Below are 60,323 nucleotides of genomic sequence, written 5' to 3' on the forward strand. Positions count from 1 at the left end.
ATTTAAAATAATATAAAATAAAATAAAGTAAAATAAAATAAAAAATAATATAAATCTAAGTGAAATAAAAGAACTTAACAAAATGCCATATAATAAAATAAACAAAAAATTTAAAATATGAAATAACACAAAATAAAATAAAAAAAGAAAAGAAAAATAAAATAAAGTAAAATAGAATAAAGTATAATAAAATAGAATAACATAAATTTAAATATAATTAAATAAGGCAGGTTACAAAATAAAATAAATTTAAATTAAATTAAATTAAATAACATAAAGTAAAAGAAAAGAACATAAAATAAAATAAAATAAAATAAAATAAAATAAAATAAAATAAAATAAAATAAAATAAATTGAAATAAAATAAATTGAAATAAAATAAAAGAACATAAAAGAAAATAAAATAAACTTAAATAAAATAAAATAAAATGAAATATAATAAAATAAACTGAAATAAAATTAAATAACATAAAAAGGTGGGATTTGCCATCCTGTGGGAACCTGGCTCAACTGGATGGACACAGACGACTTTCAAACCCCACATTTCCCACCTGCAAATTCATTCAGGTGGTGAAGGGATCTTGAGATGCTCCACATCTCTCAGCCCCATCAGAAGGTACGTGCCTCCTTCCCAAAAAATGGCAGTGCCAATGCCGAGGATGGGACATGATTATCACTCAAAAAATGATGATCACTTCCCAAAAAATGGCAGTGCCAATTCCAAGGATGGGACATGATTATCACTCAAAAAATGATGATCACTTCCCCAAAAATGGCAGTGCCAATGCTGAGGATGGGACACGATTATCACTCAAACCCTTCTGCTAGCACGGGGCTGAGGAGAAATGTCATCAAAGATTTCCTCAGCGTGTCCTGTGAGGGAAAGCAGGAGGAAGGCATCAAATTGAATCCCGGAGTTGAGTTGGGACCTACAGCAATGATCGAGTCCAACTGCCTGAGGAACATCACCGGTGACCAGTCACCAGCCAGACGAGGCCCCGTTCACGGCACCCTTTGAGCCCTGGTGTTCCGCCGGTTCTTCAGCCAGCGCACTGCCTACCTGCTCACCTCACGGTTGGACAACTTGTCCAGTAGGATGCTGGGAGGCACAGTATCAAAAGCCGTACTGAAATCCAGAAAAACTACATCCTTCCCTTCATCCACCAGGATGAAGGATATCAAATTAGTTAAATGGGACTTTCCCTTTGTGAACTCGCGTTGACTGTGCCTGTGAAGAAAATTAACTCTGTCCCAGCCAACACCAGCACAAAACACTGTTGTTTAAATGTAGCGATAGGACAAGGTGTAACAGTTTTAGATGGGAAGAGAGTAGATTTTGATGGGAAGAAATTTTTCACTCAGAGACTGGTGAGGCACTGGCACAGGTTGCCCAGAGAAACTGTGGCTGCCCCATCCCTGGAAGTGTTCAGGGCCAGGCTGGATGAGGCTTTGGGCAACCTGGTGTAGTGGAGGGTGTCCCTGCCCATGGCAGGGGGATAGGAACTGGATGTTCTGGACAGTGGGATTGAGTGCACCCTCAGCAAGTTTGCAGATGACACCAAGTTGTGTCGTGTTGTGGACACGCTGGAGGGAAGGGATGCCATCCAGAGGGACCTTGACAGGCTGGAGAGGTGGGCCTGTGAGAACCTCATGAAGTTCAACAAGGCCAAGTGCAAGGTCCTGCACGTGGGTCGGGGCAATCCCATGCACAAGTACAGGCTGGGCAGAGAATGGATTGAGAGCAGCCCTGAGGAAAAGGACTTGGGAGTGCTGGTGGATGAGAAGCTCAACATGAGACAGCAATGTGCGCTGGCAGCCCAGAAAGCCAACTGTGTCCTGGGCTGCATCCAAAGGAGTGTGGGCAGCAGGTCGAGGAAAGTGATTCTGCCCCTCTGCTCTGCTCTCCTGAGACCCCACCTGGAATACTGTGTTCAGCTCTGGAGTCCCCAACACAAGAAGGACATAGAGCTACTGGAACGAGTCCAGAGGAGGGCCACGAAGATGATCCGACGGCTGGAGCACCTCTGCTATGAAGACAGGCTGAGACAGTTGCGACTGTTCAGCCTGGAGAAGAGAAGGCTCCGAGGTGATCTTATTGCAGCCTTCCAGTACCTGAAGGGGGCTACAAGAAAGCTGGAGAGGGACTTTTTACAAGGGTGTGTAGTGATAGGACAAGGGGCAATGGCTTTAAACTGAAAGAGGGCAGACTTCGACTAGATATAAGGAAGAAATTCTTTCCTCTGAGGGCGGTGAGGCACTGGCACAGGTTGCCCAGAGAAGTTGTAGATGCCTCATCCCTGGAAGTGTTCCAGGCCAGGTTGGATGAGGCTTTGGGCAACCTGGTATAGTGGAGGGTGTCCCTGCCCATGGCAGGGGGGTTGGAACTGGATGATCTTTGAGGTCCCTTCCAACCCAAACCCTTCTGTGAAACTGTGTAACAAAAGCTGTTTTCATACCCAACAAGTAATGCTGTAAGTTCCTGACTGATGGCTTAAAGAAGACTAAACTGTAACTCCTAAAAAATTCTGTCTTGTGCCACATGACTACTCAGTTCTCTAAATATACACTCTCTACTGGTATAATACAGACAGAGAGATTAGAAATATTTTTTAAAGTTCTACCAGTTTGATTTAATGTGTTAGCTGACAGGTGTATGCCCCCGTGAGAATCACACAACGAGCTAACGAAGAAACGGCACCTCTTCTCTCCCTCTCTCCTGGGCCTTCCACAATACGTTTCCGGAGTCGTAACGTTTCGCGGTACGTTTACTATACCCAATTCCAGTCTGCAAAGCGGTCACAGCCAAGTCCAGCACATCCCACACTGGATGCCAGCAGGTCCCACAGATGCCCCAGGGGCCTCAGCACCACCTTGGGCAACGAGGAAGCCTCTCCCTGTGCCAGGGATCTGAAACGGGGCCTCTGTAGACTAAATGGATCTTGAACTCGTTATCCAACACCGCTGCAATAAGTGTGGATAACCCATATTATCCCATGGGAACTCTCTCTGAGCTGCAGAGAGAACTCAGAGAACTTTCTCAGTTTTTTCAACAGGACGAAAGCAGTGGTTTGAAGCGTGTTCTCCTTTTTATCCTCCAGTATACAGCCATATATCATCAACTCTTCCATAATATTTGAAATTGCTGACCTGTCTGAGGAGACAAAAGGAAAAAGAAATACTGTCAAAGCCAATCATCTATGAAGATAAGGTAAGGTGGGAATGCAACCTCAAAAATAAATAGGGGGAAGAAAAAGAGTTATGTGAAATAAGTGTGAAACAACGCTGTTTGGGCACTATTGAACAAAACTTTGTTACAGCTAAGGATCACCCAGGAGATGGCACATAGTCAGATATCAAAACCACTACGACCTGGAGATCAGAAATGACCACAATAGCACCAGTGTTGGTTTACAGACCGGTTCTGTTCTGCCTCTGCTCATCTCATCTCACTTCACTGGCATTGCGGCATCCCATCCCATCCCAGCCCAGCCCAGCCCATCCCATCCCATCCCATCTCATCCCATCCCATCCGATCCCATCTCATGCCATCCCATCCCATCCCATCCCATCCCATCCCATCCCATCCCATCCCATCCCATCCCATCCCATCCCATCCCATCCCATCCCATCCCATCCCATCCCATCCCATCCCATCCCATCCCATCCCTCTCTTAAACCTACTGGGAATTTCCCCAGGAAGATCGCAAAGCCAAAGTGATGGCATAGTTCATGAAACCTCTCGGGAAAAGCAGAAGCCAGTCTGACCACTTGTGCTTGCAAACGGCCATGTTCGTTTCCCATCATGAGCGTCTCATGAGTCTGCCAGCAAACAGCCCATGGACAAACAGAAAAAGTAAGAATTCGATAAAGGGTGCACTCGGAATAATGATTTGGAAGAGGAAAGACTGAGACGTTTCCCCTTTTCCTTGCAATACATTCCAGCAATGACAGAAATTGAACCAACTTTCCATTGACCAAATATGCACAAATTTGCTGTTTATCAGCTGCTGGAATCGCATTGCTCAGAAAAGACTCTTCGAACTACCTCAGCTGCCTAATTTAGATCTCAGTTTTGCAGCAGGACACAGTAGCTCTGCAGCAGCCCCACAGCCCACCCTCCCTCACCTCCTTCCCCCAGCAGAGCCCCATTCTCACCAGGACAGGGGACCTCCAGCATAGCCACAGTTCTTAGGCAGGAGTGAAATCTGAGTACGGATGAAGTGAATGATTGCATCCAGCCTGGAGAACAGTCTTGGAGAACTTTTTCTGCAGGACACAGAAGCACTTTCTTGCTTGTCTCCCAGAATTTTGTGTAAAGAAACTGTGGCCCGGGCAGTGTTTCCTCTCTTCCGTTGCGAACCTCGTTGCTTTCCGAGGAGCATGGCCAGCAGGTCAAGGGAGGTGATTCTCCCCCTCTACTCTGCCCTTGTAAGACCTCACTTGGAGTATTGTGTCCAGTTCTGGAGTCCCCAACATAAGAAGGACATGGACCAGTTGGAGAGGGTCCAGAGGAGGGCCACGAAGATGATCAGAGGGCTGGAGCACCTTTCCTATGAGGACAGGCTGAAAGAGTTGGGGCTGTTCAGCCTGGAGAAGAGGAGGCTCCGGGGTGACCTTATAGCGGTCTTCCAGTACCTCAAGGGGGCCCACAAGAAAGATGGGGAGAGGCTGTTCAGGAGGGCCTGTTGTGATAGGACAAGGGGTAATGGTCTTAAAATAGAGGGAGGTAGATTCAGGTTGGATATTAGGAAAAAATTTTTTACCATGAGAGCTGTAGAACACTGGAACAGGTTGCCCAGAGAGGTGGTGGATGCTCCATCCCTGGAGACGTTCAAGGCCAGGTTGGACGAGGCCCTGAGCAACCTGATCTAGTTGGAGATATCCCTGTTCCTTGCAGGGGGGTTGGACTAGATGACCTTTGAAGGTCCCTTCCAGCCCTAACCATTCTATGATTCTATGATTCTATGAAAGGGCTCCTGTTTGTGCCGTTAAGCCTTCACAAGCACGATGCTTTCTCGGTTAGGTGTTTATGAGAACATGAGAACGACTGGTCTTTCACCAGAGTAGATTTTCAAGTCCCAGTGTGCAGCAGTGTGCTATCAGCAGTGATTGAATGCAAGAAAAACATGCGTGCAACTCATTCTTCCTAGTTAACGAAGACTTTCTTCTGGTTTGATGGGGCACATGCTGCAGAGCTTTGAAATCTTTAAACCTTTTTGTCTTCACTTACCCTCTTGCAGTTAGATACAGGACAAAATGGCAAAGCACTGGGCAATACACTAATTTCTTTCTCTTTGCTGAGCTTTTTTCCTACGTTTCTTGGCTTTACATACGCGAGCGAAGGTTAAGGATAGATTGGCTTTCATGACAAAATGAGTAATTCCTTGGACAGAAAACAAGATTCCAGCGAGATGCGCATCGTGGTTTTCTAATCTCCCTGGCACGAAGCCAGTTTTGCCAGTGTTTTTTCTGACTCACATGAGTAAGGAGACCGGCACCCTCCTGGAGGGATGTGTTTTGGAGAGGGTTGGTAAACAACTTGCTGCCAGCACAGCGGCGTTACTGAGCAATTCTGCTGGAGAGACGCTTCTGGTTTGGAACGACGCAAAAAGCGTGAAACGCTTTCACGGCAAGGTCTTAGAGAAATCAACAGAAAATCAAAAATTGGAGAATTAACCCAAAAGTTAGAGAAACTGATTGGCTGAAGCGAAGCAGAGGAACCATGTGCCCTCATCACCCCTTCAAAACTAGCACCTTATCAGACCAGGTCTTCAGGAAAATAACCAGATTGGAGAGTTAGCTGCGGTATTTCTTTACTTTCAGTCTGAAATTTAGATCTGAACAATACACTTGGAGGGTCCCAGAGTGTTTAGGAAGGTTTGGATTGGCAGTCATAGGAAGCAAGGAAAACTCTTGCGTTTTCTAAAACTGCCATTGAACTAATCCCACTGAATCAAACCCGAGTGGTGTAGCACGTGCTCACAGGGGCACCAAGTGCTTAAATTCAGCTGCACGTCTTACTTGCTTTGAGCCAGAGAGCTTTCTTCTCACTTTTCATATGATTCCCCATCCATTTTCAAATCTCAGTTACTAGAGCATTCTTTCCTGCTGCTTTTCCTCCACCTTGGAGTTTCTAATACATTTTTTCAGTCATGGTCAATGCTTTGCCCAACTTTACCCAACAGATAAGCAGCTCCCTTTGCACAACTGTAAATTTCTGAATATTAAAATAAATAAATAAATTTATTTTCTTTCAGGGTTGGAACTTTATTGGTCGTAATTTCAATGAATTTCACCTTCTTTTGGCAAGCGATCTCTCATTAGAGTAGGTCCTCCAGAGAATATCCTGTCCTGGTCTTTGTGCACCAAAGGCTGCTCTTTGAACGCCACTGTCATTATTTTGCTTCTCTCTTCTTTCCTGACCTCAGAATAACAGACACCATCAATTTGTGACTATTTCTATCCAGATCACTCAAAAAAAAAAAGACATTTTATTTCAACACAGAAACCATAATTTTATTGGAAATAATCAAGAGAACTTCAAGAAGTTTTACCCAAGCAGTGCACTATGGATATTTTATTACAAAACTGCTCTCTGGTTGAAAGCCCTACAACTGCAGCAGCTTGAAAGCTGCTTAACAGAATATCATAAATAGCATTTTTGTTTTTCTTACATACCTGTGCTAGCAAACCTCCCCATGTGTGGCAAACCTGTGAGTTCGAAAGAGGAAGTGGTACACAGGCCGTAAAAAACTGATCTTTCAGTATCGATGGCAGTCTTTTTTTTGCTACTGGCAGCCTCCAAAGGAGTGGCTTTTTCACTTCATTTCAGTTTATCAGTAGGCTGACTTCGAGTTTTGCCATCATCTGCCTCCGATTCGTTTACCTCTTCCTGTAATTCATCCTCCAGCTCATAGTCCGAGACTGATTCAGTGTCACCATCCCAGTAATCAGCTTCATATCTGTCCAGTAAGTATTTCTGTGGTGTAACGTCATCATCGGGAGGATTCCTTGGTTTTTTCTTTTTCATTTTCTTTTGAATCTTTGAAAGCTGCTGCTCCTGCTCTTCTGTCCAGGCAACGTTTTCTCTGTCTCTTGACACTTTCAGTCTTTTGTAGTCCATTATCTGCTTGTTCAGCAGTTCATGATCGATACCAAAAAGATTAGACCGCATGGGTGAATCTGAAGACTGAGTTGCTGAAGGGAACACTTTACTGCAGAAAAGAAAACAAATGTTGTGAGGTTTTTTTTTTACTCCCATGTATATCTTAAGGGGCAATGCTAATTGTGACAACTTGAGTAACAGAAATAAACTGGAGCTTCCAGTTCAACTTTAATGCACTGTGTCCAGCATTGTGCTCCCTATGTTAAGACGGAAGAGACACCACCGTACCACGTGTGGAAGGACAGGCTGTGTATAAGCGTGTCAACAGATTTAATGGGAAGAAGCCAATAAAGCAACTACATTCCAGATGAAACGGCTTGTTTCTGGGAAAAGGTGTGCACAGGCAATGGAGCGAGCACTTGGACATGGGAGCTCCAAGGAACTCTCAGCTCTTCCAAGAAGTGAGAAGCAGCAGCCTGTGCCCAAAACACGTTGGACAGACGTATGAACAACAGCATATGGTACCTTAAGGTGGACTTACTCCACAAGACATACTTATTTTCACAAGACAAACAGAGGAAGATGTTAGGTGCCCTGTGGGAAAGTCTGTCACAACAATGATTTCCCCCAAGAAGCTATTTCTGATTTGCACCTGATGAGCCGTCCTGTGAGACATTAAGGCATAAGTCTCTCACAAAAGCATACTAAATTAACTAACTTTTTGTTAACTTAGGGAGATTTGTCAGCAACCTTATAACTCATAAGTTATAAAACCAAACTTACACCAGAAAAAAAAAGTGGCCAAGTAGAGGAGTACTGGTAAATGCAGAGCTTTTATCCTCATGAGAATATCACCAGCAGGAAACAAACGCTACTGCTGCAAGGCATTGTTTTAAATTTAATTATCACAAACACATTGAGTCTTGAATTCTTAGAAATTCTAAAAATATTTCCCTTATAAAAGTAAAGATACCAATACCAGAACAAGTATATTGGGTCTGCAAGCAACGAGTCTGGTGACTACGTCATCCCTATAGACATCAAACACAGTTGATTTCTAAAATTGTGTTCCAATATTGTTTTATGGGTTAGCTGCATCTGAAAGTGTATACACTATGCTGCTCGAAGTGACATTTAGCCATTCTCCACAGCTTAACAGAGGTCCACTGATATATAAAAACCCAGTCTTTCCATATTTGCAAACCCGTGGTTTGCAGCAAGGCGCTCGTGCACAAGAACCAACGACAAAATAGCCTACGAAAACGTATCTGCACGAATTAATTGTTCCTCGTAACACCATTTGCTGAACTCTGAGATAACCACAACGTACACATCTAATTAAAATACACTTTCTGTCGCGTCAACTAATACCCAATTTAAGTTGGCCAACAGAGACGAAAAGCCAACACTTGTACAACTCGGATTCAAAAAGCCTACCTAGAATCATTTTCGGATAACGTTCCTTCTTCTTCTAGAGGTCCAAAATCAGCAATTGACAATAATTCCTCAACCTGTAAACACATGAAAACAATACGTATTAAAGGTCCTGTATTAAATTTACTTAGACAAGAAACAGATGAGTATCTAACAGCAAATATTTTATTTTCTACTATTTTTTCTTCTATTTTTATGTTTGGAATATTTAGCAAAACCATTTCAAAACAGCCTTTTCCTCCATTTGCACGGAACTGCTTGTACCTCTTGCCTGGGAAGTTGATGTCAAATAGCATAACCGATCCAGGGATTCCTACCAAGCATTTTGCCTTATGCACATTCCAAACAGTTGGCTAGGGATGGCGTGACACGTGTAATTTTTATTTGGTCTTACTTCAGTCTTGCAAATCCTTTCTCAAAACATCCTTACACTGATGTTTTTTCACTTCTTCCCCCTTTCTGCACGTTTGTATTTCTATTACATGTAAATACTGAGTTCCCAACTCTCTTTTAACATGGCACCTAACCACTAAATGCTACAAATCTAGTATATTCAGTGTTCACAGATTCCAGTTGTGAAAGTTTCATATCACTTGAAATTTTTATTACTAATTTTCTTTACGTTACTTCCCTTCCAATGCAATGTATTATTCTAGGAATTGGATGGTTCTTCCCTGTCTTCCAATACTTAAAAATCAAGTTCATCTCTGTTGTTTCAAGCCCTGCTATTCGAATCTGCAGATTACATAAATCTGATGATCTGCAAGGTGTGAAAAGATGATCCATCTGAGTGCTTCCCAGTGCTGTTCAGTGACAGAAGCTATACCAGGAGGGTTTTCCCTTGTCTTGTGTGGTTACCTTTCTTGGTGCCTACGCACTGAACATGAAGGTAAGGTAGGCCAGGGGTTTTCTTCTTCAAAAAGAGTACGTGGTCATTTAACAAAGTCTGAGAAACAGTGATTAATGCAACAGGTTCCACAGTAACAGACCTGAAAGGCAGGACCTGCAGGAGGAGATGTTTGCAGCTCCACCTAGGTATGTTAATAACAGAGTAACAGTCATGACAAAGTGCTTCCATCCTCACTAATTACTCGCAGAATTTCTTGTGTTGATTAGGGGGCGCATAATAACGAACACACACAGCTCGCAGAAGTGTTGAGTTCGCTTCTATTCTTGTGCTTTTTGTTGATGCTAACGCAGGTGGAGAACATTTCCACTGTGGATCAGTGTATTGGCACGAAACACAGAATTTTTCTGACCACAGAAAGCTCACTGCGTTTCTCGAGAGTCTGAAACTCCTGTTATCCGTTCCAGCTCTGCTAATACCCACTGCGTGAGCCCGTAAGTCACTCACAGGAATCAGCTGTAAAATGAACACATCTAAGAATAAGGTGCTTCAGGGCACAGAATTGTCAACATGCTCTTTCCTTTTCAACTAATGTGCTTTCCATTCCTATCAACAGCTGGAGGAGATGTTTTTCATGACATTGCACTCATTGGTGTCGTCTTTCTCTTTGGGGAATCTCACTTCACAGTCCTAATGACAGCAGATTTCTGGAAAGCATCCGTTATCCTGGCAATATTTCAACTAGTCAAAACTATCAACACCTTGACAGAAAAGGTGAAATAGTAAAGGTGGAATAGTAAAGACAATTTCAAAAGTGAAAAAAAAGTAGTATGAGTGAGCTTGCATCATCTATGCAAAGATCTGCACTTCCCTAGAAACATTTTAACAATTCACAGATGGAAAAAGGTTGGGGTAAGAAAATCCTTAAAAAATCACTGATTAGATTCAATGAAATTTTAAAAACATTTAAAAAGCAGAAGGCAGCTCCTCAGACCTCATTTCTCTAATCATGTATACCAAGCAACAGACAACTGCCTATCCGATATTCTTCCTTAAATTGTAATTTCATTTTTCACGATTTCTTTACTGGTGTGCTGGTTTTGCCTGGGATGGAGTTTGTTTTCTTCACAGCAGCTGGTGTGGGGCTGTGGTTGGGATCTGTGCTGCCAACAGTGTCGGAGCACAGGGATGGTTCCGTCACTGCTGAGCAGCGCTGACACAGAGTCGGGGCCTTTTCTGCCTCTCAGCCCACCCCACCGGCCAGGAGGCTGGGGGGGCACGAGGAGCTGGGAGGGGGCACAGCTGGGACAGCTGACCCCAACTCACCACAGGGCTGTTCCACACCGTGTGACGTCACGCTCAGCACGCAAAGCTGGGGCAGGAAGGAGGAAGGGGAGGATGTTCGGAGCGATGGCATTTGCCTTCCCAAGTCACCGTTACGTGTGACGGAGCCCTGCTCTCCTGGAGATGGCTGAACACCAGCCTGCCCATGGGAAGGAGTGGGTGGGTTCCTGGTTTTGCTTTGCCCCCGTGTGCGGCTTTTGCTTTACTTATGAAACTGTCTTTATCTCAACCCACGAGTTTTCTCACTTTTACACTTCTGATTCTGTCCCCCATCCCACCCGGGGGAGGGTGAGCGAGCGGCTCTACGGTGTTTAGCTGGCAGCTGGGGTTAAACCATGACAATTGGTTTAACTGGCCTACAAGCTTTTCTGAAAACTTGTCCTGGTTTCGCTGGGATAGAATCATAGAATCCATTTTCTCTTCAGAAAGGCTACATTTCTAAAGCAAGCTGCATTTTTAAGACTGCAGCACCTGATTCGGTGAGAACAAAGTTGGTACAACACTTTGGTTTAGTTTGTAGCCAGTCGTGGTATCCACAGTGATCAAGGACTGTTCAACTGGGTTTTGCTAGCAATCCAGATGTCCAAGAACTTGGGAGGATCGTGGCCAGGGCAAGTGACACACAAACTGGCAACTGGGTATTCCATACCATGTAACATCACGCTCACTATAAGTTGGAAAGTTTGTTGAGGATAGCCTCTTTCCCAATGGTCGCTGTCCCTGGGGAGGTCTCTCCTGTCATTCTGCCCCTGAGGCCTGCTCTCTCTATTCCGGGATTGCGGTTTTGGGGTTTTCTTGCTCTGGGATCGTGAGCTGGGAACGGGCTGGACATTGGTCAAGAGGTGGTGAGCAACTGCACCGTACATCACTTGTCTGCATATATTATTATTATCATTACATTAAAATTGTATTTTATTTTGATTGTTAAATAGTTCTTATCTCAACCCACAGGTCTTCCTTCCTTTTCCTGGTTCCCCTTCTCAAGCGGGGAGGGGTCGCTGGCTGACAGAACAGCTGGCTATTGTTTAGCCCCAGATACGGATTAAACGCAGACAAAACTTCACTTCAGATTGCTAACAGCAGCATCAAAAAAAGTTCATGAGGTGATAGCTAAAAGGAATCTTTTACACTGTATATAAGCATCAGTCTTACTCAAGATTCTTTGCCAAAACACTTTGGAACATGAAGAGGAAAGGGTATAGACAAAGACTGATTCTTCATGTAGACTGGTAGAACAATTGAATGATGAGCTCTGTCTGAATTCTTATCACTGTGGGATCTGAGTCACCACGTTTGCATGTTGTTATACCTGTACATGGAGTCCAAGATTACAATTACCTCTTTTACAGCTGCAGCTTCTTTGTCTTTCACAAACACTATCGGGGGTACATTTGCTAGAATCTGCTGACTCATCAGAAGATACCTGGCAAAAATACAGCATTCACCAGTATGAGTAACAGGACAGCACCTCCAGCACAGATAAAATATGTTAAATTAATTCCAGCAGTACTGCAAATTTAAGGATATGGTTTGCAACACTTAATCCATTCACGTTAGTGCTAAGCAATGCACAACTGCAGAATCCCAGCTCTGAATGTACAACATACAAAACCTACCAGATAGTAGCACAGATCCCACTGAGCATTGACGATATTAAATTTATCTCCTATACGCAGAGGCCGGCACAGGTTTTTCCCTATTTCATTTGGCTTCCTTATTCCTACTGTAGGGGTGAGAGCAATGGGGAACAGAGCTCTCACAGCAGGGCAAGACAACCAGTCCTATGTGCTAGCTGCAGGAAGGACTGTCAGGACTCCTCTCCTCTTCTTCCCAGCCAGCAACATTCCTTCTCTAAGAGTGGAAGCTGTTGGGAGTAGAAGAGAGCATTGTGCTGGAGCAGGAAATACACAGCCTAGGGAAACAGCGGGGGGAAGAAATGGTTCTACAAGTATGTTTCAATGCCACCTTCCCCATGGGATGAAGTCCTGATCCTCCAACAGACTGGCTGGATAGCAGAGGGTAAGCCCAGGAAACCGAAACAGACACAAGTCTCTAAAATATCCTGAAAAATCACTGGACCCTCTGCCAAAAATGGGTAAAATTGTCACAATAGACCGCACCATCCCAACATTTTTTTTTTCATATCAGTATTGTGAAGAATTTCTGTAGTATCAATCATCCCTTCCAGAGCTCCGAGTTGTCCCTAGCCATCAGAGTTGCCCAGTGGATCTGTAAGGAGATATTACTTGTAATTGCCAGTCTTCTTGTGCAGCATCATGTTCTGGCCTACTGTTGTGCACAGCACGTCCAGCTCACTATCACCAGTACAATGAAGTGAAACTTCATCCAGACTCCTCCTCCTTTCTGCTCAGCCCAGTTCAAGCCTGGAACTGCACCAAACCCAAACAAGCCAGCTGTGCTCCAGCAGGAGAACGCACGGCTGGTCTGACACAGCCATCCCTCCTTGTGAGGCTCATCACAGGAGATGCTCTGACTCTAAATATCTAAAAACCCAAAGCATCCTAACAGGTCAGATATAGATTGTTAGAAATACTTAAAAAACGGTACTATGAATTTATGAAGTGGTCCAACTGTTCATCCCATAGTAGTACCGTATACGTGGAGCACTCTTCTGCAGGACACTTTCGACATAACTTTCTTTCTCCATAGTAGCAGCAGGATTCCAGTACACACGACACGCTGAAAAGTTTGATGCCAGGGACACCTGCAAAAAGACAAATGTTTCTTTAAAATTATAATATACACACACACACTTCATGTACAACAAAGTCTCTAATTCATCAATAAGCAGGCGGTGACCCAAACTGGATATGTAAAGTGCATTTGCATTACAGTGGCAAAGGTCTACTAAGCCAGGTCCAACAGGGGCAAACACAAACTGGATTCTAAAGGATTTTTGCAACTATCATCCATCTCATCTAGCGGCGTCTCACAGAACAGGTTCTCACTAAGAGATGTACACTCAGCAAACTTCTAATAACCAATCTGGCTCAACCCAAGGAGCCAAGCAAGAGGGAGGAGAAAGCATACCTTACCCATTGGAAAGCACAGTTTAGAGATCATCTCGTGCAGAAACCAACTCTTCAAACAAATAGGTGTCTACATACATCAGCAGGACCAGACAACACCATCAGAGTATTGCCAGGACTGAAAACTGCAGCACAGTCTGCTGTTGGCAGTGCTACTGCTTCCAAAAGCAGAATGGGCTGTCCCCAAAAACCAAAGTAGATATTGATTTTTTCCACCACCAAATAACTCCTCCCTTGGGAAACTTGCTACTCATTTAAAAACCTCATCATTAATCGTCTGCTTCTGCTGCAGGATCAACCCTCCCCATCTCCCACACTGAGTCTAGTGTAAGTACACAAACAGCCCTATCTAACACAAGCTGTTTCTTCATCATCACACCAGCAACATTATGGAGTGGATAAAAGTTTGATGTATCAGGCCTGAAGCACAATTCTATCTGTATTTAACTTTTGATCCTGAAAAAAAAAAAAAATTCTGATTGATTGCAGAAAGCCTACTAGAAGATTTCTTTTGCTAATAGAAGTAATGATATCAGACCACACTCAGCTCAAGAGTAAATCAGGATTGAGCCTCAGCCATGCCCCAGGGCAGCACGAACACTAAGCGCTACGTAGTTCTAATCAAATCTGTACTATATTTCTAATAAAATCTCTACTATATTTCAAAGAAGGCTGTTTCTTTCCCTCTCTCATGTTACAAGTTGTTTCATTTACAACAATGCCTCCCGAAGGCGCTGGGGCTTGCCTACACCAGCCAGTATTTTATGGGCAGACATGCCATCCAAGTTAAGACAAGCAATTCTCTAAGCTGCAGAGAAATACTGTGTGAAGGATACTGCACACACGGAGCCAAAAGACTCATCTTGCCCACAATAACTTCCATCACTTGCCTAAAGATAGAAGAATTCAGCAGGCAAAAACATTTGTTTCAATCATAAATGACAAAGCCCTTGTCATAGACGCAGCCATGAAGTACTTTTTTCCATGCTTCTGACTAACAAAGCTAAGTCCATCAAGCTTTTAAACCAAACACTTAATCTTAAAAAACAGCAAATGTAGGAGAAAAATCTACAGACAACAAACAGGAATGTGGAGACGGACTGAGTTCCTTAATCAGAGCTTTAACATCCCTTTCAAACCCAAGAATTATGGCAACACTAGCTAAAATTAGGTACGAATTCCAATTCTTTCTGGAACTCTGCCTGCCAACGTCATTTTCTTAGGCTTGCCTTTTTTTTTTTCCAATTAAGTTCATCCCCCACTTAGGTCTTCTGCCTGCGTCATGCTGCTGGTGAGGGACACGAGGAGGTATCAACTATCCCACGGATGCACAAAGAAAAGACTCCTGGAAAGATACACTTATGTTGGTAAAACCAGGCTCCTTCTGAAAGGGCAAGGAAAATAGCATGTGTCTGAGTAACAGAAAAAAAAAAGTCATACCAGGAGAATCACCATTTAATTGGCCCAAGTTGCATTTGTGTTACAGTGGCGAAGGTCTACTAAGGCAGGTACAACAGTGGCAAAGTTCTCCTAGCGTGCAAGGTGAATCCAGAGCCTCATCATGCTGCCATCTGCCCCATCAGAAGCAGAGCAGTGAAACTCCTCCTGCACACCATCACAACAGCCAGGGCAGCTCCTCCGGTGCGCCACGCTGACCTCAAGGCGTAGCCAGAGCGGCTCAACGCGAGTGGTACTTTTGGCACTTGCCTTGCAGATTTCCAGCTTGAGATCATAAATTTCTTGATTAACTTCACAGGTAGACATCATCTCTGTCACAGCTTTCCAAAGGAGACCATTCAAGACTTTGCAGCGCATGTTATCTCCTTTCCTAGTTCTTGTTTGGTCGTCTTTCACTACAGAGGCCAACTCAGCTGGTTTATACATCTTAAAAAAAAAAAAAAAACCAAAACAAAACACAAAAAAACCCAAAATATATTAATCAGTAGATACAAACTTGTATTGGGCAATTATTTGTGCACTCTAATAATCATGCTCAACCATTGCTGCAGCTGTGATGGCTTTATACAGGTCTGATGTACCAGGTGTTCCACTAAAGAACATTTCTGTTCACAAAATCTTTGACCTTCCTGTATTACAGTCAAGGTTGCTTAGTTTATTATTTTGTTGCAAGTCCTACAGCTCAATAAATTGGTCTTCTAAAATACACCACGTGTTAACGGAAAAGCATCGCTTGTTTGAAAAACGAACATAAAAACTTTGTTTTCTGCAAAAGTAAACCTCAGCTAGCACATAGGAAATTTTAATCTGGATCAGCTCCCTGCTCCGGGCTCAGAGGCGTGCAAGAGAGCGCTGGTGCTGGCGCGGATGAAAGATCAGCACAGACAAGGAAACGCCTCCCGACAGCAATCCCGACATGTCATAGTGAAACTGAAGCCCGACTGTTAATTCACAAAATCCTGCTGTTTCTCCAGCAGGAAAGACTTTTCCCAAAGTTAGACACGATGGCAGAAGCACAAGCTTGCTCCTCCTGGCACAGGCAGCACGGTGGAAGCTCGCACTTACCATTTTAGATCCCAGGGTAGGGCTGTCATACCAGAACTTCTTTCTTTTGGAAAAAGGAAAAGAAAGCAACTTTTACGAGAAACACCGGCTTCCCGCGCCCGCCCGCAGGCACACGACGCCGGGGCAACGGCTTTCCGCGCAGCGGTGATGGGCTCGGGGGCAGCGCGGGGCGCAGCGCATCCCACCGCGCCTGCGGCTGCGCATGGAGCGGGAAGCGGGGAAGAACAACGCGAAGGTTTCCTGCGCAGGGAAGCCCGGGCTGCGCGGCTCTCCCCCGGCAACGCGGGAGCGCCCCGAGCCCCAACCCACCCCCGCGCAGCGCCCACGACCAGCCCAGCGCGGGGGCGGGCGGGGCGCGCTACCCGCTGCGCGGAACCCGCTACCCGCTGCGCGGAACCCGCTCGCCAGGCGGCGGGAGGCCCCGCTGCCCGCCCGGCACCCCCGCACCTACTTGTTTTTGCGGAACATCTTCTTCAGCAGGTTCCTGGAGCCGCCCAGGGCGGCGGAGCTGCGCAGCGCCCGGCACCAGCGCGGCGCCGCCGCCGCCGCCCGCGCCCCCCACATGCCGCCGCCGTGGCCCGGCCCGGCCCGGCCCGGAGCTCCCCGCGGCCCGGCTGGAAGCGGCGGGAAGGTCCCGCCAGGGCGGGGATGGGGGGGAGGCCCCGGGAGGGAAGGAAGGAGACGGGGCCGGCCGAGCGGCGAGCGCAGCGCAAGCGCAGCTGCGCGCAAGCGCGCTTCTTCGGATCGGGGAGCGACCTCGGAAGTGGAAATGTGACAGCACTTCGGTGAAATCATCGAGGTTTAATCAAGTAGGAAAGTTCGGTAGAAAAGTGAAAAGTAAAATGTGTAAGTAAGGATTGTTAACTTTAATGAGTAACTGTAGAGACCTCACTAGGAAATTCCTGGATCATTCCATGTATTGTTTTAAACCAAGGAACCAAGGAAACCTCATCACCCAGCTACTGCATTTTTTTGTTTTGTTTTAAGAAGTTAAGGAGACCGTCAGGGACACCAGTTACGTTGCTTGGAAACCCCCTTGCCCCTTCCCATCTTCATTTAAATATCAAGGATTCTAAGGAGTAAAATTAAGTAGAATAACCAATGATCGTTATAGAATAAGAATATTGATACAGTAATATAGCCAGTGAAACCAAACACTTTAAAGGTCAAAATTAAAAGCGAGAACAATATGCAATTTTTTATAAAAGAACTTACGTAACAATGACTCAACAAAATATGTGCATAAAAACCTATGGATTTGGATGCTAAGCTTGGACAGAGCTATCCCTAGGTCCCCCTGTGCTGGAATAAAGGACTGCCCGTTTATTACGTCGTGAAGATGAATTTTCTTCCCAGCTGCTAACGGTTTTGCTGGTAACAGAAATAAACCCAGTTGCCGCGTTTCCATTCAAGGGCTGCCCCAGCAAACTGTTGGCCCAGAGGTGGGCGCTGCTGCTGGGGGGGGGTCAGGAAGTGCGTGACAAAATACTGCCTTTTTCCACACAAAATGACTGTTGGATGTTTAAATAAATTAAACCCCTGCATTGCACGTTTTATTTGTATAACACACGCGGGATAATTACATGAAGAGTGATCAAATTCCTGTTTCCTCGCACCAGGGAAACCACTGACGGCGTTAACGTTGAACGCGGGCGGCTTCACAGGGATATTTCGTTAGGGACAGGACGACCTGCAAGACCTGCTTGTATGCTTTCTATCATGTTTTCCATCATAAGGCGGCGTGTGCTTTTGGTGGCACTTCCAATGTGAGGAGTTATTATGACATTCTTCAGCTTTAACAAAGGGTGATCCCTGGGAAAGGAAAAGAAATACTGAGCTAGTCGCTCACAGAGCGTTCCATCTGTTATTTCGTCACCTGAAGGGAGCCAGGGAGGTATTTAAAATAATAATTAAAAATAAAACCTCATGGCATGACCCAAGCATACTCGGAAGAGTTCAAACTGCTGCCTAGCCCGCGGGTTTTTTACGCAACGAATCCTCCAAACGAGTCAGCGTGGATTTTGTTCGGCTGCGACGGAAGGATCGGGGTCACTGTTTCAGCAGGACTCGTGCACGTACATCACGTGCTCCTCCTAACAAACCCCTGTCACTTCTCACGCGCCCACGAACTCCTACTTAGTTGGAACCACACGCATACGCTCATTTATATTTAACTTAAATACATGTCCTACCTTGGCAGAGGTTCAGGATACGTCACATCCAGAGCAGCTGCCTTAATAACTTCGTTTTGGAGAGCTTCCACCAGAGCATCCTGATCCACAACCAGACCTGGGTTGCAGGGAGAAGGACATCCTTATTTTCATACCCCATCCTATGCTCTCACTGTTCTTTCGGGCAGGGTGGCAGGGCTAGGGAGGTTCACAGGGCAGAAGGGGCAGCAGGGGGTGGGAAGAGGACGCTTGGGTATGTGCCTCGGAGTTGAGCAGTCAGGAATTTTAAAAGGCAGTAGGTAGCACCATCAAACAAAGCGCCAGACTTCAGAGTGGGCTGTGCCACCCAGATGGATCTTAGCAACAACACTGCACTGAATAAATAAAAAGCTTAAGTAGGAGATTGTACAAATATATACGGGCTGCTAACGCTCCAAGCTCACGAACATTTTAGAGACCTACTTGATCATAATTACAGAAATGCTTAAATGTTTTGCTGAGATATGACCGCAGACATCTAAATGACCTAGTAACCAGAGAATTGACTGAAAATTTCAAAGTGACAGACTATTAGGTTTGGGTTTTCCCAGGACTTTTTATGCCAGCAAACTTTAATGCAGTTTTGTTTATTCTTCACCCTACCTCTGCTGATATTAATGAGTGTCGCTGTGGGTTTCATCAGCCCCAGCTCCCTCTTCCCAATCAGTTTGTGTGTCTGTGGAGTCAGGTTCACACACAGTAGCACAAAATCCGACTGCTGGAGCAAATCATCTATCTTCTTACAGTAAGTAGCTCCAACGGCGCTTTCTTCTTCCTTTTTTCTGAGGGGAAAAAAAAAAAAAAAATTAAACTCTAATAGAAAGCAAGAAGAAAAAGTTAAAATCACCATTAGAGAACAGGTTTCTTAATTTTTCCTTCATTCCACAGTGCAAAGCAGTTCACCAGTTATCTGACCGAAATGTAGTAAAGAAAACTGTTGAGCTGTTTCCCACAATACCAAGTGCGCTATACACAAACGTGCAGTACTATACTTGTGGGGATGGAAAGTAAAAAATAAGTATCATGTAAGTGCACTGAATAAATAGTAAAATAACTGTATTTGTGTCACAGCTTCTGGCTGTAATAGGGATTCTTTTCCAACCCAGAAGCATGACTGATATTTGACGTGAATTCCCTTCCCTGTGAAAAGTAACTCGTCTGGAAATTACCGAGGAAACCCACAAGGCAGGGCAGGGGTTAAATCTTCAGAAGTTTGTGCCAGCAGCAGCCTGCTCGATCCGTGAGTCAGTGCCAGATGAGCTGGACCTGAAGGTGCATTCGATCCATATCAGGATGAGTTTGGGGCACGTACTTGTATAAATTGGGAAATTAATGACTGTCTTGAAACCAGTGTATGTACTTTGCCACTTAAAAGAGCCAATAATAGGGCAGTGACTTATTGTCATGGCCCTAAGGGCACCACCAGCCCTGGCTTGTCCCTGTCTGGCCCCTCTGGAGCTTTCCCACATCCCAGGACCCCATGGCAGCTCCCTTGGGGGCTGTCAGCCCCCGGCCCAGTGATGCCACAGCAGGGCTGGTCTCCAGTTGCCCTCCACCCTGCCTTATCACCTGAGGATTTGGACTTTTGGGTGAACTTGGCCACAATTTGTGGCCCTCACTGCTGCCTGGCACAATGTTTAATAACGATAGTGCAGAGAGCACATCGTCCTGTCCTACCACGGAGAGAACAGGAGATCAGTTTGACAGTGAAAGGTGCAAGTGATGTTTAAAAGCTGTGGCAAAATAGACTTTCCATTACCTCTGATTCCTGTTGTGGTACAAAATCTTCATTTCAAAGGCTCTGGCTCTCTGGGCCACTTTGTAGCCAATGGTGCCCATTCCCACGATCCCCAGGGTCGCCCCAGAAACCTCAGCCCCCAGCCAGTCGGCAGGGAAATACTCCGTGTCGGGGGAGACTGCCATCTGATAGCCTGGGAGGAGGGAAAAAGATGGAAAAATGTCATGTAAAGGATGTCCTGCACCTCAGCAACAAAGCTTCTTACTGGCGGTGGTTCACCAGCAGGGCGTCCGAAACTGGCAGCGCCACGGATGTCACCTATATCGTACGTACCAAATGGTGCAACTGATTAATCAGTTGTAGAGTCCTCAAGACTTTCAGTGAGGCCAAAATATAATTCCCAGCTATCCCACAGATACACCAAAGTTGGGAGGGGAAAAGAAACACAGAGCGCGGGGCACAGATTTTGGACAGCTTGTTCGTAATGACTCAGAGACACGTCAGCTGGGCAAAGACAGGTTTCAAGCCTCCTCGAAAATACCTCCTTTTCACCTCCTTTTATTAAAACTTGAAAAGCAAGCCCGCAGTGAACAAGTAGAACCAGTAAGTGGCTATGGGCTGAGGGAGAAGAGGCCTCAATTTAGGGTTGCCAGAAGATGGAACATGTCTACATTGCTGATGCGCCTGTTTGGAAATCGAATGCACTGCGTGCAAGTTATTGTCAACATGACAGATTTGTCTTGACTTTTTCCTCATCCTTATATTTTCCTGCATTTCTACTTCGAAGCTGGCCTTTGCTTCAGCACACACTTTCTAACCGCACGTTTCGAAGAGTCACCTTTCCTACAAAAAGACTAAAACCATTGCAGTTATTACCTTCCACAAGTCTCCTGGAAGATGCCAGCATCAAAGCCATCCCCAAGTCTGCAGTGTCGGTGGAAACAGCAAATGGAGTGTTGGACACTTTCACACCATAGCGGGAGAAGAGCTTCAGGTCCAGGTGATCTATTCCCACTCCAGAGCTTGCAACTATCTTCAGGTTAGGCAAGCCCTGGAGCAGCTCTTCGTTAGTAACTGGTTTGTTATACCACATATAGATAGCTCTGATCTTTTTGCTGAGAAATTCCTTGTTTTCAAGATACTCTTTCATGGTGATGAGATGAAAATGTTTCTCCAGAAATCCAACATGGTCTTCATATACCCCATGTTTCCCTCCTATACAGTCAATTAGCACATAAGGCAGCTCCTGACCCTCCATGCCCTACAAAAACAATGAGAAAACAAAAGGACATGTCCTTAAGTGACCCATTATACCTTTTTTAAAAAACAGGAATTGGTTGGCTCCATTGCATGCTTTTTTCCCACTTGATGACAGAGTTGGCTATAGATATTCACTCCCACATGCAGAACTTTTTTTTGTGTTCTTCCTGTGTTATTCAGAAGGATGTTCAAGTTTTATACACTCTTGTTCATAGCAAGTATGCTATGGTTCTAGCATACCAGTTATGCTAACACTTGAACAAAGGAGCTACCAGATGTTACTCCTGTTCGATATTCAATATTTAAATGTCAAAGTCTTGATAATTTAAGAACGTGGCCATGTGAGTGGAAGAGTATCTTTTAGCCCCCAAGTTCTGCCTTTGATTGCCACCTATGCAGCCATATTCAGAAATTAGCATAGATAAGAGATTATCTCAGGAAAAGAGCTGTTTCATATAACAGAGCTATAATTTGTCAGCTATGGACTTTGGAGTCATCAATTTGCTTTCTGAAAAGAAGTTTACATTTTTTTCCCTCTGTCTTCTTCAGTGTCCTGACAACTCTTCACTCCGCCAACACGGAAAGAATTATAGAATCATAGAATGGTTTGGCTTGGAAGGGACCTCAAAGATCATTCAGTTCCAACCCCCCTGCCATGGGCAGGGACACCCTCCACTACACCAGGTTGCCCAAAGCCTCATCCAACCTGGCCTTGAACACTTCCAGGGATGGGGCAGCCACAGCTTCTCTGGGCAACCTGGTCCAGTGCCTCACCACCCTCTGAGGGAAGAATTTCTTCCTTGTATTTAATTGAATTATACCCTCTTTCAGTTTATATCCATTGCCCCTTGTCATATCACTCCACACCCTTGCAAGCCCCTCTCCAGCTTTCCTGCAGGCCCCTTCAGGTACTGGAAGACTGCTAGGAGGAATCCTGGAGCCTTCTCTTCTCCAGGCTGAACAACCCCAAGTCCCTCAGCCTGTCTTCACAGGAGAGGTGCTTCAGCCCTCAGATCACTTTTGCGGCCTTCCTCTGGACCTGCTCCAGCAGCTCCATGTCCTTCCTGTGTTGAGGGCCCCAGAGCTGAATGCAGTATTCCAGGTGGGGTCTCACGAGAGCAGAGCAGAGGGGCAGAATCCCCTCCCTTGACCTGCTGGCCACACTCCTTTGGATGCAGCCCAGGATACGGTTGGCTTTCTGGGCTGCCAGTGCACGGTGCCAGCTCATGCTGAGTTTCTCATCAACCAACATACCCAAGTCCTTTTCCTCAGGGCTGCTCTCAATCCATTCTCTGCCCAGCCTGTACTTGTGCTTGGGATTGCCCTAACCCACGTGCAGGACTTTGCACTTGGCCTTGTTGAACTTCATGAAGTTTGCACGGACCCACCTCTCCAGCCTGTCCAGGTCCCTCTGGATGGCATCCCTTCCCTCCAGCGTGTCCACAACACGACGCAACTTGGTGTCATCTGCAAACTTGCTGAGGGTGCACTCAATCCCACTGTCCATGTCACCAACAAAGATGTTAAACAGCACCGGCCCCAATACCGACCCCTGAGGAACACCACTTGTCACTGGCCTCCACGTGGACATTGAGCTGTTGACTACAACTTTTTGAGTGCGACCGCCCAGCCAGCTCCTCCAACTTAACTTCATCAGGGCTTTAATTTTCCTAACCTGATCCCTGGCTTCTCAGACAACTTCTCTGGTTTCCTCCCAGGCTCCCTGTCCTTGCTTCTATGCTCTGCAGGCTTCCCTTTTGTGCTTGAGTTTGGTAGACAAGCGACCCGCATGCTGCCTCTTGGAAACGCAGACATGGCATCAGAGGTACAGAAAAGACAAATATGTGTATGACCCGGCACCAGCTGATGGTACTTTTTTCCCGGCTGTGCACAGCCAGGATCCCCAGCGCCAGGAAGGACGGGAACAAGGTGCCCCTGCTCTCTCACCACCTGCTTGCTGGGACCAACGCACCATCTCCCCCCGGATGCTCAACCCCCGGGAGCCCCCCGTGCCCCGCACGCCCGGTCCCACCGACAGCACGGCCGACCCCGCGCGGAGCAGCAGCCGGGACAGAGGACCCCCGGGGGGACAGCGGGGGGACGGCGGGCAGCCGCGCTCCCGGTGCCCCAGGCTGGGGGGGGCCCCGCGGCGTCTCACGCAGCACTCACCGGCGCCCGCCCCGCTCGCCGCCGCCGCCGCCGCCGCCGCCGCTGCCGTGCCAGGGCAGGCCGAGGCCAAGGGCGGAGCGGGGCCGCCCCACGCTGGCACTGCGCCCCCGCCGAGGGAGCGGCTCGGTGCCAGCGGCCGCCCGCAAAGGTGCGTCCGGCAGTTGGGGTGAAGGGGGGGAGGAGAGGAGGTGCCAGGGCGGCAGGAGATGGACCCCAGACCCCTCGGGGGAGCTGAGAGAGAGCAGCAAGTGTTCGCAAATCACAGAATCATGGAATGGTTTGGGTTGGAAGGGACCTCAAAGACCATCCAGTTCCAACCCCCCTGCCATGGGCAGGGACACCCTCCACTACACCAGGTTGCCCAAAGCCTCATCCAACCTGGCCTTGAACACTTCCAAATAATACAATTAATTGTATGTTTTTTAATGGTCTGGTCTCTCTGTTGGTGACAACGCTACGTGCACACGAGTTAATGTGGCACGCAGAGTTGTCTCTGACTGGCAGACACCGGTGACAGACCTCGCTGCAAACATGAAGAATGCCCTCAAAACCTCTCTTGAAAACCTAAGCAACTGGGGCAGGCTCAGCTGCTCGGTCACAGCAGCTCTTATCCCGGCTGCAGGCAGCCCTGTGCCAATCCCACCTGAGAAACGCGGGAAAAATCTCCTGACGAGGTTACTCGGACTGTAAGCCCCCGGTGATGGAGGCTGCCAAGTACATCTTCAGAACTCTGCTCACCAAAGCTGTGCTGGAGCGATCGCCCTTGCCGTGCCGGTGGTCAGCAGGCACTCCAGAGCATGCCTGGCTTCTGCAGTCGGAACAGCTCAGGAGCCAGGGAACATCACTACGAAATTACCAGCGACCACGTGCTGCCGCGTCTCTTCTGGCTGCTCTAGGGCTTTGCAAAAGAATGGATTACAAAATCGTGTCTTCTTGAATTCCACCAAACACATTTCGATCTGCTGCAGGCAAGTTTAACACCAGATGCTCTATAAAACGAGTAACGAAAAGCTAAAGTACAATAAAATGTTGTAATAATTATACAAAACCATAAATTGTTCTCGTTATCCTGTTACGGATTTCAAGTTCAGACAGTTAAACTTTAAACCAAAATTCACTAACTAGCAAGGTGGAGTTACAGCGTATTAACTGGATTCTTAATGAAGACTACTTGAATTTTCTTCTTTAAAAAAAAGCAACAAACTCTTACGCATTCCCTGTTTCACACCAACTGCCTTCAAGGTTGCTGATGAGACAGAATGGGTGATCTTTTAACTTACTGCTCACCTTACCCGAGATCAAAGGACCATTTGAAAGCCCCTCTCAAAGACACAAGTCCTTCTCACTATAAATCAAGGAAGGAGATCTACCAAATTTTTGTAGCCAAGGTGAAAAATAAACTTTGGAAAGACAACACGGTAGTTTTTCCCTTTGTATATCAACTCCAAAAATTTGAATGAACAAAATGAAGGAGCAATTAGTCAGAGAAGCCAAAAAAAAAAAAAAAAAGTCCAAGGAATGTTACTCTTTTTAAGCAAAAATCCATGACATACGTATCAAATGTCAAGAAAATGGGTGTGTTATGGGGTTAGATGTGGAGAGTCAGATGGCTTCAAAGTTTTTTTGTGTAACTTGAACGTCTAATTTTCCAGTTATGGTCCGGGAGCTGATATATAGGAGCTATAGGATATATAGGATATATAGGAGATATAGCTGTATAGCAACATCCGTGACAGAATGACGGAAGAGGTCAAGAACCATTTATATTTTGAGTGATTGAACAGCTCTTGGAATGAGTAGGACACGGAATGTCACCGAGTGCGGGCAGCAACCAAACAACAGTTACCTTGAGCTAAGTCTGATTAAGGTAAAAGAAGAAGAGAGTGTTGCACCACTTCACTACCATGTTCTGAGCAGATTTAATTTGTAGAGTACCTTATAGACCTCTGTGTAGCGTGTCTAGCTGAATTACACGGTGTTGCAGTGTGCTGTTAGTTTTCTGTTATAGAAAGGGAGCTGTTGTACCAGTGTTGTGACAAAATTCTCTGAAATTAATAATGCCTGTTGGTGTGAGGAGACAAGTATTGCACAGTCTGTTAAATATTATTAAATATTGCCACTGGTGCCCATGGAATACTGCGGGGCAAGCGATGCCTGCGGCGTTCATAGGTGCTTGCATAATAATAGTTTTTTAGGATTCGACTTTTGAAGTATTTCATTAGCCTAAAAGATTTTTGTGTAATTTAATGTAATACATTTCCCAGGTGGGATGTATAGCCTAGCTTAAGCACAAAACTGGATAAAGACGCACCTTTCCCATGTCTATGTTAGATGTTATAAAGAAATATTATAAGTGACCAGGATTCCTAGGACCAAAAAAGCAGAGGGAGGAGATGTATATGCACAAGTTTGTTTCAGGCAAGGCCAACCCAAGCGATGCACGTGTTTTCACTGACTCTAAACCATCATAACGTGTTATCACTAACCTGTCCGCTTGCCGTAGGTAAGGCCAGCTTTCCCAGACTGGTAGCAGCACTTTATTCCAGATCATATACTGTTTGCCCACCAAAATGTTTCAAACAGATCTGAATCAACAGAGTGAACTATAACGGGTCATCCCTTTGCTTATGCCACTGCATTTTTTGATCCATTTTTGGATGTATTGGTTGTATTGTGATTTCCAAGCACAATCCAGAGAATAGCAGAGATGGGAAACAGCATCTAGTAAGCACAGGGAGGTTTCCTTAACTGTATGTCAGTTAATTTGATACTAATGGATAAATATTTATAAATTAAGCAAAGGCAGGGGAAAAAAGGGCCATTTTTTTGCAATGTAGTTTGAAAAGAGACTGACAGGTATCCTGTTGTCTAGCACTGTGTCTTCCCGTCTAAAGCACCCCCTGCAGGGAGCACTTCCGTAACTAATCAGCCCAGATTCCTGAAATATCTGCAAAAGTAGAAGTAAAACTCCAACATGTTCTATTGTTTTATGTAGAAGTGAAACGAAGTACCGTATCTGATTTTATGTTTGCTGCTTCCCATCTGGAAAAAGGTTTGCATATGCAAAACCTTGGGTGTTTTTTCCAGTTTTAGGATATTGACCTAATAAAAGGTACTTTTTTCTCTGTGCTCTTTAGCTTCTTGTAGCTTTGTTTCCAGCTCTGTAACTTACTGCTTAGCCTTTTATTTTGCAAGAATAAACTTTAATTATTTTTGTCAAGGTCATACGGGAGACAATGAAAGCCATATGGGTCACCTGTACGTCAGAGAACAGGGAGGAACCTGAAACCCTTGCCAAGGATTTCAAACCCTTCCCTCCGAGACAGGGAGTTTTGAAATCCTTGCCAGCCGACTTGCTGCTCCTGAAAAGCTGCAATGCCTTGTTTCCCTGAACTGCAGGAGTTGGTTACTCCATCGTATGCTAAACTGGTGGAAGGAAGGGTCTTTTGGAGCACCAGTGACACCCTTCTGCAAGACAAAGAACATGGAAATGGCTCTGTAAAGGTGCATGAGATTTCAGGCAAAATTCTAGCTGCACTTAATGGCAACTTTGCTATAAATTTTACTGATAGATTAAATAATCATACTATTCATAAATTCATACTCATAATAACACCGCCACTTTGAGTAGTGTATTGGTTTATTTGTCTTCTGGACTTGTGTTAGGACAACAGAGAGTACAGAAAGACAAATGAGAGGACAGCAAACTTGCCTACAAAGCTTTAGTGAGGTGGATGAGCATTCTTCTATTTAAAGAGATCCTTTTCCTGTGGAATTTGAATGATTAATTATAATATAGGTGCTATTTCTAGTGGAGGAAAGCCATGGGATTTTGATTTTTTTTTCTATAATAATAATTGCAGTAACAAAACCAATTTGTCAAAGTGTTTATTTTCTCTTCACAGTAGTGAGGCTCTCTGATATATCTTGTTTCAAATATAATTATTCTTGCAAATGTCTAGAAGCAGTGATATGAAGGAAAATGTATAGATCTGGATTTTAATGCTGAGTGTGTTTTTACAGACTTTTGTGTTCCCACTAATTTACAGAAAGGTGCTGGAGGCTTAGAGGGCCCCAAGCGTTCTTCCAAATATTTGCACAAAGTTGAAAATCTGGAGGGAGACTGCACCTAAATTTGGTTTACAAACAGAGTAGCATGTTTATCTTGAAGACTAATTTTCCTTGGCGCTGGTACTTTAAATTGTCTTCTAAAATCCAGTCTGCTTTGAATGAGCGATTCTGAGTGCGTTTCTGAAAACTGACTTTTGCCTCAGCGTTTTGTGGCTCGGTAGCTAGTTTAAATGGAGACTTCCATATGGAAAGTCAGTGATATTTCTACCCAGGTAGCTTACTTTGCTGTGCTTGATAGCAAATAGAATGGGGACAAAGTGAAGTAAGTAATCGAAAATGACATTTTCTTTAGGACTAGGGAGCCCAGCAAGAATCGCATTGGCCATCAGCCATTGTTTCTCCCAGAGCCACTTAAAGCCTGCATGCATCTATCCATGATTGGAAGTGAAAAGTAATGTATTCCTCCAGTTCGCAAGGAAACTAAAAGCAAAAGCTGGTTTTTAATGACATGTGAGACCAACCCAGATCTTCCAGTGCCCACTTGGAATAGGTTTCTCTTAATGGCGAAGACATAAGAATAAAAACCATTAGAGCTGATGAGGTGAAAGAGAAAAAAAACAGAGCTGCGACATCCTTTTGCACATCAGCTGGGGAGCACTTCGCTGGGTATGGGGGGGCTGTTAAGAGCTGCCAGTACGTTTTCAACCACTCCCTCCCTTATCATGCGGGTGACCTGGTCTGTTTTACCGCCGAGGTGAGGCTTATAACAACGTTCTTTGATTTTAACAAGGTATGATCTCTGGAAGAAAGGAAATAAAGAGATGGTGAAGTTACCTACTGTTGTTTGTCTAAATAAAGAGGAGTCCTGCTTGGGTTTTGCCATTGCTTTTAAAGTTAATTCACTGTAACGACTCCCATTTACATCCACAGAAGTCACCACCTGTGTACAGGTCAATTTGGACATTGAAAGGACCTATTTAGAGCTCTTTTGTCTAGAATCAGACTTTTGCCAGGAGGCAGCGATTGGCACCGTGTCAGAAGAGAGCATTAAGCCCTCCCAACACATTTCCCTACACAATGGGACTCAGACAAAGGACACAGAGATAACAAGACCAAGCTCCCCCCAACGGGAATCCCACCCAGCACTGTTAACTCCATGTCTTTTCCCAATCAGCTTCTCCATCTGAGGCACCAGACTCCCCACCAGCATCCCAACATCTGCCTGCTCGCTTTTCCCAGATAGCTCGCTCCTTTTGGTCTTTCCTGGTGGGGGGAAAAGAGGATCACGCTGTGTTTCAGGGCATCGGTCAGGAAAATATTTTATTCACTTATGTCACTGGTGTACAAACTAAAAGATCTGATTATCACATTCATGTAGCAAGCGGGCTCCTGGCTGCCCCAGGGCTTTCACAGAATAAAGCATTCAACACAAAAAGTTCCCAAAGTAGAGAGAGATTTATAGATTGAACTTTTCACAATCAAAAAGAGTACTTGCCATTTCTCCGATTCTTTGTAAATTTAGCTGCCTGAACTTCGGGAACTTCCCCAGCACAAGAAGGACATGGAGCTGCTGGAGCGGGTCCAGAGGAGGCCACGGAGGTGATCTGAGGGTTGGAGCACCTCTGCTATGGAGACAGGCTGAGAGAGTTGGGGCTGTTCAGCCTGGAGAAGAGAAGGCTCCGGGGAGACTTTCCAGCAGCCTTCCAGTACCTAAAGGGGGCCTACAGGAAAGCTGGAGAGGGACTTTTTACAAGGGTGTGCAGTGATAGGACAAGAGACAATGGATTTAAACTGAAAGAGGGGAGATTTAGATTAGATATAAGGAAGAAATTTTTCACTCTGAGGGTGGTGAGGCACTGGCACAGGTTGCCCAGAGAAGCTGTGGCTGCCCCATCCCTGGAAGTGTTCAAGGCCAGGATGGATGAGGCTTTGGGCAACCTGGTGTAGTGGAGGATGTCCCTGCCCATGGCAGGGGAGTTGGAACTGGATGGTCTTTGAGGTCCCTTCCAACCCAAACCATTCCATGATTCTATGATTCTATGATTCTATGATTAAAGAGGCAATGACAGGAGATTGTGTGTACAATCTTCTGCTCCCAATTGCAAATGAATGGCTTTGAATTATCTCCTCCCTAATCTAGAAATTAAAAAAGGAAGCCACACTAAGAAAACAACTTCAGTGTACCTTTGGACCATGTGTCTCCTAATGCATTCATTTCACTGTTTTCTTTCAGAGTCCAGGCCAACAACCAGAGATTAAGTGGGTAAAGAATAGACGGGAACTGCAGCCGGTTTTGCAGCATGCAGAGTGGATCTTACTTCAGCACAGAAGCTTGTATTGTAAATGAACTTTAAAGTAAGCAGGTTTTTCATTTCTGGTGCACTGTGCATTGATTATTCATCACAGCACTCTTACAAGAATATTACTTTAAAGACTGAAACATATTAACTTGAGTTCCACATAGGGATCCTGCTCAACTTTACATTGAAGAGCCCCTGTGCTGAATCTCTAACAAGGATCAGCTTCCCAAATATACAAGTTAGGAGGGGCTAGAAATGAAGGGTGAAATCTAGTTGAATACTTGGCAAAACTCCTACTGATTTGAAGAAACCTAAGGTTTTCTCAAGAACAGCCCTCAATCAGTTTTCATATTGTGTCAAGCATACGTTTCCTAGTTCTCCAGTCATTCAGAGTTTCATCAAGATCACTCCTGAACTTCAAAATATGGGGCAGAAATAAAAAAAAAAGGTAGAGTTCTGTGTCACTATAGTAAGATAAAATAAGAATAAAAGAAGTATAAACTTGATTTTCCTTTTTCTGTTCACATCTCCAGGAAACCTTGGAATTTCTAATTTAAAACCTAAATTAAGATTCCAAGTGTTTAATCACCAAGTAATTCCTTACAAGACCGATTTGAGGCAATATTTCTTTTTTATTTTCTTTTGTTTTATCTGGCCCTATTCCCTTATTTCTTGCTATATTCCTGACATAATTCCTTGAAAATGAAATACTGACTATCTAAAGGGAGTTTCTGCTGTAATTAGGGTCAAAACATATCTTTACTTCTGTGTCCTGTTGTGGTACAAAATGTTCATTTCAAACACTTTGGCTCTCAGAGCAATCTTATACCCAGTGCTGCCCATGCCAACGATCCCCAGAGTAGCTCCAGTAACTTGAACTCCCAGAAAATTGGCTTCACAGTACTGCATGCCCGAAGAAATTGCAATGGGATAGCCTGCAAGAAAAATATTCCAATATGAGAAATGAATGGGGTTCAATACAGAGAAACAAGGCAAAAGAGTCTGGGCTTGTGCTTTTAACACACTTCTAACGTTTGGGGTTTTTTTTTTAGCACTTTTAGTAGTTACAAACACACAATTTTAAATAGCAACTGTTTTGGTAATGTCCTAGGTGATTCCCTAATAGGTCATCTTTCCCTGCCACATGCATGTGACATTCTTGTTTATTCTCATCATACTGCAAAAAGCCTTTTGATGTAATCTCCCCTAAAAATCCTTTTACTGCTTTAGACTCATAAAAATATTGCCCTGTTCTGCATCAAGAATCAAAATAATTATTGCTGAGTTATAAAATTATTATACTTACTATAAAATTATTAAATATTATATATAAAGTTATTCCGAACACTGCAGAGATTGGAAATGTCATGTGGAGAATAACGCCAGATGTTAGCTTTGCTATTTAGAATAAGAACAGGTTTCCTGTTCACCTCTGCCACTCTCCTTGGAAAGAAAAGTGTGACTTCTTTAAAAATCACTACTCAGTAATTTCCTTAATTATCTGTTAAACCTGCAAAATTTTGGATAGTTCTGCAACACAGAAAATACACTTACATGCACAGAGACAGCACTTACTAGTCTGCTAGCAAGGTGACAGGCTTCTAATATTTCAATCTTCTGCTATCGCCAGCTCTTCTAAGAGCAGAATATTGTGAAAGTATTAAAAATAAAACTCAGTCATGCCAGGGCAGAGCTATCAGAAATGCCACCAGGGATAGTTTATGTAGATGGCAACAAGAAATTAATCTCCCTTTTAATCTGTCTCCTCCTTCTAAGGTAGAAACAGATTTAGGGGGAGACAAATCTGCTTTGTGTTTCTATGAATCCTGTGGTACAGCTGGCAAATCTACAGCAAGCAAATTTATTTGCATAAATCTGCAGGATCTTTTCCTCCAGAAGGCATTCTGACCATGCCAAAGGTAGGTCTATTTGGGGAAAGAGCAGGAAAAAATTGTGGGAGAAACTAGAGAGAATGCTACTAGCAGAAACAGGAGCGGGCCACCTTGTTGCTCTCTAATGCCCCTTGAATTCCTTGAATTCCCTGATTCCATGCCAATCCATTTGAGTCCCTGAGAATACGCTCATGCCTCCATCAGCCCCAGCTTTCAACATATACCCTTACTCTGCTCCATTCTTGCCTCCCACACTCTTAATTCCTTCTGGCAGGCTGTGAGTGCAGTGATCCCCTGATCTGGGGCATCCCCCACTTTTGATGGGTAGCACAGTAACACTTTCACATCACGGAGCACGGCTGATGTCAGCCAAAAGTCATCGTCCCTGAAAATGTGCTGCTGAAAAAGGTAACGACGTTTAAAGTTTTCCTACGTACAAAGCACGCTTCCGTGTGTTTTTCATCCGAAACTGTTAAATTAAGTCTACAGTCATATTTATTCTAAAAATTCCAGCTTCTAAGACTGCTTGGTCCGTAAAGGAAAAAGTTGTATTTGAATCAAAGCTGATTAGAGTCTGTTCAAGTATTTTCAACTCAGACCGCTGACCTGTGAAAACTAAATTCATGTGATTTTATCTATACCTGGTTGAAATATATGTCATGTATGTTTGTGTAAATGTAATAATTTAGATATATTTATGATATATGAAACACGTGAAAATACTGATTATTCTATTTGCCAACCAAACATATTTAGATTTTCACATTTTATGTGGAACTACGTGCACTACATATAACTCTAGGAAGAGTCAAGTTAATGGTAGGTAAATATTGTATTTGCAGAAGCCATAAAAGAAGGGAGATGTTACTTTCCACTAGTCTTCTAGCAGATGCCAGCAGCAAAGCCATCCCAGTATCTGCTGTGCTGCTGGAAACAGCACGTGGAGCGTTAGCCATCTTCACACCAAAGCTAGCTACAAGTTTCAGATCCAGGTGACCCATCCCTACTCCTGAATTCGCAATCATTTTCAAGCTTGGCAGGCTCTGGAGGAGCTCTCAGTCCATGACTGGTTTGTGCTACCACAAATAGATCGCTTGGAGCTTTTTACTCATATGCTTTCTGTTTTCAAAAAATTCCCTCATGGTGATGAGGTAGAAATGTGTCTTCAGGAATGCCACATGGCCATGCAGTATCCCATGTATGCCAGCAATTTCATTTACCAAAAGCCCAGGCAGTTCTCCTCCTCCCATGATCTGCACAAAGAAGAAAGACACAAAGCGTCGGAAGAAAGACATATAATTATTTCCAGACCTTATAAAGAATAATCACTTTCATGTCCTGTTTATGACATCTATGACAAGAGATCTTATAAACCACATATTTAGGTAGGGAGGTAAACAAACTAAGATGAGAAAGCAGCTCTTTTAAGTATAGTGCCAACTATACATACACACACAGAGGTATTCACATCATCAAGTCTGAACAAGTTCCATCCCTCATGGCCCGTAAGGTTTCATATAGAATCATAGAATCACAGAATCATAGAATGGTTTGGGTTGGAAGGGACCTCAAAGACCATCCAGTTCCAACCCCCCTGCCATGGACAGGGACATCCTCCACTACACCAGGTTGCCCAAAGCCTCATCCAACCTGGCCTTGAACACTTCCAGGGATGGGGCAGCCACAGCTTCTCTGGGCAAACCTGGTCCAGTGCCTCCCCACCCTCAGAATGAAAAATTTCTTCCTTATATCCAATCAAAATCTCCCCTCTTTCAGTTTAAATCCATTGCCCCTTGTCCTGTCACTACACGCCCTTGTAAAAAGTCCCTCTCCAGCTTTCCTGTAGGCCCCTTTAAGTACTGGAAGGCTGCAATAAGGTCACTCCGAAGCCTTCTCTTCTCCAGGCTGAACAGGATATCACTGCCACCAAGCTCATAACACACCATAATTTCTCATTTATTACTTAATTTCAGGCTATCAATAGTCTGGTGCACTAAATCTCCTTCGCTACCCTGAAATCACAAATCGCCACGTCTAAGTAGTTTAGAAAAATGTTGGATCAAATCTAGTTGGTGAAAACTGCACAGCTCCATCATGAACTTTGAGCTACCAGGTTAATTTTTAAATGCTTCATTGCAGAGATGTTTGCAACCTCCTGTCTCGAGTAGGCACCAGTGACCTTTTAACTGCAGTCAGTGCCTTCTCCTGAGGAGATCCTAAGTTAACAAAACAAGGGATGCTTAGGCAAATGTTTTCCAAGAAGGACTTAGCACTCAAACTAAATCCGTGGAGTTTTTTTGCAGGCATCACTGACCATCTGTTTCTAGTTCCCAGGGGATCTCTGAATTGACACCTTTTTTTTAATAGATTTGCGGCTACCATTGATTTTTCGTAGGAATTTTGGGAAGAGCTGCGCTGTTCAAGGGCTGAAGACCTTGGAATCCCCTATAGCAACACTCGTTGTTGTCTTTGTTATTGCAATACTTGCTCTAGTCTTGTTAGCAGTATCTCACTATTTGCATCTGAATGTCTAACTCTTGGCCTGTCTACACTTCCCTTGCTAAAACTTCATTTTACCATCCCTTCAAGAAGCCTGACCATCTTGCAAAATAATGGAAAGGCTTCCTGATTTTATGGAGGTGACAAACATTTTACTGAATTTTCCGACTTTGTTGCTTGCTCACAGGAAAGAGAATGTAAGAAAAACCTCCGCCCTGGGCTGCAAGTGAGGACTGATCACTAATTTTGCTCTAGGCTGTGTCCTCACCCACGTGCTTTCAGTGGTAGATCTACCATTGTTCCAGGGCCAGTCAAGACAAAAGCATCATTTTTGTCTCCACAGGAGGTACTAAATCCCTTGGGATTTACTTTGGTTTTCAAAGGATCCCCTGAGGAAAATCAAAGACACTTTTTCAACGCTTGGCTTTGCTTTGCTTTAACATGTAGATGAAGTGGAGCTCTTCTTACATTAGAAAACCTTAGGCCAAAGGAGTCTTTCTTCAGTGTTTGGATATAAAAACAGAATATTGCAATATTGGCTGAAAAGTGTTTCAGGATGCAGTCATATCTCTGCAGGGAATTAAGGTTCAATTCACCTTTTACGTATTTGAGAGTGTTACACAAACTGCTTGGTGTACTTGCTTATCCTTACGGAGCACCTGGGAACAGAACACAGGTATTCGCTGAAATTATGCACTGAAGATACCAAAGTGCGTAACTGCTCAGTTTAAAACCTTCAGTCAAATCCCCTTTATTAGTTCCACTTTATTTTTCAGAACTGCAAATAACAGTACAGATCAAGTCTAGTGAGATGACAGCTTTGCAGTATCACGACGAGAGCAGGGCAGGAACAGCTTGCCTTTTTTTAAGTTTAACAGCAGTGCCGTAAGATGTAGGTCCTTCCCACACACGTCAGATTTAGTGGGATCATCTGGCACGCATCATTTGGGAAACACTTCACTTGGAGCGCGTTGGCCATTGAGAACAGCCAGCATATTTGCTATTGCTTCTTCGGCCATCATATGGATAGCTTGGACTGTTGCGGTTCCAATGTGAGGGGTTATGATGACATTATTTAATTTTAATAAAGGATGAGCTCTGTAAGAAACAGAAAGAAGATAATGGATCGCACAGGGAATTTACTCAGCAGCTATCCCATGCTAAGAAGGTTCTGTTCAGCCTGGAGAAGAGAAGGTGCTGGGGAGACCTTCTAGCAGCCTTCCAGTACTTAAAGGGGGCCTACAAGAAAGCTGGAGAGGGGCTTTGGACGAGGGATTGCAGTGATAGGACAAGGGGCAATGGCTTTAAACGGAAAGAGGGCAGACTTAGATTAGGTTCATGAGGTTCATTAAGAAAGGAACCTCAGGAAATAGCAAAGGTATGTTGAGATACAAGGGCCACAAGCACAGAACCAGCAGAAGGCTGTGGGAAGCTTGCTTACCCTTTTCTTCTTCCTCTCTAGTGGAAAATACGTTTCTTTACCTTGGCAGAGGCTCAGGGTACGTCACGTCCAGAGCGGCAGCCCTGATGACCTTATTCTGGAGAGCTTCCACCAATGCATCTTGATCAATAACGGCACCTGCATCGAAACAAAATCTTGCTGTCGTGACGAGCTGCTGAACATGTTTTTACCTGGGAGTGGGGAAAGGTCTCAAGGGTCTAGTGAGAAAAAAATTACACAATCTTCATCTTCTTAAAAAGTAGAATGTCTTTCTAATAATCATTAACCAAACAAAACAGGGATTTTATTTATTAATCTTTAATTAGAGGAGGATTATGGTGCACTGCATAAGGCGTTTCCTGGGATGTGACTGGTTTCAGTTTTTTCCTTATTTTTACACTGACTTCCTGTATTATTATAGACAAGTCATTTAATCTCTTCAAGCTTTCCACTTTTATCTCTGCTTTGGTTACTGAAATTATAATCTCTCTCATTGTTCAGTGCCAACAGATCTGTAATCCCATATGAGGTTTCTGTTCTACATAGCTGTTCCAAAGGAAATTTCTGTTTTTCCTTCTACCCTGTCATCGGTGATAATGAACCTTTCAGTTATTTCCACTAAAAAAACTCTGTCTTTAGGATAAGGCTAAAGAGAGCAGAACATCTGCTAAGCATCCCTATATTGGAAAGGACCTTTGAACACGTAGCATCTGATCTGTGATACGTCATTCATTTGTCGACTGCCAGCTACTTCATGACTCAAAACAACACAGGATAATCACAGACTGAGGTTGGAGGGGGGGAATGTCGACGTCATCAGACAAAAGACAACCTTAGCTGTGGAGCCACAACCAGTGCTTTTAGATCCTCCTACCTCGGCTGATGTTTATAAGAGTAGCTGTGGGTTTCATCAGCCCCAGCTCCTTTTTCCCAATCAGTTTGTGAGTCTCAGGAGTCAGGTTCACAACCAACATCACAAAGTCAGACTGCTGCAGCAAGTCTTCCCACTTCTCGCAGTAGTGGGCACCAACTGCCTCTTCCTCCTCCTTTCTCCTGAGGGAAAAATGCACACACAACCGGATTGACCCAACTATTTCTAACTGGCTTTAACAATCAATGCTAGGAGAGATCTGGAAGAGCGCAGAGATCAAGAGGTTTGAGGCCAAGGTAAAGGAAAAGACATCGATAGGTACAGAGGGTGGAAGGGAGGTGGGAAGGATGTGGGCTAGAGGGAGGAAGAAGCTAGAGGAGTGGCATGACACTGAAGGAGTGATGTATGTGTGAAAGCAAAGCACGTGTGAAAGCAAAGCATGTAGGAGAATTAGGCACAGGAGGTTGGGGATGCGGTCAGACCCCACTCTTCTCGTCTATGCCAGTCCCTGTAGAGTCTCTCCTTGCCTGACATGTGAGTTAGGACTCAGGGTGGGAAAGGAATGAAGAGGGAGTGAAGTCGGAAAGAAAGGGAACTATAGAACTAAGAGAAGTTAAGACCCTTGTCGTTGGTGCTGGTGTGATGAGTGATCTAGCTGGGCCGAGGAGTGGGGAGACTGGCTGGGGGGGCCAGTGATGCTGCCAGAAGCCTGAAGAGGAGTCTGGCAGGACAGGAGACATGATGAGGGCACAAAGCCTGGTTTGCTTGGACAATGTCTTCAGAAAGGCTACGTGGCCCTTGTTCCAAACTGTTAGTAGCCAACCAGGGCAGCGTGAGTGCAGGAGGCGATGGGGAGCTGCTTCCCCAGGGGAGCAGCAGGGTGGCAAAGAGAGGAAGCGGCAGCACGCTGGTGCTCCTCATGCTGCTTACAGCTGGCACAAATGCCTAGGAAGACTGGAGACACAGAGCAGATCTGTGGTTTCCGTCACTGCCCCCTGACTAATGACATGCAGAACGCAGATGTTTTTACCTCCGGTTTCTGTTATGGTACAGGATCCTCATGTTGAAGGCTCTGGCTCTCTGAGCCACTTTGTACCCAATGCTGCCCATCCCGATGATCCCAAGCGTGGCTCTGGTGACTTCCACTCCCAGCCAGTCCACAGCAAAATGCTTCGTGTCTGGAGAAACTGCTATCTGGCAGCCTGAATGTAAATACATGCTAAATGGGTACAAACCGACCGTAAACGTAGGTTTGGGGGAAAGAAAACCATCACACCACTGGGGGTCTGGAGCACCCCTTACCGAACATCCTTGCTAATTTTGACCAGTTTATAGAAGGGCCTGGATAGGGCCATTCCCTGCAACAGCCTGGGCTGGAGCCAGTAACACAGGGAGCCTCTCAGGTGAGTACTATGCTGGGAGGAATGGCTCCTCAGGAAAATAACTTTTCCGTGGTTGGAGTAGTTTCTTGGAAGTTCAAAAATAGCTTATTTGACACCACCATGCAAGCACTGACTTCATCTTTTTTTAGCTGGGGCAAATCTCACCATTTCTCTCCTGGATCACAACCCTAAGCAGCCCCACTGCTTGAGTCGGGGTGAAGGTTGCAAATTCCAGCTCAGCCAGGGATCTCTACGAGCTTTCCTACAAAGAACTCGAGGCCCACCAAGATGCAACAGTGAGGAAACATCATGGGGAAAGAGATGTTATTTCGAGCTCAGGAGTAGAGCGGTGGTGGCAGAAACACTGCCCTGAAGACAGAAGCAACTTCTTGTCATAGTCTCTACTGACACCTTCCTTCCCCTGGAAGGCATTGCGTACCAAGGGCATGTGGGGAGAGGACCCACCTTTAAGGACCCAGACTAATGGTGGTGGTACAGTTTGGGATGGCTTTGTCAAAAGGATTATCAGCTAGTTCAATAATAATGCTGATGCTCTTCTGGAAATACAACCCATTGGTTTAGACAAACTTTTTGCAGAAGCAGGAAAAAAATGAAGAGTCTAATTCCTGCTCTAGAGATCGGTACACGGCCATTAATGCTTTGTACCTTCCTGGAGCTCCTAGCGCTTGTTCCAAGGGGAAATGGAGAAGTGGTGACATTTGATTTGGATGCATTTTGTATTCAGTTTTTACAGCTATAAAAAATGCACCCAGTGAGCAGCCAGAGGAGAATTAATCCCCAGAAATTATATCACAAGTGACTTTAAAGTGCGTAATTTAGACAAAGGTCCCCATGGCCTTAAAAAGAAGCAGGACATAGGAAAAGCAGAGGCCTCTTGAAAATGGAGTCCTCAGAAGTTATTTTCCCTGTAAAAGCATCCCAGATCCAGGAAAATTTTAAACATTACCTTCCACTAGTCTTCTGGCAGAGGCCAGCATCAAGGCCATGCCTATGTCTGCTGTTGAGTCCACCACGGCATGTGGGGTGTTGGTCACTTTTACGCCGAAGTTAGAAATCATTTTTAAGTCCAAGTGATCAACTCCAACCCCAGAGTTTCCAATTACTTTTAAATTAGGCAGACTTTCTAGAAGTTCCCGGTCGATAGTTGGCCTGCACTCAAACACGAAAATAGATTGGATTTTTTTGCTCACTTCTTTTTTGTTTTCAAGAAATTCCTTCATGGTGATAAGGCGAAAGTGTTTCTTCAAAAGGACTGCAAGGTTTTCTAGTACACCATGAGTTCCTCCTACATCCAGAATCAAAACACCCGGCAACTCTTCTTCTGCCATGACCTGCAACAGGGGAAGAGAAGAAATACTCCTTTGTTTAGGAGAACACCCTTAAAGCAGTCATGCTGTAGTGATCATTTAAATTCCTATCTGTAAAACATGAAACTGGTGGAACTCAATACTGCTTTTAGTGATCCAGAATAAATCCACTGTCACTTAGTACTAGCGTGGTACATGAGACACCTTCCCAGTGTTTTCACTAAGTGCCCATTAAGACTGTAACACCACGGAATATCCATCCCCTTAGATCTAAAGCCAGTCCTACAAGGTGTTCTTCTGGAATAGTTTCATTTTAGTCCGGAATCAATATTGGTTTCTCACAAATCTGGTAGGTTCTCAACCTTATTCACCAATTCCTTTCTCTAAGCAGTGCTGTGAGACAGAGGCTGCTAGACAGTTACTCAAAGTTTCTTGTTTGTTGATTGGGGTTGGTGGAACTGCAGGTGGTGTAGGGAGGCACTGAGGCTCAGATGGACCTGACATACCCCTGTCAGGAATCGTTTAGGTCTAAGGAATTTTCAGGATGAAGGGCCATCCTTAGACAGCTGCTACATGCTTCAGTGTTTTAAACATCCTTCGCTGCGTGTCTTAACAACATCTGTGTCTAATTTCCTACAACTGTGCTCCGCTCACTTGAGGTCTCTATCCCATACCATGTCCTGGACTTGGGTCCAGGAAACCTGACGTTGTGCTAACTGAATCAGAACGATTTTCCACAGCAGTATGCTAATTTATTGTGGGCACAAAGGGCTGGGGAGAGGTTTCCTGCTGCTTCGGTCCTCTCACACAAGCCTTCGGCGAGTAACCAGAATTCAAACCTGTGACAAAAAGGCATCAATACAGATTGGAAGTTTCCGTCGATCCGTATTTACCCTTGTCCTGCGTAAACTCAGACTTACCCCAGGTGCATCTATTAAATGGTGACAATCTCCACATCAGTAATACTGGTTTATCCTGGCCTTGACCTGTCTTTCTGCCTTGGTTCCAGTCTGCTGCTGTCCATGGGCTAGAAGGGGCCTCCGTGTTAGGAGACATCTGCAGTTCACCACCAGCAGTGTCTCGGATAACACTAAGCCGTTCTGAACAGCAGCAAACCAAGCAATGAGATGAATAGTGCAAAGGAATACCACGTTCTTAACTATATTCAATCTGTTTCTTGCCAACTGAAGTATTTTGCACCATGGCAGCCCCATATGGTTGTGAAAATTGTGCAAATTTCCCCAGCTATAGTCTATTTCTTAAAGTATCACACAACATGACCTTAGAAGGATGAACTAGATTCATCCTCCGGAAGGAAAGACACATATAATAAAACACACGATTTGATGACATATTTTGACAGAGTTGTCCAGCTTCTTGATGATCAGAACCTGATGCTCCTGCAGCAACTTACTCAGACAGGACAGCAACTACACCTTATGCTGTTAAGTGATGGAAAACTGGGTGCCAGATATGATCAACTGACTGGCAGGCGCCAGCACGGCAGCACTGCATTACACCATTTGCTTTCATTGGTGTGGTGGACACGCTGGAGGGAAGGGATGCCATCCAGAGGAACCTGGACAGGATGGAGAGGTGGGCCTGCGAGAACCTCATGAAGTTCAACAAGGCCAAATGCAAGGTCCTGCACGTGGGTCGGGGCAATCCCAAGCACAAGTACAGGCTGGGCAGAGAATGGATTGAGAGCAGCCCTGAGGAAAAGGACTTGGGAGTGCTGGTGGATGAGAAGCTCAACATGAGCTGGCACCATGCACTGGCAGCCCAGAAAGCCAACTGTGTCCTGGGCTGCACCCAAAGCAGCGTGGGCAGCAGGTCGAGGGAGGGGATTCTGCCCCTCTGCTCTGCTCTCGTGAGACCCCACCTGGAATACTGCGTTCAGCTCTGGAGTCCCCAACACAAGAAGGACATGGAGCTGCTGGAGCGGGGCCAGAGGAGGCCACAAAGATGATGGAGGGCTGGAGCACCTCTGCTATGGAGACAGGCTGAGAGAGTTGGGGCTGTTCAGCCTGGAGAAGAGAAGGCTCCGGGGTGATCTTATTGCAGCCTTCCAGTACTTAAAGGGGGCCTACAGGAAAGCTGAAGAGGGACTTTTTACAAGGGCGTGCAGTGATAGGACAAGGGGCAATTGGTTTAAACTGAAAGAGGGGAGATTTCGATTAGACCTAAGGAAGAAATTTTTCACTCAGAGGGTGGTGAGGCACTGGCACAGGTTGCCCAGAGAAGCTGTGGCTGCCCCATCCCTGGAAGTGTTCAAGGCCAGGTTGGATGAGGCTTTGAGCAACCTGGTGTAGTGGAGGGTGTCCCTGCCCATGGCAGGGGGGTTGGAACAAGATGATCTTTGAGGTCCCTTCCAACCCAAACCGTTCTATGATCACCACCTCCTTCCTCCTCCATTACAATATACCATTCACGAAGGTCGGTCAGACCCACATTCATTTTAGAAGCACTTCTTCAACTTCACAAGCAGAAGGGTGACCCATGAGGATGCCACGGTGCAGAGCAGTGAGAGCTGGTTTAGCTTTAAACGAACCACTGGTGCATTAGACACAGGCTAGTTGAACGTAATTAACCTTCCCATTAGTGCAGACATGCCGAGGTGGCTGCAATTTCAGCCACGATGGATGTGCATGTGAACCACTCACAGACTGCTGCTTTGGTTCCAGAACTGGGGTTCTGCCAGTACCACGTACAATCTTAAAAAATTATATTAATAGCAGTAGACTAAAAACACTTAAAGGAACCTTGAGGGGGAGGGGGGGGGGCTCTCCAGATACCAACCTTGGTGTGAGAAGCACTTAGCGTTCGTCCTCCAGCACTACCTGGGCATGTCTTGTACCTCTGTCTGTAATCCATACTTTTCCTGGGACAGTGATGTCCATGAGAAGCCATAGCTGGATGAATAAATTTATAAGCCAAATCTGGCTGGCCAGACGTCAAGAGAATGGGTTTTAACAGACCGAATGCTTTGCTCCTGAACATAATTATTCAGATATCAGCTGTCTGGTCCAGTTTGCCAAATGTAACACCTGTTAAGGATATGACAGTTTTGATTCTGCTTTTGGTTCTGCACTAATATCATCTGCAGCATCGCTCAGCCTTTTATTTTGTTTTTAAAGCTGTCTCTCCTCCCATTTTCTCTTTACGTAAGGTTATCCGATTCCATGCATGCACGCGTCTACAATCAAATATAGCTCCGATACTAACGAACGTGCAATAACAAGTGCTGTTCCTCGCGCTGCAGAGAAAACTTGGAAAACACGGACCAGACTGGGACAAGCGGGCCAAGAGAAAGAACCAGGTGTAAGCGTTGACTTCAGTGCTGCCGTTTTTCTGCGCTGCTCTGTCCTTCGTCGAGCCCGACTCACCACTTACTGCAGGGCTGTTGACGGGCGCTGCTGGCATCGCTGTGGTCTCGGCCAAACCACCGCGAAATAAAGCCGACGTCATTTACCCCAGCTCTGGTTTAAATTAAAGTGAACCGCGGGCAATAAATCCCTCCCACTGGCTTCTCTAGGGAAGAAATCGGATTACCCGAGTTGTTATTATTATTATTACTGTTATTATTGTTGCTATTATTATTATTATTACCGAAAAATTAATAATCGGGGCTGGTTTCCCTCCGACGCCGCTGGATCCCACCGCGCGCGGTTCCGGCTCCCGGCGCTCCGCAGCCCCGCCCCGCCCCTCCCGCGAGCTCCGCCCCGCCCCTCCCGCGAGCTCCGCCCCGCCCCTCCCGCGCGCCCCGCCCCGCCCCTCCCGCGCGCCCCGCCCCGCCCTTCCCGCGCGCCCCGCCCCTTCGGCGCTCCGCCCCGCCCCTTCGGCTCTCCGCCCCGCCCCTCCGGCGCTCCGCCCCGCCCCTCCCGCGCGCTGCGCCCCGCCCCTCCGAGCGCTCCGCCCCGCCCCTCCGGCGCTCCGCCCCGCCCCTCCCGCGCGCTGCGCCCCGCCCCTCCGAGCGCTCCGCCCCGCCCCTCCCGCGCGCTCCGCCCCGCCCCTCTTGAGCGCTCCGCCCCGCCCGCCCGCGCGCCCCGCCCCGCCCCTCCCGCGCGCTCCGCCCCGCCCCTCTTGAGCGCTCCGCCCCGCCCCCTGAGGGGAAGCCCCGCCCCCTCCGCAGGGCGCAAGCGCGCTTGCCGGCGACGCGCGAGCGTCTTTCCTCACTTCCGCTTCCTCTCGCGCCGCGGCGCCGTCGCCCCGTTTCGCTGAGAGAAGGTTCGCCCGCGGGGTGCGGCGGGGACGGGACGGGACTGGACGGGGCGGGGCGGGAGTAGGCGGGGGGGCTCGGCCGGGTGCCCCGCAAGGGCCCGGCGAGCCGGCGGCGTCGCCGCGCTGCGGTAGGCCGCGGGCCCGGGCCTGCGGGGGGCCCCCGCGCGAAGGCGGGCCGCGCCGTCAGCTCCCAGGGTCGCTGTCGTCCCGCAGGCCCGCCGCCCGCCCCGCAGGATGTCGTACATGCTGCCGCATCTGCACAATGGCTGGCAGGTGGACCAGGCCATCCTCTCGGAAGAGGACCGAGTCGTGGTGATCCGCTTCGGACACGACTGGGACCCCACCTGCATGAAGATGGACGAAGTCTTGTACAGCATCGCCGAGAAGGTACGGCGGGGCCGTACCGTGAGGCGGGCGCCTCCTGCGTGTAGTGTTTCGGGTGGCTCATGTGAAGCCTGAGGCGGGTTGTAACTCTGGAGAGGTATTGCTGTTTTGGGAGGCAGCGAGGAGGCTGGTTAGAGAGGTATTGTAACTCTGGAAGGGTATTCCTGCTCTGGGAGGCAGCAAGAAAGCTGTTTGGAGAGGTATTGTAACTCTAGAGGGGTATTCCTGCTCTGGGAGGCTGCAAGAAAGCCGTTTGGAGAGGTATTGTAACTCTGGGAGGGATATTCCTGCTCTGGGAGGCTGCAAGAAAGCCGTTCGGAGAGATATTGTAACTCTGGGAGGGATATTCCTGCTCTGGGAGGCAGCAAGAAAGCTGGTTGGAGAGGTATTGTAACTCTGGAGAGTTATTCCTGCCTTGGCAGGCAGCGAGGAAGCTGGTTGGTTTGCTTCCATGGGTGTCTCCTAAAGTCATCGGCCACCCTGATGTTTATAGTATTTAACGGGGTGACAAGAGCGCTGTGTGTTCCGAAATCAAAACCGCTGCTTCTTAATCACCTACCATTTAATGAACATCAGCATTCAAGCAGAAACAAGTGCGTGGTAGTAGGACTGCGGTGGCTGGAGGCAGTGCAGCACTGTCACTTCACAATTAGAATATCTAGTAGCTTCAGATTTCCATTTCAGCAACTTGAAAAGGTACGTTCATTTGGACTCTCAAATGAGATCCTAAAATGTACAGGATGGTGCCGATTAATCTATCAGTGCCGTTATCTGTGGAGGCAGGTGGCATTCCATGGAGTCACGTGAGCTCAGTTAAATTGTAGGAGCCAAACTCTGAAGCTGTTTTCAGATGGAAACTGAATGCCTGCTGACAACGGGTCACTTGGAATCACAGAATCATAGACTCATCAAATGGTTTGAGTTGGAAGGGACCTCAATGACCATCTAGTTCCAACTCCCCTGCCATGGGCGGGGAAACCCTCCACTACACCAGGTTGCCAATACCTCATCCAGCCTGGCCTTGAACACTTCCAGGGATGGGGCAGCCACAGCTTCTCTGGGCAACCTGGTCCAGTGCCTCACCACTCTGAGTGAAAAATTTCTTCCTTATATCCAGTCTAAATCTCCCCTCTTTCAGTTTATATCCATTGTCTCTTGTCCTGTCACTGCACACCCTTGTCCAAAGCCCCTCTCCAGCTTTCCTGTAGGCCACCTTTAAGTACTGGAGGGCGCTGGAAGGTCTCCCCGGAGCCTTCTCTTGTCCAGGCTGAACAGCCCCAACTCTCTCAGCCTGTCTCCATAGCAGAGGTGCTCCAGCCCTCAGATCATCTTTGTGGCCTCGCCTGGATCCGCTCCAACAGCTCCATGTCCTTATTGTGCTGGGGACCCCAGAGCTGAACGTAGCACTGCAGGTGGGGTCTCACTTACTGAAGAAAGATAGATGCTGAGGAGAAATCAGGCTGTTAACATACACAATCAGCTATAACTTACTTTTTCTTGAGCTTGGTAAGAGTTTTGCGTAGTGGCAGAAGTAGAAAATCGGCAGCTCTTCTTTAACCAAATCACAGAGAATCATAGAATCATAGAACGGTTTAGGTTGGAAGGGACCTCAAAGATCATCTCGTTCCAACGCCCCTGCCATGGGCAGGGACACCCTCCACTACACCAGGTTGCCCAAAGCCCCATCCAACCTGGCCTTGAACACTGAAGCAAAAAAATATGAACCAGAAAGGGTAACTTGGGTCGTGACTTGTATAGGGTTTTTTTTGTAGTGTGCTCCTTTCTCTTTTAATTATTTTTAAATAAGTGAACTTCTGTCTCCGAAATCCCTCCAGTGAAAGATCTGTAGTCGAACGTTGAGACGTAGTAGAACGCGGTAAGGAGTTGTAACATGGTTGGGTTGGGTTTAACGTGGTGAGAGTGCCCTGTGTCTGATGTTAGTATTGAGTTTTGGCAGGGTGCTTGGCAGTTTGGCGGGCGTTTTGGCAGGCAGGGACGACTGGGGCAAGGAAGAACAACGTAACTTCTTATTTACCAATCTCCCTCTGCAGAAATGGCAGATTAAAGGGGGAGATCCTTCCTCATCCTCTTGTTTACAAGCCGTGTTTGGATCTCTGCTGTTCTAAAGAGTGAGTAGAAGTTCCCATTGTACAGGTGTTTATGTGAGAGAATAATACAGAGTGTTAACATGTTGTAGTTGTGTGCTCCATTTGAAGAAAACGTAGCAATATTTGACGTTTGTGACAACGGTGCAATATTCCCTTAGCCTGCAGCATATTTTTTGGGTAGCAGTAATATTTTCTGCACTTTATAATGGGAAAACAGGATTTTTTTTTTCTGTTTGAATCCTTTTGGGGGAAAAGAAACTAAAACACTATATGAAAATAGCAGATTCTTTTCACTGAAATGTACTCCACTTAAAGTTGACCCCCTTTCCCCCCCCCCCCCCCCCCCCCGGTGTTAGATGAAAAAGAAGCAAGGTTTCACAGAGTTTCAAAACAAGTGAGGATTGCAAGATGTTAGATTTTTGCTTCGTCAGGGTTTCAACCAAACATTCAAGAACTGAGTTTCCCAAAATTCCTCTGGAATGTGTTTTTTAAAAATAAGGCTCACAATTATAAAAAAAAAATAATCCCCTGAAACATAGTACTTTGACTGCTAAATGACTTTTAAATATTTATTTGAAAAGGGGCATTAAAATCATGGTTTATCTAGGACTGAATGCTGTAAATCAGATAACCTCTTGTGAAACCAGGCCACTTTAACCAGTAGGTTGTGTTGGGTCAGTGTGGGGTTAGGGAGGATCCTTCAAATGTTTTGCATTTATTTAGCTGTCAGCAGAAGTGGGAATAGCTGCAGCTTTTTTTTTTTTTTCTCAAACATCAGTCGTGCCTCTGCCTTTCTGTGAAGGTTCCATGAAATGTGAGGGAGGAAAAGAAGGGGGTGGGGGGGAGAGGGAGCTGTAAAAAGAACATACTGGTGTTATACACTATACTGGTGTTACAGTTACTAGTGTTGGTCATTAAAGTTGAGCAAAGTTAATTCATTTACTCATGTAGAGTTTTCAAAATTGTTAGCTGTGAGCATTGCTCTCAGCAGCATAATGTCTGTCTCTGTTCCTCTCTAAATTTATCTCCTAAACTGGTAATTAGTAAGAAAAAAAAAATATTGACAGTAGAGGCTTTCAAAGTTGTGTTTTTCACTTCGTTCAGCTCAGTAATTCCAGTCTGCTGGGCTGCTGCCACTCGAATGATTTGCTGCAAAAGCTAGTTTCAGTTGCTGTTTTTTTTCCCTGTGATTTCCTTGTCCATAAAGACATCTAAACATAAAAACCATTGGCTGGAAACTAGTTAGGAAGTGGGAAGATGGAATCTGAGATCTTGGCTCAGATTTCCTTAGGTATGTGCTGTGTGCACTTGGGCTGTAAGGTAACGTGTGGTAGGAGGTCCATCAGGTCCATCACTGGAGGTTTTTTAGTTGTTTTTTTCCAGAGAGCAGCTGACTTACTGCAACAAATTTACCATATTTCAGCGTGTTACGAGGTTAAGTACGTTCAGAATAAACTTGTGTTATTACGTGTTCAGCCTCTGAAATACCACAGGGTTTTTTGCATAGCGTCTGGACAGTCAAACTTTGGTTTGCTTTAACCACCTCAGTGGGGTCTCAGTTGTTACAACTGCTTGTATTTACTGTGGTTTGCTTGCTCAGGTTTAATTCTTGTTCTGGATTTAATTCTCGTTCTGAGCTCTCCGTACTGTATCTCAAAAGTCAGGAAGAAAACTTCTCAGCAGCCCCTGCCTTGAAACGATAGTGAAGCTTGTTCTAGACAGGAACTGACAGCTCTGGGGGGTGGATTCCCTTCCTGTTGGATGGGGAAAGGTTAAGCTTTGGGTTTTCTCCACAGGCTCCGTAGCTCAAGTATAGATCAATCCCACATCCACACCAGCCTGAATATATAATATTTTTCCTGAATATATAATATATTCCCTTCCTGTTGAATGGGAAAAGGTTAAGCTTTGGGTTTTCTCCACAGGCTCAGTAACTCAAGTATAGATCAATCCTGCATCCACACCAGCCTGAATATATAATATTTTTCTGGTACAGTCTAATCCTGTTTCGTGGGCTAAAATACAACACCTTTACGTCAAGCAGGAGTTGTCCTCGTTGTAGCACTTCCAGATGTTTGATAGCCAGCTTAATAAGCAGGAAGTACTGTGACAAACAGCACGTTTGTCAAAAACCTCGGACCACACGTGTTACCTCAGACTGGTGATAAACCTCAGACCACCTCAGACTGGTGGTTTTGTGTAGTTCAGCGGGAAGGACTGGAGTTGTGTTTGTGTGGAAGCAAGGACGGAGGGGCAGGGTTGCGCGTTCATGGTGTAACGTGTGAGTACAGTCACAGCTCAGGGCGGACTGGTGTTTTGATGTGTGCGTGTTGATGTCTCCTATACCTTCGACTCTCTGTATGTGTGAGCTAAGTGTAGAACCCAAAATTCCCCTAATTCCACTTAAGGAAAAATGTGCTACATCCAGGAAACAAAAGTGTGACATGGTTTCCTTTCAGGAATGAAGACGTTAACTATGACGTCAAAGAGGAGGGATTCTTGTGCTTTTAACTCCGTAACTCTGCAAAATGAAAGCCTGTTGTACCAGAATTGCTCAGAGAAGAGCATCTCATCAAGGTCTTTTTTTTTTTTTTTCCTAATCAATTAAGTTTTTCAGTTCCTGTTTGAGCTTTACACCTCTCCAAAATCCTTTTATTTTGAAATTATCACTTCATTTTCATTCAATTAGCCTTGTTAAACAAATGAGATGGCTTAGAGGGAGGGGGAAATGCTTGGAGGCAGGCCCCAGGGCATTTTGGAGATGAATTTTCTCAAGTGTCTGAGCAGCTGCCCACAGGCAAAACGTGTCAGCTTGACTTTTGTACAAAGCTGGTGACTGGTTTGGAGCTGAGACCAGTGAGGGTTTGGAGCTGAGACCATTGAGGATGTAAAGGGCATTTGTGTCTCTGAATGTTGATTTTTAGCAGAGTTTAGATCATCTTTCCAGTTGATTCCGGATGTGAAATGAGCATCTTGGCTCTGTTGAAAAATATTTTCATGTTAATTGGTTGTCGTGGTTAAAAAGAGTGGCAAGAGTGTTAGTAAACAGAGTGATTTTATGACTTATTACCGCAATGTTTATTTTCCAAAAAACTGAAAGCTTATGTCTTTTAATTGGTAATACAAATAATCAAAGGCTTGGTAATATATATTGTTTTTACATTTCCTGTTTTCTTCTGTTTAGGTGAAAAACTTTGCTGTGATTTATCTTGTGGACATTACTGAAGTACCGGACTTCAACAAGATGTACGAGTTGTACGATCCCTGTACCGTCATGTTTTTCTTCAGGTACGTGATGGTTCTAGAATGCAGCTCAGTTAAATTTTTCCTGTGTTGAATACAGTGCCTCAGTAGATAATTTCTAAACGCGTATCAGCACAATGATGCTTACATTTTCATAGCTCTGCAAAAGAGAAAATGGCATGTTGCCCAATTAGCCTAGTACCAGTGTTTTTTGATAAGAGCACAGATTAGTGGTAGTGACTTTTTATTATCCATTGCTTTTGATTTTAAATCTGAAACTTCCTCTATATAATACTGCAGTATGGCAGTCAAGCTTGCCATAGAATAGAATCATAGAATGGTTTGGGTTGGAAGGGACCTCAAAGATCATCCGGTTCCAACCCCCCTGCCATGGGCAGGGACACCCTCCACTAAACCAGGTTGCCCAAAGCCTCATCCAACCTGGCCTTGAACACTTCCAGGGATGGGGCAGCCACAGCTTCTCTGGGCAACCTGTTCCAGTGCCTCACCACCCTCAGAGTGAAAAATTTCTTATATCTAATCTAAATCTGCCCTCTTTCAGTTTAAAGCCATTTCCCCTTGTCCTATCACTACACGCTCTTGGAAAAAGCCCCTCTCCAGCTTTCCTGTAGGTGCCCTTTAGGTACTGGAAGGCTGCTATACGATCACCCCGGAGCCTTCTCTTCTTCAAGCCGAACAGCCCCAACTCTCTGAGAGTCAAACTTGCTTTAAAAATGTACTCAAAGCCTTAAGGTCTAAGGCGTCTACATTGGTGAGATGAAACGTGCTGCGAACAAGCGTGGAGCTCTCTGGTGTGAGACAGCAGTGGGATGCTGTCTGACCAGACTGAGCATGTTTTCAGTCTTTGTTCCAGCTTTAGAAACAGGCAGTGGAATGTCAGCGTGCGTGGCAGGGCTGGATGTTCTTTCTTGGAGGCTTATTTTGCAAGGCTGTTTATGTCATAGGAGCTTCTTTTGAATTCTGTAGAGCGTTCTCGTGGGGGATACAAACTTCCGTTCTGAATTCTAATACCATGTTGTTAACTTGTCTGGGTTTTTTTCCTCTCCCTTTAAAGGAACAAACACATAATGATTGATTTAGGTACAGGGAATAACAACAAGATCAACTGGGCGATGGAAGATAAGCAAGAGATGATTGACATTATAGAAACTGTTTACAGAGGAGCCCGCAAAGGTCGAGGTTTGGTGGTGTCACCAAAGGATTATTCCACAAAATACAGATACTGACGTTTCTTTGGGGTTGTCTTTTTTTTTAACCCTGTGTCCACCTGAACTTATGTATGTGTGTACATAAAGATATATATAAAAATCTCTACAAATCCTTCAACTTTGAACATATTTTGAATTATTTAAAAGGTTCGAAGCCTGTTTGAAAAAGTAGAAGACACGAAGCCTGGAACTGTCTGACTGCGGTAACACTGTAGCTGAATTTTGAGTTGTTTATTTTATTTTTGAAGACTTTACTCTGTGTTGTCCTTTTAGTATTATGTATTTTTGTACACAAAAAGCCTGTTTGCAGAAAAAACATTTCAGCTGGTTTTGTTTGCTTTTGTTACACAAATATCTAGGAAAACTATATCTTTTTTAAAAGAATAAAGTGAATTCCACTTACCTTAGTTTTCTTCAGCTAATTAAATTTGAGAATGAAAAGAAATGTAATTGAATGCAGAGTGATAATGTTGAAGATGGTATTTCATGTATTCCATCTTATATCTATGAACTCTCTTGTGTAAAACACCTCCAACAAGAGCCGGTGTTCCCCATGCTCTACCAAGGGGTGGTTGATGCCAACCAGAAGCCATAGTCTTCCTCAGGCTGAGCTAACAGAATTCTCTCAAACGCTGGTGTGCTTTGTACTCCACCATATCTTGATGGCTCTGTGTTTCATCTCTCTTGTAACAGTTTTATTTCTTGAACTGGAGAGCCCCCAAATCAACACGTTATTCTAGGAGTGGTGTCACAAGAGTTGAACGGAGAGGAATGACAAGCTGGCTCTAATTTTGCTAATACTGACTGGTATCTGGTGGCAGCCTTTGTTGCCAGGGCACTTCCAGCTTGTCCGCCAGCCCCTGCTCCTTTCCTGCAGAGCTGCGTGCCAACCAGCCCCTCACAGCTGTACAAGCTGACCCTGTGCTGGAGGAGAGGCTTGGCACTTGCCTTTGAGCCTCCTCAGGTTCCTCTTGGCCCACTTCTCCAGCCTGTCCCCTACCATAGCGACCTCTCCCCCTGCTTTGATGGTGTTTGCAAATCTACACTGATCAAAGCATTGATTAGAATGGTTTCTTGATATTAATGAAGAATCTGTAACTTGTGAGGAGTATTAACACCTGCCAAAGTTTTAAAAAGCATATTATCCTTCATTAGCTGAGATATTTCATAGAATCATAGAATGGTTTGGGTTGGAAGGGACCTCAAAGATCATCCAGTTCCAACCCCCCTGCCATGGGCAGGGACACCCTCCACTACACCAGGTTGCCTAAAGCCCCATCCAACCTGGCCTGAACACTTCCAGGGATGGGGCAGCCACAGCTTCTCTGGGCAACCTGTGCCAGTGCCTCATCACCACCTGTAATGCTTCGGTTTCTGCCTTTGTTGTAAGAGGTTCCCGTGAAGTTTCAAACAAAATCTTCCCTGCCAGAAGTGTCAATGTTTTGATGTACAAGAACCTTAAAGTTAGTGCAGATGTCCTGTTTTCTTTGACTCTGCCACATCTTGTTCAGGACATGGTTGGAACTCGAATTCCCACCTGTCTCAAAGTCTTCAGGCTCCTTCATGGAAATGGCTAATGTTAACTGAAATTGGCACGGTACCTGGATAATGTCATCGGCACAGGTGGGCACAGCTTTGGGCAGGCTTGTGAAAAAAAAGAGTAACAACTGAACAGCTGTAATCTCTGCAAATACTGCTTTTTTTTTAGGGCAGAACAGTTGATGTTCATTGGACTGTGGAATTTTTGCAAAGGCACCTTTGTAAGAACATCTGATAGGCCAAGGTGCATTTTTGTGATGGGGAAAACCTAAAGGAGCATCAGAGTGGCCCATGCAAATGGAAAAGCTCTGTCAAAGGAGGATCTTGTTACTCTGAGAACGTTTACGTTAAAAAGGCAACAAATAAATATGATGAAAATTTAATATTATTAAAATAAACGAAATACATTTTCATACATCGAAAAGTTTGTGACTGGCTAAGTTCACTATGTAGGATACAGTTTTCTATCCAAAATAGTGGCTTTGCCTCCCTTGAAACAAAAAGTTCTTTCCCCATTACAGAAAATAGCGTCCCATTTAGACAAATAAACCCATTTATTTCCCTGGGGCAATAGTTTGTTTTTTTTTAAAAAAAGAGATTCTATTGTGACATGATACAACTGTGTTTGTTTTCACTGATGGTTTTTGTGCTGAGTGACACCGACTGTAAACTCCCAGACTCAGTGCGTGCTGCTCTCCCTTTATCTTTCTTGACCACATCCTTGTTTCAGTGCTGCAAAGCAACGGTGAATAAGCAGGTTAGTGGTTTAATTATTCAGGAATATGATCCAGCAGAAAAATAGGAAGATGTCTGTACAGTTAAATACATCTTCATGGATTGTCTTTGTGAGAATTACGACATAGTTTATCACAAAAGAGGCATCAGAAGGCATTAATTTAATATATTTTCAGAAGTTCCTGTCTTTCCCTGGGTAAGCAGTCCCTAAACGACAAAGATAATTAGTGTGTCTCGGGTTGAGTTGGGAAAGTGTGAGGTCCTCCTTGTTCTTTCCATGTCCCACCTCACTGCTGTGAGAACAAACCACTGCTGTGTTTGGGGCAAAGGGACTGGAGAGACGTGCTGGGAGCCACGCTGTGGAGCTGGGGCAGCTTTAAAAGCAGCTACACCACATTTACACCAGCGAGAATCCTCAGCCAACTGGGTTACACACCGGAGGGACAGGAACGGGGGCTGGAGGGCTTCCAGCCACACCAGTGTACTTGTCCACATATTTGGGATTACTTTGCCCTGCCCCTCTTATATGGGACTCAGCTGGAACAGATGAACCAAGCTACAGGTTTGGGTTTTTTTTCAAAAAAAAAAAAGCTGTTAGCATTTTTTGGCTCTTGGCAAAAAGAAATACAAGGTAATTTTAAATATTTTTTAAAAAAGAAATAATCTCAGTATACCTTAAAATCCAAGGAAATGCAGGTATGATAAAGATATAAACAGTATTTTCATGCTAGGTGCTGCCCATATTTCAAAACTAAGTGGAAATACATAAAATACAGTAAAAATTAAGTTTCTTTACTCTCAAAACACTCTCTTCATCGGTGTTTTCTATCCCGGCCTCTGTCATCAGGTCAGCAACGTGCTTCTCGAGGTCATCAATGCGCTCGCCCATTTCTTCCAGTAAAAAGTTAAAGATAACTTACTTATAAATAAGAATAATGTAATTTAATAATTTTTTTCTTCTGTGAGAATAACAAGACGCTTTCAGCCTCTTACTCACGTTTCAGGCAAGCTGAAGCACGCACTGAGTTGTATTGTTACGAGACAAACCCACTTCTTCAACAGAGGAGTGTTCAAGCTCTAAATATTTTGAAATACCTTCCTGCGTGCCCGTGAGCGAACTGCAGTTTATCCTGGGCAAGAGGTTGGTTTCTTTCCCAGGAACTGTCTTAGGTGATGACCATACAGTCAATCAACGCCATCGGAATACGAGTGCTGCTAAAACCTTCTTCTTGAGGTTGGACTAGATGATCTGAGGTTGGACTAGATGATCTCTAAGGTCCCTTCCAGCCTATGCCATTCTATGATTCTCTGACACTAAAGCAGCCGCTTCCTGAGAGGTGGAGTTTCAGAAAAAAATGGGAAACGGAATAAACTCTCAGTTTCTGAAGGCAGAGGTAGTTTCTGTGAATGCAGCTCGTGAGAAAGCTCAGAGCCTCTTCGGGTCTGAACTTCTTCTGGGACTGAGCACCTCCCACGCTCGGGAGGCTGGCAGTTTTTCACAGAATTATAGAATGGTTTGGGTTGGAAGAGACCTCAAAAACCATCCTGTTCCAACCAATTCCAATTCATGGCTCACTACACACCCTTGTCCAAAGCCCCTCTCCAGCTTTCCTGTAGCCCCTTCAGGTACTGGAAGGTCTCCCCGGAGCCTTCTGTTCTCCAGGCTGGACCAACAATGCGCGGCAATATACTGATTTATGTGGCATTTTGGAAGGTGGTTCCTGTTTAAATGCGCTGTCACAATCTTTACACGTAATTTGTTGCTTATTTGCCTTGAAAACAACCATTACGACCAGCTCACTGCGAGTTCCTACTACCTGTAGTAAAACCTCCTCCAGGATTTCTGGCAAAATAAACGGCCGGGGGGGGAGTGGTGGTGGGGAATTCAGCGGGAAATGGCTGTAGCTCGGTTGGATGGTCAGGAAAACAGCACCCCCCCGATTTCCCAAGGTCAAGCCGCGGGGGCGACCCCGCAGGACCCTCCCCCGCCGCCAAAAGAGGATATTCCTCCGCGTTATCCTTTCGGTCAGAGCTTGAAAATTCTCCTGCAGCTGATGCAGCAGATTTTCCGCCTGCGGGGGGGCGGGAATTAAAATAAGAGAAAAGAAGAAGCCGCGGGCGCGGAAGGGGCCCCCCGAACGCGCCCTCCGCCCCCTTTCCGCCGCCGCTCCGCGCTCACCAGCTGCGAGAGATTCCCGGTGTCCGCCGCCATCGCCGCCTCCCGTTCCGCGGCGCGGCGCGACCCACCGGCCGCCTCCCCGACGGGGCGGGACGGGACGGTGAGGGCCCCGCCCGCTCCGCGCCGGCGTGGGGAGGCGGAGGTTCCGCGGCGCTCGGGAGGGAGCGGGTGGCGCGTCACCCACCGTCTGAGCGCGGTAGCCCTGTATTTTCCGAAGAAACCCTCATCCTGCCGGGCAATCAGTGAATCGGGATTTGCAGCGTTCATCTTTTTAGGATTTGGTGGGACAGAAGTGTCAAATTAAATGATGAAAAATACTTGTTTGCCAGCAAGGGCCAAGTTTGGGGGGTGGCTGTTTCTCGAGGTTTTGTGTCCTTTTTTCCCCAGGTAATTGGTTTTTGAATACGGAGCGGTAAAAATGCCGTGCTGGTTGCAGTTCCGTGCAGCGGAACGGCCGGACAGGACCGAAGGCATCGGCAGGAGTTGGGTGGTGCCGCTCGCGGGCGCGCTAACGTGTAGGTCATCCCGGCCGTTTTCAGCTTTGTAGCACAAAACGCTCCTGGTGCATCCATTGCAGAGGCGTCTTGGAGTCATGGGATGGTTTGGGCTGGAAGGGACCTCAAAGATGATCCAGTTCGAACCCCCCTGCTGTGGGCAGGGACACCCTCCACTACACCAGGTTGCCCAAAGCCTCATCCAACTTGGCCTTGAACACTTCCAGGGATGGAGCAGCCACAGCTTCTTTGGGCAACCTGTTCCAGTGCCTCACCACCCTCTGAGTGAAAAATTTCTTCCTTAATTCCTCTTGTTGCGTACGCAGGTGTCCTGGGTGCTGTAGCTGTAGCCTGTGTAAATGAAGAGGTTTTTAATTTACCAAGCCCCTGTGGTTAGGAGGACATCACTGTTGGGCAATAGCTTTCCTTAGACTTCACTTTATAGAGATGCCAAACACGTAACAGTGTCTTCATCCACAACAAGTTTCTCTGCTGAGTTGGTAGAGACTTCATATGCTGGAAAGATTATCTCTTGTAAGCCTATCGCCTACAATCTTCCATAATAAACATAATTGTTTTCCTTCTTGACCTTCCCACCTCATTTGGGAGGGCACGTTAATCCCTGTGGTGAGATTCTGCCATCCAAGCAAACCTCTGCCACGCTGCCTGCTTCCTGTAATCATGGCTTCTCCTCTTCACATCCTTACCTTCCCACTCTTGCAGATTCGCCTCTTTGCCTTTTTCGTTGTAGAAAGAAAAATCAAGCCAGTTTTGCAGAGCTTGAGTGCTCTAGCAGTGTTACTGCTCTAAAAAGCTGCTAGATAAAGCAATTTGAACACCACCACGCAGAGGGATGTGCTTTGCATTGGTATGTAGCCACTAGCTGTGACCACATAGCTTTTTTTGTTCTGCCTAAATAATAAGAAACAGTTGTTGCCTCTTACCCATTTATTGGTTGCTAATAAATCTCTTTTCCCTCAGGGCTAGATAGTAAAGCTGTACTATTTTTTTCATTCCTAGTCCTGATAACAGCCATAGTTTTCCTGGTTTTCCCTCTTGCCAGAACAGCTACATAAGCTTCCTACTTGGGCAGCAGTGTTTTCTCCTGGAGACAAAGTGGCTCTCTCCAATCCTCTCCAGATATCTTGAACAAAGGCACAGAGTTCTGTTTGCAGGGGTAAAGGAACAGCTGGAAACATGGAGGAGCAAACATTATCCAGCCAATGAGTCTGCAAGAATTGCACTAAATCTTGGTAACACCACCTTTTAGCAGTGGCTTCGTTAAAGTTCAACTGGAAACAGGCGTGAGTTGGGAAAGGCTTTTTGTAAACAGCTCTTCTTGTTTGTGAGGCAGGTTAGTGGGGTTAGAACAAAAACCCTGTGATATTCCAGCCAGCGCAGCAACAGAGGAAGGGCAATGAAAAGTGTGAAGGGGCTGAAAGAAATATTTCACCATGCATTTCCCCATCCAAAGGTCTGGGTCTTTTACTTTGTGGCCTCCACAGCTAATTTGAACAGCCCTCCCAGTTCAAATCTTAGCTGATAGTCCACAGCTGGGTTTATGGAGTAAAAATGGAAGTATCTGTAAAGCCAAAAAGAGCCATGGAAAAGTTGCAAAGTTCAGAAAACGTAAGAATAAAAGAGGCAAACAGCAAGAGCACAAAGACGTTGCTTAACAATGAATTTATTTGAAATAGAACTGGTGCTCTCAGGTTTGCCCTGCTGTCCTCTGTTCTCGCCCTCCTCAGAGGGCTCAGTTTTTCAGAGTTGAGCTGCTACACACATTTCCAGCGTCTGAAATCTGGGAATGTAAGATGAGCTGTATTTTAAAAGCAGTAACCCCATGTTAGGTGTGCATCCGTGGGCTGAGGGAAGCTGAGCAAAAAATCTCTTTTTTTTGTTGGTTTCAAAAGCAGAGGTTTAGCTGAGAACTGGTAAACAATTAGTGCTACTGGTGCTTCTATTTCCTGCAATAAGTAAAGATTACTTAATTTCCTAAAAAGGTACCAAGTTCATGTTGGCAATAGAATCATAGAATCATAGAATGGTTAGGGCTGGAAGGGACCTTCAAAGGTCATCTAGTCCAACCCTCCTGCAAGGAACAGGGATATCTCCAACTAGATCAGGTTGCTCAGGGCCTCGTCCAACCTGGCCTTGAACGTCTCCAGGGATGGAGCATCCACCACCTCTCTGGGCAACCTGTTCCAGTGTTCTACAACTCTCATGGTAAAAAATTTTTTCCTAATATCCCATCTGAATCTACCTCCCTCTATTTGAATACAAAAACAGGTCTTGAGGGGGTTAGAGAGAAGAACAAAGGAAGATTTGACAATATAAATTAATTTTCCATGCCAAAATATGGTCTATGCTACTTCTTTCAGTAAAAAGCTTAGACTTTAGTCGCTTTAAATTTAAGTATGTCCTCTTGGTATGAAGCACGTGAAGTAAAAATAAAAAACAGGGTGAACTAAAGGCTGGGGAGCCATCTGCTCCCGTCCTATTTCAGAAGTGCAGGCCTGTGCTGTGAACTCCTCTATGCTGAAATGGTATCCGAAGCGTGTTTCTCTTGCTCTTTCCTAGGGAAATTCCAGTCCCTCCAATGGCTGGAAGGAGAAGTCAGGGTAGGAAATAAAAGTGTATTTAAACATTTGTAGTCCTAAGCTCAATGCCTCTGCTGTACAATGCCACGCTGTAAAAGCCTGCGGTGGTGGAGCGATAAGGGAGTTGTTTTGTAGAAATGTGTTACTTTTGTGGTTTGGATGTTACATAAAATCCCTTCCCTCTCCTCTGCTGAGATTTTTACATACCAGGGGTCAGGAATCCTCCGGTCATGTACTCCAAGCATGCCTGGCTCAGGGCCGCTTTGGAATGGAGGTGAGGACAGAGAGAGGGTGCCTCAAAAAAAAAAACCCAACAAATGCTAATATTACATGTGTAGTAAGAAAGAAAACAGGAAATTTAATCCTGGAAGGAGACAAGAAGGCGAGTGTTCCTGGGCCACTGTGGCAGCTTGTATGGCTGTAGTCAGAAGGCAGGATGCAAATCACTGCAAGTTTTGGATTTGCCTTCCCCCCCCCCCCTCCTGGCAGAGGCATGGTGAACTGGTAAGAGTTTTCTCTGAAGAGGAAAGGGCCAGGTACAAGCTAGTTCTTGCCCCACAGTCACGGTAGTTCTGCTACCAATTTATTGGGCTGGGTCTTTGAGTCATGCTGTGCTTGGTCTTTCCTTCTTTCTTAGAAAACTTCTCCTGTGTCACCTTGCAGGCACTGTTCCGAGGGACCTAATGTGCAGAAAAAGCCTCTGGCTTTGCCAGGTCATCAGCTTCTACGTGCCGAAATCCTAAATGCTGCTGATGGTTCTTGCAAGCCAACTATTATCCTGTTTCTCTTGATTCAGCATAGTGTAGTTCCCTGAAAGCTTGTTCCACTGGAACACTGACCCGGGAAGACATCACTTTTCTTTCATCTGGAAACGTCAGGAGAAGTAAGAAGTTGCTGTTCCTTAAAAGGATGGAAAGATGTGGGGAGTGAAAGGCAAATGCTGCAGGCGTGGGGAAGAGGCGTTCGGGTCGATGGTGCCTGGCGGCTGTGGTGCTTCCTTGAAAGTCAGGTCGTGGGAGGTGGATATTAAAAGCCTGGGTGTTGGTGTCTGGGTCAGACTTCAGGCTCTGTATCTTTGAAGAGAAAAAGGAAAATTCCAGCAGTCGGAAACCTGATCCCCGATGGAGGTGCCTACCTTCAATGAATTATTGCTTTTTGGGACTGCTGCTCACATATCCCCTTATTGGAAACTTGTTCAGTCAGCCCTTTCGGCAAGTTTCTCCAGAAAGAAAACTGACAGAGTGAAGGATATTCTTCATCAGAAGTTCCTTGTGTGTATCGTGTATCCCTTAAACAGGGTTTAGTTTTCCTGTAGTTCTGCACTGGGGATAAATGAGCATTTGTAGGAGCAGCAGAAAGCCACTGCAGATGCTTTGGATACCGAGGCTGATGTCGTGGCATCCTTTGGCTCCGTGAAGAGTTGTGTGAGTGTCGTGGCTGTGTGACATCTCCTGTCTAGCTGCTGTTCACTGGACCTGCTCCAACAGTTCCATGTCCTTCTCGTGTTGGGGACCACTCTGGGGTCCCCAACACAAGGAGGACATGGAGCTGTTTAAATGAGTCCACAGGAGGCCATGGAGATGATCCGAGGGCTGGAGCACCTCTGCTATGGAGACAGGCTGAGAGAGTTGGGGCTGTTCAGCCTGGAGAAGAGAAGGCTCCGGGGAGACGTTCCAGCACCTTGCAGTACCTAAAGGGCATACAGGAAACCTGGAGAGGGACTTTGGACAGGGAGCTGGGCTTTTGCAAGAATGCGACAAGTTGACTTTTGGTGCCTAAGGAATGGGCAGAGGCCAGAGCCCCGGTTCTCTTGGTGCATTGAGTATAGGGCCAAGGGCTGCTGAGAACCAGCCAAGATTTTTGCTCCTGGCACCCTTGGTTTGGGAGGAATCCCTGGACGTTTAAGATTTCAGAGCTGGGCTATTGAGAGAATGAGACGCGTTGACTTTTGGTGCCTAAGGAAAGGGTAGACATCAGACCCGAGTTCTCTTGGTGCATTCAGTAGAGGGCCAAGGGCTGGTGAGAACCAGCGAAGATGGTCCCTCCTGGCATCCTTGGCTTGGGAGGAATCACTGGACGTTTGAGATTTCAGAGCTGGGCTATTGCGAGAATGAAACAGTTTGACTT

At 45.6% G+C, this 60,323-nt stretch overlaps 5 protein-coding genes across 5 annotated transcripts; 1 reads left to right on the plus strand and 4 right to left on the minus strand.

Moving 5' to 3' along the window:
* Nucleotides 1–6,558: 6,558 nt before the first annotated feature.
* Nucleotides 6,559–16,867, minus strand: RBFA (ribosome binding factor A). The gene is made up of 7 exons (XM_086614796.1): nt 16,755–16,867; nt 16,304–16,346; nt 15,488–15,664; nt 13,343–13,455; nt 12,069–12,153; nt 8,543–8,616; nt 6,559–7,214 (listed from the first exon to the last, which is right to left on the minus strand). The coding sequence occupies exons 1-7, from the start codon at nt 16,865–16,867 to the stop codon at nt 6,824–6,826; spliced, it is 996 nt and encodes a 331-aa protein (XP_086470922.1). The 3' UTR covers nt 6,559–6,823.
* A 1,094-nt stretch (nt 16,868–17,961) lies between these two features.
* On the minus strand, nt 17,962–21,509 carry LOC104370529 (uncharacterized). The gene is made up of 5 exons (XM_009991174.2): nt 21,128–21,509; nt 20,273–20,444; nt 19,117–19,295; nt 18,496–18,592; nt 17,962–18,115 (listed from the first exon to the last, which is right to left on the minus strand). Exons 1-5 carry the CDS (start codon nt 21,507–21,509, stop codon nt 17,962–17,964), a joined length of 984 nt encoding a protein of 327 aa, XP_009989476.1.
* A 13,692-nt stretch (nt 21,510–35,201) lies between these two features.
* Nucleotides 35,202–42,464, minus strand: LOC104384664 (uncharacterized). The gene is made up of 6 exons (XM_086614883.1): nt 42,264–42,464; nt 39,104–39,488; nt 37,785–37,956; nt 36,758–36,936; nt 35,925–36,021; nt 35,202–35,540 (listed from the first exon to the last, which is right to left on the minus strand). The coding sequence occupies exons 1-6, from the start codon at nt 42,462–42,464 to the stop codon at nt 35,384–35,386; spliced, it is 1,191 nt and encodes a 396-aa protein (XP_086471009.1). The 3' UTR covers nt 35,202–35,383.
* A 1,177-nt stretch (nt 42,465–43,641) lies between these two features.
* TXNL4A (thioredoxin like 4A) lies at nt 43,642–51,279 on the plus strand. Its single transcript, XM_086614612.1, has 4 exons — nt 43,642–43,691; nt 43,899–44,072; nt 49,362–49,465; nt 50,496–51,279. Exons 2-4 carry the CDS (start codon nt 43,920–43,922, stop codon nt 50,665–50,667), a joined length of 429 nt encoding a protein of 142 aa, XP_086470738.1. The 5' UTR covers nt 43,642–43,691; nt 43,899–43,919; the 3' UTR covers nt 50,668–51,279.
* Nucleotides 51,280–53,674: 2,395 nt separating this feature from the next.
* Nucleotides 53,675–55,174, minus strand: HSBP1L1 (heat shock factor binding protein 1 like 1). Its single transcript, XM_086615180.1, has 3 exons — nt 55,103–55,174; nt 54,929–54,995; nt 53,675–53,820 (listed from the first exon to the last, which is right to left on the minus strand). The coding sequence occupies exons 1-3, from the start codon at nt 55,133–55,135 to the stop codon at nt 53,675–53,677; spliced, it is 246 nt and encodes an 81-aa protein (XP_086471306.1). The 5' UTR covers nt 55,136–55,174.
* Nucleotides 55,175–60,323: the final 5,149 nt, after the last annotated feature.

Source organism: Tauraco erythrolophus, chromosome 7, assembly GCF_009769465.1.
Source record: "Tauraco erythrolophus isolate bTauEry1 chromosome 7, bTauEry1.pri, whole genome shotgun sequence".
NCBI classification, from domain to species: domain Eukaryota; kingdom Metazoa; phylum Chordata; class Aves; order Musophagiformes; family Musophagidae; genus Tauraco; species Tauraco erythrolophus.

Bases quoted from the DNA above. Each gene is read 5' to 3' on its own strand.
- TXNL4A (XM_086614612.1), top strand. From the start codon at position 43,920: ATGTCGTACATGCTGCCGCATCTGCACAATGGCTGGCAGGTGGACCAG. The intron at 44,073-49,361 runs GTACGGCGGGGC...TCTTCTGTTTAG, and splicing joins TGTACAGCATCGCCGAGAAG to GTGAAAAACTTTGCTGTGAT. The intron at 49,466-50,495 runs GTACGTGATGGT...CTCCCTTTAAAG, and splicing joins ACCGTCATGTTTTTCTTCAG to GAACAAACACATAATGATTG.
- LOC104370529 (XM_009991174.2), bottom strand. From the start codon at position 21,509: ATGGAGGGTCAGGAGCTGCCTTATGTGCTAATTGACTGTATAGGAGGG. The intron at 20,445-21,127 runs GTAATAACTGCA...CCCTCCTCCCAG, and splicing joins TTCCAGGAGACTTGTGGAAG to GCTATCAGATGGCAGTCTCC. The intron at 18,116-18,495 runs GTAGGACATGTA...TTCCTTTCCCAG, and splicing joins TATCCTGAACCTCTGCCAAG to GGATCACCCTTTGTTAAAGC.
- RBFA (XM_086614796.1), bottom strand. From the start codon at position 16,867: ATGTGGGGGGCGCGGGCGGCGGCGGCGGCGCCGCGCTGGTGCCGGGCG. The intron at 13,456-15,487 runs GCAAGTGCCAAA...GTCTTTTTGCAG, and splicing joins TCAAGCTGGAAATCTGCAAG to GTGTCCCTGGCATCAAACTT. The intron at 12,154-13,342 runs GTACTACTATGG...TATTTTTGCCAG, and splicing joins AAGAGTGCTCCACGTATACG to GTATCTTCTGATGAGTCAGC.
- LOC104384664 (XM_086614883.1), bottom strand. From the start codon at position 42,464: ATGTTCAGGAGCAAAGCATTCGGTCTGTTAAAACCCATTCTCTTGACG. The intron at 39,489-42,263 runs GTTGGTATCTGG...CCCCTGTTGCAG, and splicing joins TAAGTGCTTCTCACACCAAG to GTCATGGCAGAAGAAGAGTT. The intron at 36,937-37,784 runs GTAAAAACATCT...TTTTTCCCTCAG, and splicing joins TACCATAACAGAAACCGGAG to GAGAAAGGAGGAGGAAGAGG.
- HSBP1L1 (XM_086615180.1), bottom strand. From the start codon at position 55,135: ATGGCGGCGGACACCGGGAATCTCTCGCAGCTG. The intron at 54,996-55,102 runs GTGAGCGCGGAG...GCCCCCCCGCAG, and splicing joins CCGGGAATCTCTCGCAGCTG to GCGGAAAATCTGCTGCATCA. The intron at 53,821-54,928 runs ATATCCTCTTTT...TTAACTTTTTAC, and splicing joins CGAAAGGATAACGCGGAGGA to TGGAAGAAATGGGCGAGCGC.